Source organism: Triticum dicoccoides, chromosome 4B (genome assembly GCF_002162155.2).
Source record: "Triticum dicoccoides isolate Atlit2015 ecotype Zavitan chromosome 4B, WEW_v2.0, whole genome shotgun sequence".
NCBI lineage: Eukaryota > Viridiplantae > Streptophyta > Magnoliopsida > Poales > Poaceae > Triticum > Triticum dicoccoides.
In genome coordinates, this window is record NC_041387.1 from 11,917,613 (window position 1) to 11,989,701 (window position 72,089).

At 44.8% G+C, this 72,089-nt stretch overlaps 1 protein-coding gene across 1 annotated transcript; it reads right to left on the reverse strand.

Annotated features, from left to right (window-relative positions):
* Positions 1 to 1,850: 1,850 nt before the first annotated feature.
* On the reverse strand, positions 1,851 to 53,308 carry LOC119292419. Its single transcript, XM_037571267.1, is given in 7 exon segments — positions 1,851 to 2,105; positions 2,651 to 2,868; positions 4,532 to 4,598; positions 5,316 to 5,402; positions 52,451 to 52,616; positions 52,739 to 53,016; positions 53,018 to 53,308. Coding segments are annotated over 7 exon segments (1,362 nt in total).
* Between the last annotated feature and the right edge of the window lie 18,781 nt (positions 53,309 to 72,089).

Genomic DNA, 72,089 nt, shown 5'->3' on the forward strand with positions numbered 1-72,089 from the left:
AGTGATATAACATGGTGCTTTGAAAAGCTAACCCAAGAGGTAAACCGGAGGCCGCTTTAAGACAGAACCTCCGTGTAACCACGCATGATGTAAAAAAGAACATAGACCCCGCTTTATGAAGCAGAAGCCCCCATGTGATCAATAATATGTTAGGCCAATAAGGCATGATACCCATGTTTGAACTGCGCATCATGACAGCAGGTCCTCTTTGGCACCCTTTAACTTTTTGCAAGAGATAAATCCTTCTTGAACCGGAATTTTGAACCGGATATTGAGAGCTTCAAAGCTTTGTGGGAGACATCTTTCCCTTGAATCGGATTGTAAACCAGATATTTGAGAGCTTCAATGAGACTGACTTCCCTTGAGCCAGATTTTAAACCGGAATCCTTTCTGATGACCCGGATCTTCTTCATTGAGCCGGGATTTTGTAACTGTCATATACTTTCTAAGCCGGAAATTTTCTGACGGCGTTCAAATAACAGTAGCCTCCTGGACCGGGTTATCTTTCCCTCCATCGTCCTGGGGTTCTTAAATTTGCTGAAACTAGCAAGATTTGCTGAGTCATGTCATCGTAGCCCCCGAGTCTCAAGGTGACTCGAGGAGTTGGCTTGAAACTCTCCATATTTGACCGTGATATAAACCGGCATAACTTGTATATCATTGGTGTTGATAACACGATGTGAATCCACAGAAGGTTGTGATGACTGCGGCGGGTTATAAATGATCCTGTATGAGCCGTGTCAGCAACTCGGCCAATGGTTCCTTCCAACTGGCGATTTGAAGTTAACCAGAACTGTAATGGCGGCGACTTGTGTGCCTGCTTATTGAGCCATCCAGTGCAGACGGCGGTTGACGATAATTTGCCTCCAATTTGAAAGAAAACCGGGCTACCCAAGCTGTGACTTGCTCATATCCAATAAACAACTCATGCAGACGGTGCGGCCCGGTATGTCGATGTAGACCAGGCCGCGAGAGACGGACATCAGAGACGGCCGCAAAATCAGAGGCAGCTCGGATAGATGAGTCGGCCGTGGCATTGTAAACCGGTGCCGACGGGGAAGATCGGCACCGGTGTCGTAAACCGGCACGGACGGGCGAGTCAATCGCGTCATGTTGATGTAGCGGATGCGATGACCTGCGTACGTGCTCGTCGAGCAGCACGGCATGGACAAGTGCTAGTACAAAAATAATGCTAGTGCATGCCCCTTGTGCGACACCTTTGTAATAAACAATAGTCCTGCGAAAAAATATCACAGACCGGAGTAATTGTTCTTTGATAAAAACAATATGCATTAAAAATAAATAGACAAGATAGCACCTGGTATTTTTTGTCAGATGATCACGGATGCTGGACGTGCTTGGATCAAAAATAACCGGACAGATGCACATCTAATGTATCACTGAGCACCCACGTCGCTGGGTAATATCAAGTTGCAGACTGAACCATGTGTGAGGCACTAGAAGTGCATGGAAAGTGAATAGTATATGCATGTCATTAGCACTCTGGCCGCATAATCCATGCACGTAGCCGGTTTTCTCCTTTTCTCTCTTATCTGCTTCTACCGTCCCCTTTTGGTTCCAAACAAGGCCGCAGAGGCGACGCATCTTTAACAAGGTTAGAGATGATGATTTGACGATAGCAGCTCTCCGCGGCAGTGAGGTCAGGTAAGCCGGGGCAGAGGCGAGCCATCGCAGCGAGTTGGCAAGGCGGAGCCCTGGCCGCAGAGACAAGCCGGTTGGCGCCGGGCGCGGGGCACGAGGCCGACCACGGCTGAGTCAGCGGCTCAACGGGATGGTTCAAGCGGGCCCGAGTTTAGTGATGATCCGGCAACGGCTCAAGGCGGAGCAATTCACAGCCGCGTGGCTCGGGCGCAGCCGGCGAAGCGGCCAGGGCAGGTTGCCGGGACGAGGCGTGGTAACCCGGCGGCATGGCAGGCCAGCGAGTCCACGGGCACGGGGTCGGCGATCTTCAGTGGCATGGTGTTAACTCGGGCACGAGGCGGACGGCGGGTTGAACCACGCTCCAGCGGCGTGGTGTTAATCCGGCAAAGTGAATCGGAGAGGCGGATGGCTTGAAGCCGGCGAAGCGGCCAGGGCAGCGGCAACTTCAGCAGGTAGTAGGGATAATGGATCAGAGTTAGCTCAGCAGAGGCTAGTTTTGTGTGAGGCCACGGGCAAGCCGACTCCGGGGAATCCATGGCGATGGAGATGAACCGACGACGATTTTTCCTTAATTGAACTAGGCGCCGGCGACTTATTGCGGCGAACTGAGCGTCAGTGACCTTGTTGGAGAGCAGAAAACTGCAGCGCAGGTGACTCATAGTGAACCCCCGATGTAGTTTAATGTTCCATGACGGATTAGTAGAGGCGCAGACGCGGTTTGTCAAGGCAAAGTGGAAGCGCCCCAGTGCTGGGCGGCTCAGAGGCGGAACAGCTCCGGCGAGCGTGGCGACTCAATCCTGGAGGCGAATGGCGAGAGGCCGAGACGAGCGGGGCTAGCCCAAAGCTGAGAATCGGCTCATGGCCTTCAAGTAATATTTCGTGGTAGGAGTATTCTGTTGCCATCAATGTGCAAAAATCGCAACTAGAGGTATCTGAAAATTCATCGCTTAGCCCTTGGAGTAGATGACAGAGCATTTGGGGAAACAACTTGAAGCAGCATCTTGGCGTCTGCGGCCGCAACGACGGCGCCCGGCGACTTAACTCGAAACCGGGCAAGGAGCGGCCTGAGAAGGGTGACGGCCCATGGCAATGTGGAGACGGCCAGAGTGGAGCAGAACAGGCCGCAGTCATGCCGGCTCAGGCGTGGCCACGACGGCTCAGGCGCGGACTCGGCAGCCTGGAGGCGAGCAACGAGGCGGGGCGGCCCTGAATGAGGTGCAGTGTGGCGGACTCATGGCGTTTCCACAACGGCGGCGGTGTAGGAGTCCGGGTTGTGGCCCTTATTCTTCTCTTTTTACTGGATCTGTATTGACCAAGGCCTGCAGGATTTGCGCGCTGATAGCTTGCCTCTGATCAATCTATCTTTTTCCTTGGTAATCACGTGCTAAACCCACATAATAGCTTTTCCTTCTTCAATTCTTGACTTAACCTCCTGGGAGATTCCTTGCATGCACGTAATAATCAGAGTTTGACAAAAGAAAAAGGTGATTTTGTCTTCAGGTGATGTACTAGTCGAAGGTACACCATTGAGCTTGATGTTTGATGTGATGGAATAGCTTCCGCCGTTGTCGCTTCTGGTTTCTGCGCTGGGGACTAGCAGTCATAGTTCCGATTGATGTCTTTGGGAATTTAAACCGATTGATGTATTTGGGAATTTAAACCGTGTCTAATCAGGAAAAGGTTCCAGACAACTTGACGGTCTCAGCGACTCTGTACGCGGTGGCGTCAACTCGCCGAAAGTGATCCGGCCATGATGGATCGCCCCGTCGCGTGTGACGGTGCACACAGAGGCAACTCTAATTTCTCTTCTTTAACTTGAACCTCACGGATCGTAAAACCTGAAACGATGAACTCAAAGTTGATGCAGATCCTCCGGAGCTGAATCTTTCTTAAAATATTATGAACTTCTCGATCCCCGGAAAAGATCCCTTCAAGAAGTCAACACCACCGTGCGCGTGCCCCACGGTGGGCGCCAACTGTCGTGGAATTGTCACGTCAGATGTCCTTAGTGTTAGGACTTAGTCGCGAGGCCAACACATCTATGTGGTAGCTTGAGAGGGGTTGAGCGGAATCGAGAGACGCAACACAAGACAGGGATTTAGATAGCTTCGGGCCCCGGGAAACATCATCCGGTAACAACCCTACATGCTGTTTGAGGCTAGGTCTCATTATCATCACGAGGGAGTTGCCGTAAACCGGCTCTCCTCTTTATGTCTAGCCCTAAGATTGTTTCTTCTTGCTTGTAGCTTGTCCCTCTTCGGGGAGCCCAGCCCCTCCTTATATATGTTGAAGGGGCGGGTTACATGTGGAGTCCTATTAGGATTAGGACTAGTCTATCTCTAATACAAACCGGATACAAGTCCAGGTCTTAACTCCTTGTAAGACAAATATTCCTTATGCCTTTCCTCTTAAACCGGCCCACAATAGTTGAACCGGCCTTCATGAACCGCCAGACGGGCCACCGGGTCTTGTCGCTCTTCGCACCCGCCTGCCAGATTATCAATGAGTCGTGAACCGCCAAGTCTCAGCAAGGTCTCAAATAAACCGCCAAGTCCGGCCGGGTTAACTTCCGGCCGGTTTACACCGCGGGGTATATCCCCGACATAGTGCATAATTAGAACCACGATCATGTAGTTCCTTTTTCTAACCAATTAACAACAAAGAGTAAATCAGTAGCTAGCCGATGATTCACTAACATAGGATATATGATATGCACATGAAAGAGACTCAGCTACAGGATAAATCATGAGACTGAGAGCACCAGTTAGCTAGTTAGTACCCCAAACTTTTTCAAGTAAACATAGATCTGCATTTTTCTTCCTAATTTTTTCGTCTGCTAAATCAACATAAAATAGCAAGAGGACCTTACCCATCTTCTTCTTATTCTTCCCAGCAACTCTGGAGGAGTGCATCTTTTTCCATCGGGATCCAGCCCCCTGCAAATGAAATAGACCGACATATCAAATCTCAAGCAGATGCACGCGCAAATCAGCGGGAGAGAGAGAGGGGGAGTGGAGATGGCGCTCACCGCTGACTTCGCACAACGGATTGGAAGCGACTCACCTCGGTTCACCTTCTTCCCAGAGGTGCATGAACCCTAAGACGATGGTCCAGCGCTCCTCCAGCCGATAGCGATGCCTCCAGGCAGAGCCACTCCCCCTCTCGGTGATGACCATGTGATGGAGGAGAAGGATGAGTGGCGGTGGGCTCCTGCCAGTGGGTGGTGGTGGAGGCGGCCAGAGTTGACTGGGGGAGGTGACCTATCACGATGGCCGACAGTGACCCGCGCTCCCCCTACTAAGCGCCGAGGGGGTGATGGCGAGGCAAGCGGAGGCGACGACGCGAGGAGAGCGGCTGGGGCGGCGCGAGGGGGGCGGGGCGATGCGAGGGGGGGCGGGGGCAGCGTGAGGATGTGGGAGGCGGGCCGCTGCAAGAGCGAAGGGAGAGGAGGGACCGAGGGAGGCTAGGGTTGTCACCCAATCGGGAGCCCTGCTGACCCTTAGACAGAATCGAGCCAACCACAACACGACGCGCAAGGATCAGCACGTGAATTCCCTAAAATGCTCTCGGCGGGGCAAGCAAATTCCAGGCAGTGGCACGAACCAAGGATAGATGGAAGCATGAAGAAAACCGCGTTGTCGTTTTTTTCTTACTGATTCACATCTGCTTAGCCTCCTAGTTTTGTTGTCAAAATGTCTGTCTATGTCGTTCCTTGCGAAACTACTATTCTGGAAGAATGTCTAGCAGATGTTGTCAAAAAGAAGAGAAGTGGTAATGATGACCCACAAGTTTAGGGGATCTATCGTAGTCCTTTCGGTAAGTAAGAGTGTCAAACCCAACGAGGAGCAGAAGGAAATGATAAGCGGTTTTCAGTAAGCTTTTCTCTGCAAGCACTGAAATAATAGGTGATAGATAGTTTTGTGATAAGATAAATAGTAACGAGCAAAAAGTAAATAAAGTAAATAAAGTGCAGCAAGGTGGCCCAATCCTTTATGTAGCAAATGATATGCCTGGACAAATTCTAATAATGAAGAAGGAGCTTCCGAGGACACATTGGGAATTATCGTCAAGCTAGTTTTCATCACGTTCGTAAGATTCGCATTTGGTACTTTGATAATTTGATATGTGGGTGGACCGGCACTTGGGTACTGCCCTAACTTGGACAAGCATCCCACTTATGATTAACCCCTATTGCAAGCATCCGCAACTACAAAAAGGAGTATTAAGGTAAACCTAACCACAACATTAAACATATGGGTCCATATCAACCCCTAACGAAGCAACGCATAAACTAGGGTTTAAGCTTCTGTCACTCTAGCAACCCATCATCTACTTATTACTTCCCTATGTCTTCCTCTAGGCCCAAATAATGGTGAAGTGTCATGTAGTCGACGTTCACATAACACCACTAGAGGAAAGACAACATATATCTCATCAAAATATCGAACGAATATCAAATTCACATGACTACTAATAGCAAGACTTCACCCATGTCCTCAGGAACAAACGTAACTACTCACAAAGCATATTCATGTTCAAAATCAGAGGAGTAATAATATGCATAAAGGATCTGAACATATGATCTTCCACCAAGTAAACCAATTAGCATCAACTACAGGGAGTAATCAACACTACTAGCAACCCACATGTACCAATTTGTGGTTTTGATACAAGATTGGATACAAGAGATGAACTAGGGTTTTGAGATGAGCTGGTGCTGGTGAAGATGTTGATGGAGATTGACCCCCTCCCAATGAGAGGATCGTTGGTGATGACGTTGGTGATGATTTCCCCCTCCCAGAGGGAAGTGTCCCCGGCAGAACAGCTCCGCCAGAGCCCTAGATTGATTCTGCCAAGGTTCTGCCTCGTGGCGGTGGAGTTTCGTCTCGTAAGCTTGCCCAGGATTTTTTCCAGGGTAAAAGTGATGATATAGCAGAAGATGGATGCCGGAGGCCCACCAGGGGGGCCAGGAGATAGGGGGCCGCGCCCTACAGGGGGGCCCGTCCCTTATCTCCTGGACAGGGTGTGGCCCCCCTGGCCTATTTCTTTCGCTCATAAATTCTTAATAAATCCAAAAAGTTGTTTCGTGGAGTTTCAGGACTTTTGGAGTTGTGCAGAATAGGTTTCCAACTTCTGCTCCTTTTCCAGCCAGAATTCCAGCTGCCGGCATTCCCCCTCTTCATGGTAAACCTTGTAAAATAAGAGGGAATAGCCATAAGTATTGAGATATAATGTGTAATGATAGCCCATAATGCAATAAATACTAATATAAAAGCATGATGCAAAATGGACATATCAACTCCCCCAAGCTTAGACCTCGCTTGTCCTCAAGCGGAAGCCGAAATCGAAAAATATGTCCACATGTTTAGAGATAGAGGTGTCGATAAAAATAAAATACGGACATGAGGGCATCATGATCATTCTATCAATAGTAACATATATAGATTTTGTCATATGATTTCCTATGCTCAAGTAATAAACAATTCACAATGTCAAGTATGGTTCATAAACTTCATTGGGAACTAACAAACTATAATCTCAGTCATTGAAGCAATTGCAATTTATCGTAACATCAGAAAGAGTCAATAATAGAGATTTTCAACAAGCTCACATACTCAACTATCTCGTAGTCTCCCATAATTGCTAGCACTCACACAATACTTGTGGTTATAGAGTTTCAGCGGAACACTGAGAAAGATAGGGGCTTATTGTGTTGCCTCCCAACGTATTCACCTTTAGGTGATGTCAACAGTAATATCCTATGCCAACTTACATCCAATTGGATATATGTATCATGATCTTTCAAACATGAGGAGCTTGCCAAAGGATAAAATGAAAAAGGGGAAAGGTGAGGATCACCTTAACTCAAGCATAAAGTAAAAACATAAAGTAAAAGATAGGCCCTTCGCAGAGGGAAGCAGAGGTTGTCATGCGCGTTTAGGGTTGATGCATGAAATCTTAATGCAAAAGAATGTCACTTTATATTGCCCCTTGTATGTGGACCTTTATTATGCAATCCGTCGCTTTTATTACTTCCACAACAAGTTCGTACAAAGCTTATTTTCTCTGCACTAATAAGTCATACATATTTAGAGAGCAATTTTTATTGTTTGCACCGATGACAACTTACTTGAAGGATCTTACTCAATCCATAGGTAGGTATGGCGGACTCTCATGGCAAAACCGGGTTTGAGGATATTTAGAAGCACAAGTAGTATCTCTACTTGGTGCAAGGAATTTGGCTAGAAAGAGGGGGAAAGGCAAGCTCAACATGTTTGGAAGGTCAATGACAATATACTTTAACTGAGATGTCGAAAAACATAAACCATTACGTTGTCTTCCTTGTCCAGCATCAACTCTTTTAGCATGTCATACTTAATGAGTGCTTCATAATCATAAAAGATGTCCAAGATAATATATCTATATGTGAACCCCTCTTTCCTTATCACTTCCTATTAATTGCAATGATGACCAAGGCTACGTTCATCAACTCTCAACAATATTTATGCCTCCTACTTTCTATATGTGAAGTTATCACTATCTATAAGATCAATATGAACTCTTTTGTTCTTTCTACTTTCTTAAGATCATAGCAACATAGCAAAGCCCTTGACTCAACATTAATCTTTATTATAGATAGCACACAGACTCGCTTTCATAAAGAGATCACAATGCAAAACTCAAAACTACTTGATATCAAAACATCAATCTACTAGATCAAGATACTACTAAAAGGATCGAACTAAATAAAGCGGTAAAGATAGGAGTGTGATGGTGATACGATACCGGGGCACCTCCCCCAAGCTTGGCAGTTGCCAAGGGGAGTGCCCATACCCATGTGATTATTTCCTCGGAGGTGATGGAGGTGCTGATGATGACGGTGAATAATCGCACATCGAGCGTAAAAGCTCCTCCAATTTGCGGATAATGCCCTTGAGCCCAGCAATATGATCCTTTAACAAAATATTCTCCTGTGTGAGATACTTGTTCTGTATGCGGGCTAACTCAATCATCTTGAAAGCTTCAATCTCTGTTGGAGTGAAAGGGTTAGGTAAAGGTTGAGGGATGTCTTCTTCTTTCACCATCGGAGCTTGAACCTCCATGGCCTTCTTGATCCCTTCATCCTTGTTGATCTCTTCTGGTTCCTCTCTTTTCAACTCTATCTTCAATAGACAAGCATCCTTGTCTTCATTGTTGGAGGAGGGAGAAGTCATGGTGCTCTAAATCTGCAACGGAAACAGCTCGAAACGAAAATAGAGGATATTTGCGTGATACGGTGGTCAAAACCTTTGGGAGTATATATAATGAATTTTTACCGACCAAATACATAACATACAAGAAAACGGAGGCCGGGAGGCACACGAGGTGCCCACGAGACAGGGGGACGCGGCCTCCTCTCTCGTGGGAGCCTCGTGTCCCTTTCGGACTACTTCTTTCTTCCTAAAATTCTTAAATAATCCAAAACTGATAAAAATTGCCATTAGAGTTGTTTTGGAGTCGGGTTACTTACCGTACCACGTACATATGCCTTTTCGGGGTCTGGAATGTTCTGGAAAGTGTCTCTTATTTATTCCTCAGGGGTTATGGTTTCAATAATATTAGTTTCAACATTGATAGGATTACCTGAAATATAATGTTTAATTCTTTGACCATTAACCACCCTTGGATTTGTGCGTTCGAAGTTGTTGATTTTTATAGTACCAGAACGATAGACCTCCTCGATAACGTAGGGACCTTCCCATTTTGAGAGAAGTTTTCCTGCAAAAAATCTTAAACGAGAGTTGAATAATAACACATAATCTCCTATGTTAAACTCACGCTTTTGTATCCTTTTATCATGCTAGCGTTTCACTTTTTCTTTGAAAAGCTTGGCATTCTCATATGCTTGGGTTCTCCATTCATCAAGTGAGCTAATATCAAACAACCTCTTCTCACCGGCTAGTTTGAAGTCATAATTGAGCTCTTTAATAGCCCAATATGCTTTATGTTCAAGTTCAAGAGGTAAATGACATGCTTTTCCATAAACCATCTTATATGGAGACATACCCATAGGATTTTTGTATGCAGTTCTATTTGCCCATAATGCATCATCAAGTTTTTTGGACCAATTCTTTCTAGATCTATTCACAGTCTTTTGCAAAATTAATTTGAGCTCTCTATTGCTCAACTCTACTTGACCACTAGACTGCGGGTGATAAGGATATGCGATTCTATGATTGACATCATACTTAGCAAGCATCTTACGGAAAGCACCATGAATAAAGTGTGAACCACCATCAGTCATAAGATATCTAGGGACTCCAAACCTCGGAAAAATAACTTCTTTAAGCATTTTAATAGAAGTGTTATGATCAACACTACTAGTTGGAATAGCTTCTACCCACTTATTAACGTAATCAACAACAACTAAAATATGTGTATAACCATTGGAGGCAGGAAAATGTCCCATATAATCAAAGCCCCAAACATCAAACGGTTCAATAGCAAGAGAATAATTCATAGGCATTTCTTGACGTCTACTAATGTTACCTATTCTTTGACATTCATCACAAGATAAGACAAACTTACGAGCATCTTTGAAGAGAGTAGGCCAATAAAAACTAGATTGTAGTACCTTGTGTGCAGTTCTATCTCCAGCGTGGTGTCCTCCATAAGATTCAGAGTAACACTTGCGTAGTATTTGTTCCTGTTCATGCTCAGGCACACAACGTCTAATAATACCATCTACTCCTTCTTTATAAAGGTGTGGATCATCCCAGAAGTAATGTCTTAAATCATAAAAGAACTTTTTCTTTTGCTGGTATGTGAAACTAGGCGATATATATTTAGCAACAATGTAATTCACATAATCAGCATACCAAGGAGCAGTACGAGAAGCATTGACAACCGCTAATTGTTCATCAGGAAAACTATCATTAATAGGCAGTGGGTCATCAAGAACATTCTCTAACCTAGATAAGTTGTCTGCAACAGGGTCCTCAGCTCCCTTTCTATCAATAATATGCAAGTCAAATTCTTGGAGCAAGAGAACCCATCTAATGAGTCTAGGCTTAGCATCTTTCTTTTCCATAAGATATTTAATAGCAGCATGATCAGTGTGAATAGTAACTTTGGAATCAACAATATAAGGTCTAAACTTATCACATGCAAACACAACTGCTAAGAACTCTTTTTTAGTAGTAGCATAATTTCTCTGGGCAGTATCAAGAGTCTTACTAGCATACTGGATAACATTCAATTTCTTATTGACTCTTTGCCCTAAAACAGCACCTACAGCATAATCACTAGCATCGCACATAATTTCAAAAGGTAAATTCCAATCAGGTGGCTGAACAATAGGTGCAGTGATCAAAGCTTTCTTAAGTGTTTCAAATGCTTCTACACAATCATCATCAAAGACAAAAGGAATATCTTTTTGCAATAAATTAGTCAGAGGCCTAGAGATTTTAGAAAAGTCCTTAATGAACCTCCTATAAAAGACGGCATGACCAAGGAAACTTCTTATACCTTTTATGTCCTAGGGACATGACATCTTTTCAATAGCATCAACTTTGGCTTTATCAACTTCAATACCTCTCTCGGAGATCTTGTGCCCCAAGACAATGCCTTCATTAACCATAAAGTGACACTTTTCCCAATTCAGGATGAGACAAGTATCTTCGCATCTCTGCAAAACTCGATCAAGGTTGCTCAAACAATCATCAAAAGAGGATCCATAGATGGAGAAGTCATCCATGAATACCTCACAAATCTTTTCACAAAAATCAGAAAATATAGCCATCATGCATCTTTGAAAGGTAGCAGGTGCATTACATAAACCAAAAGGCATACGTCTATAAGCAAAAGTACCAAAAGGGCAAGTAAATGTAGTTTTAGATTGATCCTTCGCGGACACAGGTATTTGAGAGAAGCTAGAATAACCATCTAGAAAGCAAAAATGTGTGTGTTTGGATAGCCTTTCTAGCATTTGATCAATAAAAGGTAAAGGGTAATGATCTTTCTTAGTAGCTTTATTTAACTTACGGAAATCAATTACCATCCTATAGCCTGTAATAATTCTTTGCGGGATCAATTCATCTTTATCATTAGGAACAACGGTGATACCTCCCTTTTTAGGGACACAATGGGCAGGGCTTACCCATTCACTATCAGCAACGGGATAAATAATACCTGCCTCAAGGAGTTTTAGAATCTCCTTTCTTACCACTTCCTTCATTTTGGGGTTTAATCATCTTTGAGGATCTCTAACTAGTTTGGCATCATCCTCCAATGTAATTTTGTGTTGACATAACGTGGGACTAACGCCCTTAAGATCATCCAGAGTATATCCAATAGCTGCTCGGTGCTTCTTCAGAGTTTTCAATAATCTTTCTTCTTCTTTCTCTGAAAGGTTAGCACTAATAATAATAGGATATTTTTATTTTTCATCAAGATAAGCATACTTGAGATTATCAGGTACGAGTTTGAGTTCGAACACGGGATCACCCTTGGGTGGAGGGGGTCCCCAAGAATTTCAACGGGAAGGTTATGTATTAGCATAGGTTCTTGTTTAAGGAACACTTCATCTATTTCTTCCCTTTCCCTCATAAACATATTGTTTTCATGGTCTAACAAATATTGTTCTAACGGATCAGTTGGAGGAACAACAATGGAAGCAAGACCAATAATTTCATCCTTACTAGGTGGTTCCCTTTCACGAGGTTGTCTACTAAACTTAGCGAAATTAAACTCATGAGACATACCATCTATGCCAACAGTGACAATATTCTTTTCACAATTAATCTTAGCACTAGCAGTATTCAAGAAGGGTCTACCAAAAATAATGGGACAAAAATCATCTTGTGGGGAACCAAGAACAAGAAAATCAGTAGGGTATTTAATCTTCCCACACAAGACTTCAATATCTCTAACAATCCCAATAGGTTTAATGGTGTCCCTATTAGCAAGCTTAATAGTAACATCAATGTCTTCTAATTCAACAGGTGAAATATCGTGCATAATTTTTTTATAAAGATCATAATGTATTGCATTAGCACTAGCACCCATATCACATAAGCCATGATAACAATGATCTCCTATTTTAACAGAAATAACGGGCGTGCCTACAACAGGTCTACATGTCTTAGTATCGGGTCTAGCAATATTAGCAGTTTCACCCAAGAAAGAGATAGCATGCCCATCTAAGTCCTCATCCAAGAGATCTTTAATCATAGCAATACTAGGTTCAACATTAATTTGCTCAGGAGGTGTATAAGTCCTAGTATTACTCTTACGAACAACAGTCGAAGCTTTAACATGATATTTTATCCTAACAGGAAAAGGAGGTTTTTCAACATAAGCAGTAGGAATAATAGGATCACTATATGTAATAGTCTTTTCTTCGACTGTAATAGGTGCAACTACTTTCACTTCAATAGGAGGATTATATTTAAACCACTTCTCCTTAGGGAGATCAACGTGAGTAGCAAAAGTTTCACAAAAAGTAGCTACTATCTCAGAATCAAGTCCATACTTAGAGCTAAATCCACGGAAAGCATCGGTATCCATAAAAGATTTAACACAATCGAACTTAGGTGTCATACCTGACTCCTTACCATCGTCGGAACCCCAATCTTCAGAGTTGCGTTTAATTCTTTCCAATAAGTCCCATTTGAAATCAATAGTCTTTAGCATATAGGAACCAGCATAGGAAGTATTGAGCAGGTTGCGATTATCAAGGGAAAGCCGAGCATAAAAATTCCGAATAATCATTTCCCGAGAGAGCTCATGATTGGGGCATGAATATAACATTGACTTAAGCCTCCCCCAAGCTTTAACGATGCTTTCTCCTTCATGAGGCTAGAAATTATATATGTAATTACGATCACGATGAACAAGATGCATAGGATAGAACTTCTGGTGAAATTCCAACTTCAGTCGCTTATAATTCCAAAATCTCGTATCATCACATAGCCTATACCATGTCATTGCATCTCCCTTCAAAGATAAAGGGAAGACCTTCCTTTTGACAACATCATCGGGGATACTTGCAAGTGTAAATAATGTTGGAAATATGCCCTAGAGGCAATAATAAAAGGATTATTATTATATTTCCTTGTTCATGATAATTGTCTTTTATTCATGCTATAATTGTATTATCCGGAAATCGTAATACACGTGTGAATACATAGACCACAATATGTCCCTAGTGAGCCTCTAGTTGACTAGCTCGTTGATCAACAGATAGTCATGGTTTCCTGACTATGGACATTGGATGTCATTGATAACGGGATCACATCATTAGGAGAATGATGTGATGGACAAGACCCAATCCTAAGCATAGCACAAAGATCGTGTAGTTCGTTTGCTAGAGCTTTTCCATTGTCAAGTATCTTATCCTTAGACCATGAGATTGTGTAACTCTCGGATACCGTAGGAGTGCTTTGGGTGTACCAAACGTCACAACGTAACTGGGTGACTATAAAGGTGCACTATAGGTATCTCCGAAAGTGTCTGTTGGGTTGACACGGATCGAGACTGGGATTTGTCACTCCGTTTGACAGAGAGGTATCTCTGGGCCCACTCGGTAATGCATCATCATAATGAGCTAAAAGTGACCAAGTGTCTGGTCACGGGATCATGCATTACGGTACGAGTAAAGTGACTTGCCGGTAACGAGATTGAACGAGGTATTGGGATACCGACGATCGAATCTCGGGCAAGTAACGTACCGATTGACAAAGGGAATTGTATACGGGGTTGCTTGAATCCTCGACATCGTGGTTCATCCAATGAGATCATCGAGGAGCATGTGGGAGCCAACATGGGTATCCAGATCCCGTTGTTGGTTATTGATCGGAGAGCCGTCTCGGTCATGTCTACGTGTCTCCCGAACCCGTAGGGTCTACACACTTAAGGTTCGGTGACGCTAGGGTTGTAGAGATATGAGTATGCAGCAAACCGAAAGTTGTTCGGAGTCCCAGATGATATCTCGGACATCATGAGGAGTTCTGGAACGGTCCGGAGGTAAAGAATTATATATGGGAAGTCGAGTTTCGGCCATCAGGAAAGTTTCGGGGGTTACAGGTATTATACCGGGACCACCGGGTGGGCCACCTATCCCGGAGGGCCCCATGGGCTGAAGTGGGAGGGGAACCAGCCCCTGGTTGGCTGGTGCGCCCCCCCTGGCCCCCCCTCTGCGCCTAGGGTTGGGAACCCTAGGGGAGGGGGCGCCTCCACTTGCCTTGGGGGGCAAGTCTCCCCCTTGGCCGCCCCCCTAGGAAATCCCATCTCCTAGGGCCGGCGCCCCCCTTGGGTCCCTATATAAAGAGGGGGGGGTGGGAGGGCAGCCGCACCTGACACCTGGCGCCTCCCTTCCCCCCTTGCTACACCTCTCCCTCCTGTAGTCGCTTTGCGAAGCCCTGCTGGAGCCCTGCTGCATCCACCACCACACTGTCGTGCTGTTGGATCTTCATCAACCTCTCCTTCCCCCCTTGCTGGATCAAGAAGGAGGAGACGTCACGCTGACCGTACGTGTGTTGAATGCGGAGGTGCCATCCGTTCGGCGCTAGGATCTCCGGTGATTTGGATCACGACGAGAATGACTCCCTCAACCCCGTTCTCTTGAACGCTTCCGCACGCGATCTACAAGGGTATGTAGAGGCACTCCTCTCTCTCGTTGCTAGATGAACTCATAGATTGATCTTGGTGAACGTAGGAAATTTTTTATTTTATGCAACGTTCCCCACAGTGGCATCATAAGCTAGGTCTATGCGTAGTTCTCTATTGCACGAGTAGAACACAAATCTGTTGTGGGCATAGATGTTGTCAACTTTCTTGTCACTACTAGTCTTATTTTGCTTCCGCGGTATTGTGGGATGAAGCGGCTCGGACCGACCTTACACGTACGCTTACGTGAGACTGGTTCCACCGACTGACATGCACTAGTTGCATAAGGTGGCTAGCGGGTGTCTGTCTCTCCCACTTTAGTTGGAGCGGATTCGATGAAAAGGGTACTTATGAAGGGTAAATAGAAGTTGACAAATCACGTTGTGGTTATTCGTAGGTAAGAAAACGTTCTTGCTAGAACCCTATTGCAGCCACGTAAAAGATGCAACAACAATTAGAGGACGTCTAACTTCTTTTTGCAGCAATTGCTTTGTGATGTGATATGGCCAGAAGTTGTGATGAATGATGAATGATATATTGTGATGTATGAGATCATGTTCTTGTAATAGGATTCACGACTTGCATGTCGATGAGTATGACAACCGGCAGGAGCCATAGGAGTTGTCTTAATTATTGTATGACCTGCGTGTCAATGATTTAACGCCATGTAATTACTTTACTTTATTGCTAAACCGTTAGCCATAGTAGTAGAAGTAATAGTTGGCGAGCAACTTCATGGAGACACGATGATGGAGATCATGATGATGGAGATCATGGTGTCATGCCGGTGACGAAGATGATCATGGAGCCCCGAAGATGGAGATCAAAGGAGCTATATGATATTGGCCATATCATGTCACTACTATATAATTGCATGTGATGTTTATTATGTTTATGCATCTTGTTTGCTTAGAACGACGGTAGTAAATAAGATGATCCCTCATAACAATTTCAAGAAAGTGTTCCCCCTAACTGTGCGCCGTTGCTAAAGTTCGTCGTTTCGAAGCACCACGTGATGATCGGGTGTGATAGATTCTTACGTTCACATACAAGGTGTAAGACAGTTTTACACATGCAAAAACACTTAGGTTAACTTGACGAGCCTAGCATGTACAGACATGGCCTCGGAACACAGAGATCGAAAGGTCGAACATGAGTCGTATGGAAGATACGATCAACTGGAGATGTTCACCGATGATGACTAGTCCGTCTCACGTGATGATCGGACACGGCCTAGTCGACTCGGATCATGTAACACTTAGATGACTATAGGGATGTCAAATCTGAGTGGGAGTTCATTAAATAATTTGATTAGATGAACTTAATTATCATGAACTTAGTCTAAAATCTTTGCAAAATATGTCTTGTAGATCAAATGGCCAACGCTCATGTCAACATGAACTTCAACGCGTTCCTAGAGAAAACCAAGCTGAAAGATGATGGCAGCAACTATACGGTCTGGGTCCGGAACCTGAGGATCATCCTCATAGCTGCCAAGAAAGCATATGTCCTAGAAGGACCACTAGGTGAAGCACCCATCCCAGAAAAACCAAGATGTCATGAACGCTTGGCAATCACGTGCTGATGATTACTCCCTCGTTCAGTGCGGCACGCTTTACAGCTTAGAACCGGGGCTCCAAAAGCATTTTGAGCAACATGGAGCATATGAGATGTTCGAGGAGCTGAAAATGGTTTTCCAAGCTCATGCCCGGGTCGAGAGATATGAAGTCTCCGACAAGTTATATACTTGTAAGATGGAGGAAAATAGTTCTGTCAGTGAGCACATACTCAAAATGTCTGGGTTGCACAACCGCCTGTCCCAGCTGGACATTAACCTCCCAGACGAGGCGGTCATTGACAGAATCCTTCAGTCGCTCCCACCGAGCTGCTTTGTGATGAACTACAATATGCAGGGGATGGTGAAAACTATTCCTGAAGTATTTTCAATGCTAAAGTCAGCAGAGGTAGAAATCAAGAAAGAACATCAAGTGTTGATGGTCAATAAAACCACTAAGTTCAAGAAGGGCAAGGGTAAGAAGAACTTCAAGAAGGACGGCAAAGATGTTGCCGCACCCGGTAAGCCAGTTGCCGGGAAGAAGTCAAAGAATGGACCGAAGCCTGAGGCTGAGTGCTTTTATTGCAAAGGGAAGGGTCACTGGAAGCGGAACTACCCCAAATACTTAGCGGACAAGAAGGCCGACAACACTAAAGGTATATGTGATATACATGTAATTGATGTGTACCTTACCAGCACTCGTAGTAACTCCTGGGTATTTGATACCGGTGCCATTGCTCATCTTTGTAACTCACAGCAGGAGCTGCGAAATAAGCGGAGACTGGCGAAGGACAAGGTGAAGATGCGCGTCGGGAATGGTTCCAAGGTCGATGTGATCGCCGTCGGCACGCTACCTCTACATTTACCTACGGGATTAGTTTTGAACCTCAATAATTGTGATTTAGTGCCAAGTTTGAGCATGAACATTGTATCTGGATCTCGTTTAATGCGAGATGGCTACTCATTTAAATCCGAGAATAATGGTTGTTCTATTTATATGAGAGATATGTTTTATGGTCATGCCCCGATGGTCAATGGTTTATTCTTAATGAATCTCGAATGTAATGTTACACATATTCATAGTGTGAATACCAAAATATGTAAAGTTGATAACGATAGTCCCACATACTTGTGGCACTGCCGCCTTGGTCACATTGGTGTCAAGCGCATGAAGAAGCTCCATGCCGATGGACTTTTAGAGTCTCTCGATTATGAATCATTTGACACATGCGAACCATGCCTCATGGGCAAAATGACCAAGACTCCGTTCTCCGGAACAATGGAGCGAGCAACCAACTTATTGGAAATCATACATACTGATGTGTGTGGTCCAATGAGCGTTGAGGCTCGCGGAGGATATCGTTATGTTCTCACTCTCACTGATGACTTAAGTAGATATGGGTATGTTTACTTGATGAAACACAAGTCTGAGACCTTTGAAAAGTTCAAGGAATTTCAGAATGAAGTAGAGAATCAACGTGATCGAAAAATAAAGTTCTTACGATCAGATCGTGGAGGAGAATATTTAAGTCACGAATTTGGTACGCACTTAAGGAAATGTGGAATCGTTTCACAACTCACGCCGCCTGGAACACCTCAGCGTAATGGTGTGTCCGAACGTTATAATCGCACTCTATTGGATATGGTGCGATCTATGATGTCTCTTACCAATTTACCGCTATCTTTTTGGGGATATGCTCTAGAGACAGCTACATTCACTTTAAATAGGGCACCGTCTAAATCCGTTGAGAGGACACCGTATGAATTATGGTTTGGGAAGAAACCTAATCTGTCGTTTCTAAAAGTTTGGGGATGCGATGCTTATGTCAAGAAACTTCAACCTGAAAAGCTCGAACCCAAGTCGGAAAAATACGTCTTCATAGGATACCCCAAAGAAACCATTGGGTATACCTTCTACCTTAGATCCGAAGGCAAGATCTTTGTTGCCAAGAACAGATCCTTTCTGGAAAAAGAGTTTCTCTCAAAAGGAGTAAGTGGGAGAAAAGTAGAACTCGATGAAGTACTACCTCTTGAACCAGAAAGTAGTGCAGCTCAGGAAAACGTTCCTGTGCTGCTTACACCGAGTGGAGAGGAAATTCATGATGATGATCAAGGTACTTCGGATCAAGTTGCTACTGAACTTCGTAGGTCCACAAGGACACGTTCCACACCAGAGTGGTATGGCAACCCTGTCCTGGAAATCATGTTGTTAGACAACGGTGAACCTTCGAACTATGAAGAAGCGATGGCGGGCCCAGATTCCAACAAATGGCTTGAAGCCATGCAATCCGAGATAGAATCCATGTATGAAAACAAAGTATGGACTTTGACAGACTTGCCCGATGATCGGCGAGCGATAGAAAACAAATGGATCTTTAAGAAGAAGACGGACGCGGATGGTAATATTACCATCTATAAAGCTCGACTTGTCGCTAAGGGTTATCGGCAAGTTCAAGGGGTTGACTACGATGAGACTTTCTCTCCCGTAGCGAAGCTGAAGTCCGCCCGAATAATGTTACCAATTGCCACATACTATGATTATGAGATATGGCAGATGGACGTCAAAACGGCATTCCTTAACGGCTATCTTAAGGAAGAGCTGTATATGATGCAGCCAGAAGGTTTTGTCGATCCTAAGAATGCTAACAAAGTGTGCAAGCTCCAGCGATCCATTTATGGGTTGGTGCAAGCATCTCGGAGTTGGAACACTCGCTTTGATGAGATGATCAAAGCGTTTGGCTTTATGCAGACTTATGGAGAAGCCTGTGTTTACAAGAAAGTGAGTGGGAGCTCTGTAGCATTTCTCATATTATATGTAGATGACATACTTTTGATGGGAAATGATATAGAACTTTTGGACAACATTAAGGACTACTTGAATAAGTGTTTTTCAATGAAGGACCTTGGAGAAGCTGCTTACATATTAGGCATCAAGATCTATAGGGATAGATCGAGACGCCTCATAGGTCTTTCACAAAGCACATACCTTGATAAGATATTGAAGAAGTTCAAAATGGATCAGTCCAAGAAAGGGTTCTTGCTTGTATTGCAAGGTGTGAGATTGAGCTCGGCTCAATGCCCGACCACGGCAAAAGATAAAGAAGAGATGAGTGTCATCCCCTATGCCTCAGCCATAGGATCTATTATGTATGCCATGCTGCATACCAGACCTGATGTAAACCTTGTCGTAAGTTTGGTAGGAAGGTACCAAAGTAATCCCAGCAAGGAACACTGGACAACGGTCAAGAATATCCTTAAGTACCTGAAAAGGACAAAGGACTTGTTTCTCGTTTATGGAGGTGACAAAGAGCTCGTCGTAAAGGGTTACGTCGACGCTAGCTCCGACAAAGATCTGGATGACTCTAAGTCACAAACCGGATATGTGTATATGTTGAATCATGGAGCAGTAAGCTGGTGCAGTTGCAAGCAGAGAATCATGGCGGGATCTACATGTGAAGCAGAATACATGGCAACCTCGGAGGTAGCGCATGAAGCAATATGGATGAAGGAGTTCATCACCGACCTAGGAGTCATACCCAATGCGTCGGGGCCAATCACTCTCTTCTGTGACAACACTAGAGCTATTGCCCTTGCCAAGGAGCCCATGTTTCACAAGAAGACCAGGCACATCAAGCGTCGTTTCAACTCCATCCGTGAAAATGTTCAAGATGGAGACATAGATATTTGCAAAGTACATACGGATCTGAATGTCGCAGATCCATTGACTAAACCTCTTCCGCGAGCAAAACATGATCAACACCAGAACTCTATGGGTGTTCGATTCATCACAATGTAACTAGATTATTGACTCTAGTGCATGTGGGAGACTGTTGGAAATATGCCCTAGAGGCAATAATAAAAGGATTGTTATTATATTTCCTTGTTCATGATAATTGTCTTTTATTCATGCTATAATTTTATTATCCGGAAATCGTAATACACGTGTAGTTCGTTTGCTAGAGCTTTTCCAATGTCAAGTATCTTTTCCTTAGACCATGAGATCGTGTAACTCCCGGATACCGTAGGAGTGCTTCGGGTGTACCAAATGTCACAACGTAACTGGGTGACTATAAAGGTGCACTACAGGTATCTCCGAAAGTGTCTGTTGGGTTGACACAGATCAAGACTGGGATTTGTCACTCCGTTTGACGGAGAGGTATCTCTGGGCCCACTCGGTGATGCATCATCATAATGAGCTCAAAGTGACCAAGTATCTGGTCACGGGATCATGCATTACGGTACGACTAAAGTGACTTGCCGGTAATGAGATTGAACGAGGTATTGGGATACTGACGATCGAATCTCGGGCAAGTAACGTACCGATTGACAAAGGGAATTGTATACGGGGTTGCTTGAATCCTCGACATTGTGGTTCATCCGATGAGATCATCGAGGAGCATGTGGGAGCCAACATGGGTATCCAGATCCTGATGTTGGTTATTGAACGGAGAGCCGTCTCGGTCATGTCTACGTATCTCCCGAACCCGTAGGGTCTACACACTTAAGATTCGGTGACGCTAGGGTTGTAGAGATATGAGTATGCAGCAAACCGAAAGTTGTTCGGAGTCCCGGATGAGATCCCGGACGTCACGAGGAGTTCCAGAATGGTCCGGAGGTAAAGAATTATATATGGGAAGTCGAGTTTCGGCCATCGGGAAAGTTTCGGGGGTTACCGGTATTATACCTGGACCACCGGAAGGGTCCCGGGGGTCCACCGGGTGGAGCCACCTATCCCGGAGGGCCCCATGGGCTGAAGTCGGAGGGGAACCAGCCCCTGGTGGGCTGGTGCGCCCCCCCCCCCGGGCCCCCCTCTGTGCCTAGGGTTGGGAACCCTAGGGGGGCGCCTCCACTTGCCTTGGGGGGCAAGTCTCCCCCTTGGCCTCCGGCCCCTCTAGGAGATCCCATCTCCTAGGGCCGGCGCCCCCTGGTGTCCCTATATAAAGAGGGGGGTGGGAGGGCAGCCGCACCTGACACCTGGCGCCTCCCTTCCCCCCTTGCTACACCTCTCCCTCCTGTAGTCGCTTGGCGAAGCCCTGCCGGAGCCCTGCTGCATCCACCACCACACCGTCGTGTTGTTGGATCTTCATCAACCTCTCCTTCCCCCCTTGCTGGATCAAGAAGGAGGAGACGTCACGCTGACCGTACGTGTGTTGAACGCGGAGGTGCTGTCCGTTCGGCGCTAGGATCTCCGGTGATTTGGATCACGACGAGAACGACTCTCTCAACCCCGTTCTCTTGAACGCTTCCGCACGCCATCTACAAGGGTATGTAGATGCACTCCTCTCTCTCGTTGCTAGATGAACTCATAGATTGATCTTGGTGAATGTAGGAAATTTTTTATTTTATGCAATGTTGCCCACAAATAATCCACAAACTTCATCCACAAAGATAAGGTGTAAGTCGGGATGCAATGTTCTGTCTCCTGCAAAAGGATTAGCTAGCAGTTTTTCTATCATACCCGAAGGAATCTCAAAGTGAATATTTTCATAAGGTTCAGTAGGTTGAGGAGGATCTCTTTGCTCTTCTGGTTGGGGTGAAGATACCCCAAACAATCCCCTCAAAGGATTAGTTTCCATAGTGACAAGTAATAGAAAATTTCAGCACACTATATAAAAGTTTCCTTACCAAGTTCCACTCACCAAAAGCTCTACACTCCCCGGCAACGGCACCAGAAAAGAGTCTTGATGACCCACAAGTGTAGGGGATCTATCGTAGTCCTTTCGATAAGTAAGAGTGTCGAACCCAACGAGGAGCAGAAGGAAATGATAAGCGGTTTTCAGTAAGCTTTTCTCTGCAAGCACTGAAATAATAGGTGATAGATAGTTTTGTGATAAGATAAATAGTAACGAGCAAAAAGTAAATAAAGTAAATAAAGTGCAGCAAGGTGGCCCAATCCTTTATGTAGCAAAGGATATGCCTGGACAAATTCTAATAATGAAGAAGGAGCTCCCGAGGACACATTGGGAATTATCGTCAAGCTAGTTTTCATCACGTTCGTAAGATTCGCGTTCGGTACTTTGATAATTTGATATGTGGGTGGACCGGCACTTGGGTACTGCCCTAACTTGGACAAGCATCCCACTTATGATTAACCCCTATTGCAAGCATCTGCAACTACAAAAAGGAGTATTAAGGTAAACCTAACCACAACATTAAACATATGGGTCCATATCAACCCCTAACGAAGCAACACATAAACTAGGGTTTACGCTTCTGTCACTCTAGCAACCCATCATCTACTTATTACTTCCCTATGTCTTCCTCTAGGCCCAAATAATGGTGAAGTGTCATGTAGTCGACGTTCACATAACACCACTAGAGGAAAGACAACATACATCTCATCAAAATATCGAACGAATATCAAATTCACATGACTACTAATAGCAAGACTTCACCCATGTCCTCAGGAACAAACGTAACTACTCACAAAGCATATTCATGTTCATAACCAGAGGAGTAATAATATGCATAAAGGATCTGAACATATGATCTTCCACCAAGTAAACCAATTAGCATCAACTACAGGGAGTAATCAACACTACTAGCAACCCACAGATACCAATTTGTGGTTTTGATACAAGATTGGATACAAGAGATGAACTAGGGTTTTGAGAGGAGATGGTGCTGGTGAAGATGTTGATGGAGATTGACCCCCTCCCGATGAGAGGATCGTTGGTGATAACGTTGGTGATGATTTCCCCCTCCCGGAGGGAAGTGTCCCCAGCAGAACAGCTCCGCTAGAGCCCTAGATTGATTCCGCCAAGGTTCCGCCTTGTGGCGGCGGAGTTTCGTCTCGTAAGCTTGCCCACTTTTTTTTCCAGGGTAAAAGTGATGATATAGCAGAAGATGGACGCCGGAGGCCCACCAGGGGGGCCAGGAGATAGGGGGTCGTGCCCTATAGGGGGGGGGGCGCCCCCCTGTCTCCTGGATAGGGTGTGGGCCCCCTGGCCTATTTCTTTTGCTCATAAATTCTTAATAAATCCAAAAAGTTGTTTCGTGGAGTTTCAGGACTTTTGGAGTTGTGCAGAATAGGTTTCCAACATTTGCTCCTTTTCCAGCCAGAATTCCAGGTGCCGACATTCCCACTCTTCACGGTAAACCTTGTAAAATAAGAGAGAATAGTCATAAGTATTGAGATATAATGTGTAATGACAGCCCATAATGCAATGAATACTGATATAAAAGCATGATGCAAAATGGACGTATCAACTCCCCCAAGCTTAGACCTCGCTTGTCCTCAAGCGGAAGCCGAAATCGAAAAATATGTCCACATGTTTAGAGATAGAGGTGTCGATAAAAATAAAATACGTACATGAGGGCATCATGATCATTCTATTAACAGTAACATATATAGATTTTGTCATATGATTTCCTATGCTGAAGTAATAAACAATTCACAATGTCAAGTATGGTTCATAAACTTCATTGGGAACTAACAAACTATAATCTCAGTCATTGAAGCAATTGCAATTTATCGTAACATCAGAAAGAGTCAATAATGGAGATTTTCAACAAGCTCACATACTCAACTATCTCATAGTCTCCCATAATTGCTAGCACTCACACAATACTTGTGGTTATAGAGTTTCAGCCGGACACTGAGAAAGATAGGGGCTTATTGTGTTGCCTCCCAACGTATTCACCTTTAGGTGATGTCAACAATAATAGCCTATGCCAACTTACATCCAATTGGATATATGTATCATGATCTTTCAAACACGAGGAGCTTGCCAAAGGATAAAATGAAAAAGGGGAAATGTGAGGATCACCTTGACTCAAGCATAAAGTAAAAACATAAAGTAAAAGATAGGCCCTTCGCAGAGGGAAGCAGAGGTTGTCATGCGCGTTTAGGGTTGATGCACGAAATCTTAATGCCAAAGAATGTCACTTTATATTGCCCCTTGTATGTGGACCTTTATTATGCAATCCGTCGCTTTTATTACTTCCACAACAAGTTCGTACAAAGCTTATTTTCTCTGCACTAATAAGTCATACATATTGAGAGAGCAATTTTTATTGCTTGCACAGATGACAACTTACTTGAAGGATCTTACTCAATCCATAGGTAGGTATGGTGGACTCTCATGGCAAAACCGGGTTTGAGGATATTTGGAAGCACAAGTAGTATCTCTACTTGGTGCAAGGAATTTGGCTAGCAAGAGGGGGAAAGGCAAGCTCAACATGTTTGGAAGGTCAATGACAATATACTTTAACTGAGATGTCGGAAAACATAAACCATTACGTTGTCTTCCTTGTCCAGCATCAACTCTTTTAGCATGTCATACTTAATGAGTGCTTCACAATCATAAAAGATGTCCAAGATAATATATCTATATGTGAACCCCTCTTTCCTTATCACTTCCTATTAATTGCAACGATGACCAAGACTACGTTCATCAACTCTCAACAATTTTTATGCCTCTTACTTTCTATGTGTGAAGTTATCACTATCCATAAGATCAATATGAACTCTTTTGTTCTTTCTACTTTCTTAAGATCATAGCAACATAGCAAAGCCCTTGACTCAACACTAATCTTTATTATATATAGCACACGGACTCGCTTTCATAAAGAGATCACAATACAAAACTCAAAACTACTTGATATCAAAACTTCAATCTACTAGATCAAGATACTACTAAAAGGATCGAACTAAATAAAGCGGTAAAGATAGGAGTGTGATGGTGATACGATATCGGGGCACCTCCCCCAAGCTTGGCAGTTGCCAAGGGGAGTGCCCATACCCATGTGATTATTTCCTCGGAGGTGATGGAGGTGCTGATGATGACGGTGAATAATCGCACATCGAGCGTAAAAGCTCCTCCAATTTGCGGATAATGCCCTTGAGCCCAGCAATATGATCCTTCAACAAAATATTCTCCTGTGTGAGATACTTGTTCTGTATGCGGGCTAACTCAATCATCTTGAAAGCTTCAATCTCTGTTGAAGTGAAAAGGTTAGGTAAAGGTTGAGGGATGTCTTCTTCTTTCACCACCGGAGCTTGAACCTCCATGGCCTTCTTGATCCCTTCATCCTTGTTGATATCTTCTAGATCCTCTCTTTTCAACTCTATCTTCAATAGCCAAGCATCCTTGTCTTCGTTGTTGGAGGAGGGAGAAGTCATGGTGCTCTAAATCTAAAACGGAAACAGCTCGAAACGAAAACAGAGGATATTTGCGTGATAAAGTGGTCAAAACCTTTGGGAGTATATATAATGAATTTTTACCGACCAAATACATAACATACAAGAAAACGGAGTCCGGGAGGCACACGAGGTGCCCACGAGACAGGGGGGCGCGGCCTCCTCTCTCGTGGGAGCCTCGTGTCTCTTTCAGACTACTTCTTTCTTCCTAAAATTCTTAAATAATCCAAAACTGATAAAAATTGCCATTAGAGTTGTTTTGGAGTCGGTTTACTTACCGTACCACGTACATATGCCTTTTCGGGGTCTGGGACATTCTGGAAAGTGTTTCTTATTTATTCCTCGGGGGTTATGGTTTCAATAATATTAGTTTCAACATTGATAGGATTACCTGAAATATAATGTTTAATTCTTTGACCATTAACCACCCTCGTATTTGTGCCTCCGAAGTTGTTGATTTTTATAGCACCAGAACTATAGACCTCCTCGATAACGTAGGGACCTTCCCATTTTGAGAGAAGTTTTCTTGCAAAAAATCTTAAACGAGAGTTGAATAATAACACATAATCTCCTACATTATACTCACACTTTTGTATCCTTTTATCATGCCAGCGTTTGACTTTTTCTTTGAAAAGCTTGGCATTCTCATATGCTTGGGTTCTCCATTCATCAAGTGAGCTAATATCAAACAACCTCTTCTCACCGGCAAGTTTGAAGTCATAATTGAGCTCTTTAATAGCCCAATATGCTTTATGTTCAAGTTCAAGAGGTAAATGACATGCTTTTCCATAAACCATCTTATATGGAGACATACCCATAGGATTTTTGTATGCAGTTCTATTGGCCCATAATGCATCATCAAGTTTTTTGGACCAATTCTTTCTAGATCTATTCACAGTCTTTTGCAAAATTAATTTGAGCTCTCTATTGCTCAACTCTACTTGACCACTAGACTGCGGGTGATAAGGAGATGCGATTCTATGATTGACATCAAACTTAGCAAGCATCTTATGGAAAGCACCATGAATATAGTGTGAACCACCATCAGTCATAAGATATCTAGGGACTCCAAACCTCGGAAAAATAACTTCTTTAAGCATTTTAATAGAAGTGTTATGATCAGCACTTCTAGTTGGAATAGCTTCTACCCACTTAGTAATGTAATCAACAGCAACTAAAATATGTGTATAACCATTGGAGGCAGGAAAATGTCCCATATAATCAAAGCCCCAAACATCAAACGGTTCAATAACAAGAGAATAATTCATAGGCATTTCTTGACGTCTACTAATGTTACCTATTCTTTGACATTCATCACAAGATAAGACAAAGTTACGAGCATCTTTGAAGAGAGTAGGCCAATAAAAACCAGATTGTAGTACCTTGTGTGCAGTTCTATCTCCATCGTGGTGTCCTCCATAAGATTCAGAGTGACACTTGCATAGTATTTGTTCTTTTTCATGCTCAGGCACACAACATCTAATAATTGTTGGAAATATGCCCTAGAGGCAATAATAAATTAGTTATTATTATATTTCCTTGTTCATGATAATTGTCTTTTATTCATGCTATAACTGTATTATCCGGAAATCGTAATACACGTGTGAATACATAGACCACAATATGTCCCTGGTGAGCCTCTAGTTGACTAGCTCGTTGTGATCAACAGATAGTCATGGTTTCCTGGCTATGGACATTGGATGTCGTTGATAACGGGATCACATCATTAGGAGAATGATGTGATGGACAAGACCCAATCCTAAGACTAGCACAAAAGATCGTGTAGTTCATTTGCTAGAGCTTTGCCAATGTCAAGTATCTCTTCCTTCGACCATGAGAGCGTGTAACTTCTGGATACCGTAGGAGTGCTTTGGGTGTATCAAACGTCACAACGTAACTGGGTGACTATAAAGGTGCACTACAGGTATCTCCGAAAGTATCTATTGTTTTATGCGGATCGAGACTGGGATTTGTCACTCCGTGTAAACGGAGAGGTATCTCTGGGCCCACTCGGTAGGACATAATCATATGCGCAATGTGACCAAGGAGTTGATCACGGGATGATGTGTTACGCAACGAGTAAAGTGACTTGCCGGTAACGAGATTGAACAAGGTATTGGATACCGACGATCGAATCTCGGGCAAGTAACATACCGATAGACAAAGGGAATTGAATACGGGATTGATTAAGTCCTTGACATCGTGGTTCATCCGATGAGATCATCGTGGAACATGTGGGAGCCATCATGGGTATCCAGATCCCGCTGTTGGTTATTGACCGGAGAACGTCTCGGTCATGTCTACATGTCTCCCGAACCCGTAGGGTCTACACACTTAAGGTTCGATGACGCTAGGGTTATAAAGGAAGTTTGTATGTGGTTACCGAATGTTGTTCGGAGTCCCGAATGAGTTCCCGGACATCACGAGGAGTTCCGGAATGGTCCGGAGGTAAAGATTTATATATGGGAAGTCCTATTTTGGCCACCGGAAAATGTTCGGGATTTTTCGGTATTGTACCGGGAAGGTTCTAGAAGGTTCCGGAGTGGGGCCCACCTGCATGGGGGGACCCACATGGACGTGGGTAGTGGGGGCAAGGCCCCACACCCCTGGTCAAGGCGCACCAAGATACCCCCTTAGAAGGAATAAGATCATATCCCGAAGGGATAAGATCAAGATCCCTAAAAAGGGGGGGATAACAATCGGTGGGGAAGGAAATAATGAGATTTCTTTCCTCCCACCTTGGCCAACGCCCCAATGGACTTGGAGGGCAAGAAACCAGCCCCTCCACCCCTATATATAGTGGGGAGGCGCATGGGAGCGATACACGAAGTTCTGGCACAACCCTACCTCTCTCCCTACTCCTCCTCTCCCATGGTGCTTGGCGAAGCCCTGCTGGATTGCCACGCTCCTCCACCACCACCACGCCGTTGTGCTGCTGTTGGATGGAGTCTTCCTCAACCTCTCCCTCTCTCCTTGCTGGATCAAGGCGTGGGAGATGTCACCGGGCTGTACGTGTGTTGAACGCGGAGGTGCCGTCCGTTCGGCACTAGGATCATCGGTGATTTGAATCACGACGAGTACGACTCCATCAACCCCGTTCACTTGAACGCTTCCGCTTAGCGATCTACAAGGGTATGTAGATGCACTCTCTTTCTACTCGTTGCTGGTCTCTCCATAGATAGATCTTGGTGACACGTAGGAAAATTTTGAATTTCTGCTATGTTCCCCAACAGTGGCATCATGAGCTAGGTCTATTGCGTAGATTCTTTGCACGAGTAGAACACAAAGTAGTTGTGGGCGTTGATGTTGTTCAATATGCTTACCGTTACTAGTCCAATCTTGTTTCGACGGTATTGTGGGATGAAGCGGCCCGGACCGACCTTACACGTACTCTTACGTGAGACAAGTTCCACCGATTGACATGCACTTGGTGCATAAGGTGGCTAGCGGGTGCCAGTCTCTCCCACTTTAGTCGGAACGGATTCGATGAAAAGGGTCCTTATGAAGGGTAAATAGCAATTGGCATATCACGTTGTGGTCTTGCGTAGGTAAGAAACGTTCTTGCTAGAAACCCATAGCAGCCACGTAAAACATGCAACAACAATTAGAGGACGTCTAACTTGTTTTTGCAGGGTATGCTATGTGATGTGATATGGCCAAAAGGATGTGATGAATGATATATGTGATGTATGAGATTGATCATGTTCTTGTAATAGGAATCACGACTTGCATGTCGATGAGTATGACAACCGGCAGGAGCCATAGGAGTTGTCTTTATTTATTGTATGACCTGCGTGTCATTGAAGAACGCCATGTAAACTACTTTACTTTATTGCTAAACGCGTTAGTCATAGAAGTAGAAGTAGTCGTTGGCGTGACAACTTCATGAAGACACGATGATGGAGATCATGGTGTCGTGCCGGTGACGATGATGATCATGGAGCCCCGAAGATGAAGATCAAAAGGAGCAAAATGATATTGGCCATATCATGTCACTATTTGATTGCATGTGATGTTTATCATGTTTATGCATCTTGTTTGCTTAGGACGACGGTAGTAAATAAGATGATCCCTTACAAAATTTCAAGAAGTGTTCTCCCCTAACTGTGCACCGTTGCTACAGTTCGTCGCTTCTAAGCACCACGTGATGATTGGGTGTGATGGATTCTTACGTTCACATACAACGGGTGTAAGACAGTTTTACACAGCGAAAACACTTAGGGTTAACTTGACGAGCCTAGCATGTACAGACATGGCCTCGGAACACGGAGACCGAAAGGTCGAGCATGAGTCGTATAGCAGATACGATCAACATGAAGATGTTCACCGATGATGACTAGTCCGTCTCACGTGATGATCGGACACGGCCTAGTTGACTCGGATCATGTGATCACTTAGATGACCAGAGGGATGTCTATCTAAGTGGGAGTTCATAAGATGAACTTAATTATCCTGAACATAGTCAAAAGACCTTTTGCAAATTATGTCGTAAGCTCGCGCTTTAGTTCTACTGTTTTAGATATGTTCCTAGAGAAAATATAGTTGAAAGTTGATAGTAGCAATTATGCGAACAGTAGAAAGCTTATGTCCTTAATGCACTGCTCAGTGTGCTGAACCCCAAACGTCGTTTGTGGATGTTTCGAACATCGAACATACACGTTTTGATAACTACGTGATAGTTCAGTTAAATGGTTTAAGTAGAGGCACCAAAGACGTTTTCGAAACGTCGCGGAACATATGAGATGTTTCGAGGGCTGAAATTGGGATTTCAGGCTCGTGCCCACGTCAAGAGGTATAAGACCTCCGACAATTTTCTTAGCCTACAAACTAAGGGAGAAAAGCTCAATCGTTGAGCTTGTGCTTAGATTGTCTGAGCACAACAATCACTTGAATCGAGTGGGAGTTGATCCTCCAGATGAGATAGTGATGTTTCCCCAAAGTCATTGCCACCAAGCTGCTAGAGCTTCGTGATTAACTATAACATATCAGGGATAGATATGATGATCCTTGAAATATTCATGATGTTTGACACCGCGAAAGTAGAAATCAAGAAGGAGCATCAATTATTGATGGTTGGTGAAACCACTAGTTTCAAGAAGGGCAAGAGAACAAAGGGATACTTCATGAAACGGCAATTCAGCTGCTGCTCTAGTGAAGAAACCCAAGGTTGAACCCAAACCCGAGACTAAGTGCTTCTGTAATAAGGGGAACAACCACTGGAGCAGCATTACCCTAGATACTTGGTAGATGAGAAGGCTGGCAAGGTCGATAGAAGTATATTGGATATACATTATGTTAATGTGTACTTTACTAGTACTCCTAGTAGCACCAGGGTATTGGATACCGGTTCGGTTGCTAAGTGTTAGTAACTCGAAATAAAAGCTACGGAATAAACGGAGACTAGCTAAAGGTGAGCTGACGATATATGTTGGAAGTGTTTCCAAGGTTGATATGATCAAGCATCGCACGCTCCCTCTACCACCGAGATTGGTGTTTGCGTTGAGCATAGACATGATTGGATTATGTCTATCGCAATACGGTTATTCATTTAAGGAGAATAATGGTTACTCTATTTTTGAATAATACCTTCAATGGTCTTGCACCTAAAGGAATGGTTTATTGAATCTCGGTCGTAGTGATACACATTTTCATGCCAAAAGATATAAGATAGTAATGATAGTACCACTTACTTGTGGCACTGCCATGTAAGTCATAATGGTATAAAACGCATGAAGAAGCTCCATGTTGATGGATCTTTGGACTCACTCGTTTTTGAAAAGTTTGAGACATGCGAACCATGTCTATTGGTGTATATGCATGAAGAAACTCCATGCAAACTGATCGTTCGGACTCACTTGATTTTGAATCACTTGAGATATGCAAATCATACCACATGGGCAAGATGACTGAAAAGCCTCATTTTCAGTAAGATGGAACAAGATAGCAACTTGTTGGAAGTAACACATTTTGATGTGTGCAGTCGAATGAGTGCTGAGGCATGCAGTGAATATCATTATGTTCTTACTTCACAGATGATTCGAGTAAATGTTGAGTATATTTACTTGATGAAACAAAAGTCTGAATTATTGAATGGTTCAAGTAATTTCAGAGTGAAGTAGCAGATCATTGTGACAAGAGGATAAAATGTCTATGATATGATCATAGAGATGAATATCTGAGTTACGAGTTTTGGCACACAATTAAGACATTGTGGAAATTGTTTCGCAATTAATACCGCCTGGAACACCATAATGTGATGGTGTGTCCGAACATCATAGTTGCACCCTATTGGATATGGTGCGTACCATGATGTCTCTTATCGAATTACCACTATCGTTCATGGGTTAGGCATTAGAGACAACCACATTCACTTTAAATAGGGCACCACGTAATTCCGATGAGATGACACCGTATGAATTATGGTTTAGAGAAACCTAAGTTGTCGTTTCTTAAAAGTTTGGGGCTGCGACGCTTATATGAAAAAGTTTCAGGTTGATAAGCTCGAACCCAAAGCGGATAAAATGCATCTTCATAGGAAACCCAAAACAGTTGGGTATACCTCCTAATTCAGATCCGAAAGCAATATGGATTGTTTCTAGAATCGGGTCCTTTCTCGAGGAAAAGTTTCTCTCGAAAGAATTGAGTGGGACGATGGTGGAGACTTGATGAGGTTATTGAACCGTCTCTTCAACTAGTGTGTGACAGGGCACATGGAGTTGTTCCTGTGGCACCTACACCAATTGAAGTGGAAGCTTATGATATTGATCATGAAACTTCGGATCAAGTCACTCCCAAACCTTGTAGGATGACAAGGATGCGTACTACTTCAGAGTGGTACGTAATCCCGTCTTGAAGGTCATGTTGCTAGACAACAATGAACCTACGAGCTATGGAGAAGCGATGGTGGGCCCGGATTCCGATAAATGGCTTGAGGCCATAAAATCCGAGAGAGGATCCATGTATGAAAACAAAGTGTAGACTTTGGCAGAACGGCTCAATGGTCGTAAGGCTAATGAGTACAGATGGATTTCAAAAGGAAGACGGACAATGATGGTAAATGTCACCATTAAGAAAGCTCGACTTGTCGTTAAGATGTTTTCCGACAAGTTCAAGGAGTTGACTACGATGAGATTTTCTCACTCGTAGTGATGCTAAGAGTCTGTTGGAATTATATTAGTGATTATTGCATTATTTATGAAATCTTGCAGATAGGATGTCAAAACATTGTTTCCTCGACGATTTTAATGAGGAAAGGTTGTATGTGATACAACCGGAAGGTTTTGTCAATCCCGAAAGATGCTAAAAGGTATGCTAGCTCCAGCGATCCTTCTAAGGACTGGAGTAAGCATCTCGGAGTTGGAATGTACACTTTGATGAGATGATCAAAGATTTTGGGTTTGTACAAAGTTTATGAGAAACTTGTATTTCCAAAGAAGTGAGTGGGAGCACTATAGAATTTCTGATGAGTATATGTTCTTGACATATTGTTGATCAGAAATGATGTAGAATTTCTAGAAAGCATATAGGGTTATTTGAAAGGTGTTTTCAATAGAAAACCTGGATCAAGATACTTGAACATTGAGCATCAAGATCTATAAGATAGATCAAAATGCTTAATAATACTTTTAAATGAGCACGTACCTTGACATAATCTTGAAGGTGTTCAAGATGGATCAGTCAAAGAAGGAGTTCTTGCCTGAGTTGTAAGGTATGAAGTTAAGACTTAAAGCTCGACCACGGCAGAAGAAAGAGGAAGGACGAAGGTCGTCCCCTATGCTTTTATCATAGGCTCTGTACAGTATACTATGCTGTGTACCGCACCTGAAGTGTGCCTTGCCATGAGTCAGTCAAGGGGTACAAGAGTGATCCAAGAATGGATCACAGGACAGCGATCAAAGTTATCCTTAGTAACTAGTGGACTAAGGAATTTTCTCGATTATGGAGGTGGTAAAAGAGTTCGTCGTAAAGGGTTACGTCGATGCAAGCTTAACACCTATCCGGATAGCTCTGAGTAGAGATACCGGATACGTATGATGGAGCAACAATTTAGAATAGCTCCAAGTGGAACAGTTATTTGGAATAGCTTCAAATAGAGCGTGGTAGCTGCATCTAGGAGATGACATAGAGATTTGTAAAGCACACACGGATCTAAAAGGTTCAGACCAGTTGACTATAACCTCTCTCACAAGCATAACATGATCAAACCCAGAACTCATCGAGTGTTAATCACATGGTAGATGTGAACTAGATTAATGACTCTAGTAAACTCTTTGGGTGTTAGTCACATGGGGATGTGACCTTGAGTGTTAATCACATATCGATGTGAGCTAGATTATTGACTCTAGTGCAAGTGGGAGACTGTTGGAAATATGCCCTAGAGGCAATAATAAATTAGTTATTATTATATTTCCTTGTTCATGATAATTGTCTTTTATTCATGCTATAACTGTATTATCCGGAAATCGTAATACACGTGTGAATACATAGACCACAATATGTCCCTAGTGAGCCTCTAGTTGACTAGCTCGTTGTGATCAACAGATAGTCATGGTTTCCTGGCTATGGACATTGGATGTCGTTGATAACGGGATCACATCATTAGGCGAATGATGTGATGGACAAGACCCAATCCTAAGACTAGCACAAAAGATCGTGTAGTTCATTTGCTAGAGCTTTGCCAATGTCAAGTATCTCTTCCTTCGACCATGAGAGCGTGTAACTCCTGGATACCGTAGGAGTGCTTTGGGTGTATCAAACGTCACAACGTAACTGGGTGACTATATGAAGGAAATATGCCCTAGAGGCAATAATAAAGTTATTATTTATTTCCTTATAATCATGATAAATGTTTATTATTCATGCTAAAATTGTATTTACCGGAAACATAATACATGTGTGAATACATAGACAAACATAGTGTCACTAGTATGCCTCTACTTGACTAGCTCGTTAATCAAAGATGGTTATGTTTCCTAACCATGAAACAAAGAGTTGTTATTTGATTAACGAGGTCACATCATTAGTAGAATGATCTGATTGACATGACCCATTCCATTAGCTTAGCACCCGATCGTTTAGTATGTTGCTATTGCTTTCTTCATGACTTATACATGTTCCTATGACTATGAGATTATGCAACTCCCGTTTACCGGAGGAACACTTTGGGTACTACCAAACGTCACAACGTAACTGGGTGATTATAAAGGAGTACTACAGGTGTCTCCAATGGTCGATGTTGGGTTGGCGTATTTCGAGATTAGGATTTGTCACTCCGATTGTCGGAGAGGTATCTCTGGGCCCTCTCGGTAATACACATCACATAAGCCTTGCAAGCATTACAACTAATATGTTAGTTGTGAGATGATGTATTACGGAACGAGTAAAGAGACTTGCCGGTAACGAGATTGAACTAGGTATTCGATACCGACGATCGAATCTCGGGCAAGTAACATACCGATAACAAAGGGAACAACGTATGTTGTTATGCGGTCTGACCGATAAAGATCTTCGTAGAATATGTAGGAGCCAATATGGGCATCCAGGTCCCGCTATTGGTTATTGACCGGAGACGTGTCTCGGTCATGTCTACATTATTCTCGAACCCGTAGGGTCCGCACGCTTAAGGTTACGATGACAGTTATATTATGAGTTTATGCATTTTGATGTACCGAAGGTTGTTCGGAGTCCCGGATGTGATCACGGACATGACGAGGAGTCTCGAAATGGTCGAGACATAAAGATTGATATATTGGAAGTCTATGTTTGGACATCGGAAGTGTTCCGGGTGAAATCGGGATTTTACCGGGTTACCGGGAGGTTACCGGAACCCCCCGGGAGCCATATGGGCCATCATGGGCCTTAGTGGAAAGGAGAAAGGGGCAGCCCAAGGGGGCTGCGCGCCTCCCCCCTTCCCCTAGTCCTATTAGGACTAGGAGAGGTGGCCGGCCACCCCTCTCCCTCTTTCCCCCTTGGGAATCCTAGTTGGAATAGGATTGGGGGGGAGTCCTACTCCCGGTAGGAGTAGGACTCCTCCTGCGCCACCTCTTCCTGGCCGGCGCCTCCTCCCCCCTTGGCTCCTTTATATACGGAGGCAGGGGCACCTCTAAACACACAAGTTGACACAAGTTGATCCACGTGATCGATTCCTTAGCCGTGTGCGGTGCCCCCTGCCACCATATTCCTCGATAATACTGTAGCGGAGTTTAGGCGAAGCCCTGCTGCTGTAGTTCATCAAGATCGTCACCACGCCGTCGTGCTGACGAAACTCTTCCCCGACACTTTGCTGGATCGGAGTCCGGGGATCGTCATCGAGCTGAACGTGTGCTCGAACTCGGAGGTGCCGTAGTTTCGGTGCTTGATCGGTTGGATCGTGAAGACGTACGACTACTTCCTCTACGTCGTGTCATTGCTTCCGCAGTCGGTCTGCGCTGGGTACGTAGACAACACTCTCCTCTCGTTGCTATGCATCACATGATCCTGTGTGCGCGTAGGAAAATTTTTGAAATTACTACGAAACCCAACACGACCCGCATCTCCATAACACTCGACCCAAAATAGGAAGAAGCGCTCATCCAGTTCCTCCGTGAGAACTGGGACATTTTTGCATGGAAGCCCGCTGACATGCCAGGTGTTCCCAGGGGACTGGCTGAGCATCGCCTAAGAGTCGACTCGTCTGCAAAACCAGTCAAAGAGCATCTTCGGCGGTCCGCCGTCCAGAAGAGAAAGGCCATCGGTGAAGAAGTGGCTCGACTGTTGGCGGCAGGATTTATCCGAGAGATATACCACTCCGAGTGGCTCGCTAATGTCGTCATGGTTCCTAAGAAGGACAAGTCGCTCCGAATGTGCATTGATTTCAAGCACATCAACCGGGCCTGCCCGAAAGATCACTTTCCTCTCCCTCGCATAGATCAAATTGTTGACTCGACCGCGGGATGCGAGAGGTTGTCTTTTTTAGATGCTTACTCCGGGTACCACCAGATCCGTCTGTACGGGCCCGATGAGGTAAAAACAGCTTTCATCACTCCATTCGGGTGCTTCTGCTATATCACCATGCCATTCGGCCTCAAGAATGCCGGAGCCACTTTTATGCGAATGATTCAGAAGTGTCTACTCACCCAAATCAGTCGGAATGTGGAAGCTTATATGGATGATATGAAGGAAATATGCCCTAGAGGCAATAATAAAGTTATTATTTATTTCCTTATAATCATGATAAATGTTTATTATTCATGCTAGAATTGTATTTTCCGGAAACATAATACATGTGTGAATACATAGACAAACAGAGTGTCACTAGTATGCCTCTACTTGACTAGCTCGTTAATCAAAGATGGTTATGTTTCCTAACCATGAACAATGAGTTGTTATTTGATTAACGAGGTCACATCATTAGTAGAATGATCTGATTGACATGACCCATTCCATTAGCTTAGCACCTGATCGTTTAGTATGTTGCTATTGCTTTCTTCATGACTTATACATGTTCCTACGACTATGAGATTATGCAACTCCCGTTTACCGGAGGAACACTTTGGGTACTACCAAACGTCACAACGTAAATGGGTGATTATAAAGGAGTACTACAGGTGTCTCCAATGGTCGATGTTGGGTTGGCGTATTTCGAGATTAGGATTTGTCACTCCGATTGTTGGAGAGGTATCTCTGGGCCCTCTCGGTAATACACATCACATAAGCCTTGCAAGCATTACAACTAATATGTTAGTTGTGAGATGATGTATTACGGAACGAGTAAAGAGACTTGCCGGTAACGAGATTGAACTAGGTATTGGATACCGACGATCAAATCTCGGGCAAGTAACATACCGATGACAAAGGGAACAACGTATGTTGTTATGCGGTCTGACCGATAAAGATCTTCGTAGAATATGTAGGAGCCAATATGGGCATCCAGGTCCCGCTATTGGTTATTGACCGGAGACGTGTCTCGGTCATGTCTACATTGTTCTCGAACCCGTAGGGTCCGCACGCTTAAGGTTACGATGACAGTTATATTATGAGTTTATGCATTTTGATGTACCGAAGTTTGTTCGGAGTCCCGGATGTGATCACGGACATGACGAGGAGTCTCGAAATGGTCGAGACGTAAAGATTGATATATTGGAAGCCTATATTTGGATGTCGGAAGTGTTCCGGGTGAAATCGGGATTTTACCGGAATACCGAGAGGGTTACCGGAACCCCCCGGGAGCTATTTGGGCCATAGTGGGCCTTAGTGGAAAAGAGAAGGGGCTGCCCTAGATGGGCTGCGTGCCACCCCCTTCCCCTAGTCCTATTAGGACTAGGAGAGGTGGCCGGCCCCCTCCTCCTCTTTTCCCCTCCGAGGAATCCTAGTTGGACTAGGATTGGAGGGGGAATCCTACTCCCAGAGGGAGTAGGACTCTCCTGCGCCTCTCCCCCTTGGCCGGCCAGCCTCCCCTCCTCTCCTCCTTTATATACGGAGGCAGGGGCACCTCTAAACACACAAGTTGACACAAGTTGATCCACGTGATCGATTCCTTAGCCGTGTGCGGTGCCCCCTGCCACCATATTCCTCGATAATACTGTAGCGGAGTTTAGGCGAAGCCCTGCTGCTGTAGTTCATCAAGATCGTCACCACGCCGTCGTGCTGACGGAACTCTTCCCCGACACTTTGCTGGATCGGAGTCCGGGGATCGTCATCGAGCTGAACGTGTGCTCGAACTCGGAGGTGCCGTAGTTTCGGTGCTTGATCGGTTGGATCGTGAAGACGTACGACTACTTCCTCTACGTCGTATCATCGCTTCCGCAGTCGGTCTGCGTAGGGTACGTAGACAATACTCTTCCCTTCGTTGCTATGCATCACATGATCTTGCGTGTGCGTAGGAATTTTTTTGAAATTACTACGAAACCCAACAGTGGTATCAGAGCCTAGGTTATTGATGTTGATGTTATATGCACGAGTAGAACACAAGTAAGTTGTGGACGATACAAGTCATACTGCCTACCAGCATGTCATACTTTGGTTCGGCGGTATTGTTGGACGAGACGACCCGGACCAACCTTACGCGTACGCTTACGCGAGACCGGTTCCCTCGACGTGCTTTGCACAGAGATGGCTTGCGGGCGACTGCCTCTCCAACTTTAGTTGAACCAAGTATGGCTACACCCGGTACTTGCGAAGGTTAAAATGGAGTCTATTTGACAAACTATCGTTGTGGTTTTGATGCGTAGGTGAGATTGGTTCTTACTTAAGCCCGTAGCAGCCACGTAAAAACATGCAACAACAAAGTAGAGGACGTCTAACTTGTTTTTGCAGGGCATGCTGTGATGTGATATGGTCAAGGCATGATGCTGAATTTTATTGTATGAGATGATCATGTTTTGTAAACAAGTTATCGGCAACTGGCAGGAGCCATATGGTTGTCGCTTTATTGTATGCAATGCAATCGCGATGTAATGCTTTACTTTATTACTAAACGGTAGTGATAGTCGTGGAAGCATAAGATTGGCGAGACGACAATGATGCTACGATGGAGATCAAGGTGTCGCGCCGGTGACGATGGTGATCATGACGGTGCTTCGGAGATGGAGATCACAAGCACAAGATGATGATGGCCATATCATATCACTTATATTGATTGCATGTGATGTTTATCTTTTTATGCATCTTATCTTGCTTTGATTGACGGTAGCATTATAAGATGATCTCTCACTAAATTATCAAGAAGTGTTCTCCCTGAGTATGCACCGTTGCCAAAGTTCGTCGTGCCCAGACACCACGTGATGATCGGGTGTGATAAGCTCTACGTCCATCTACAACGGGTGCAAGCCAGTTTTGCACACGCAGAATACTCAGGTTAAACTTGACGAGCCTAGCATATGCAGATATGGCCTCGGAACACGGAGACCGAAAGGTCGAGCGTGAATCATATAGTAGATATGATCAACATAACGATGTTCACCATTGAAAACTACTCCATCTCACGTGATGATCGGTTATGGTTTAGTTGATTTGGATCACGTGATCACTTAGAGGATTAGAGGGATGTCTATCTAAGTGGGAGTTCTTTAGTAATATGATTAATTGAACTTAAAATTTATCATGAACTTAGTCCCTGATAGTATCTTGCTTGTTTATGTTGATTGTAGATAGATGGCTCGTGCTGTTGTTCCGTTAAATTTTAATGCGTTCGTTGAGAAAGCAAAGTTGAAAGATGATGGTAGCAATTACACGGACTGGGTCCGTAACTTGAGGATTATCCTCATTGCTGCACAGAAGAATTACGTCCTGGAAGCACCGCTGGGTGCCAGGCCTGCTGCTGGAGCAACGCCAGATGTTATGAACGTCTGGCAGAGCAAAGCTGATGACTACTCAATAGTTCAGTGTGCCATGCTTTACGGCTTAGAATCGGGACTTCAACGACGTTTTGAACGTCATGGAGCATATGAGATGTTCCAGGAGTTGAAGTTAATATTTCAAGCAAATGCGCGGATTGAGAGATATGAAGTCTCCAATAAGTTCTATAGCTGCAAGATGGAGGAGAACAGTTCTGTCAGTGAGCATATATTCAAAATGTCTGGGTATAATAATCACTTGATTCAATTGGGAGTTAATCTTCCGGATGATTGCGTCATCGACAGAATTCTCCAATCACTGCCACCAAGCTACAAGAGCTTCGTGATGAACTATAATATGCAAGGGATGAACAAGACTATTCCCGAGCTCTTCGCAATGCTGAAAACTGCGGAGGTAGAAATCAAAAAGGAGCATCAAGTGTTGATGGTTAACAAAACCACTAGTTTCAAGAAAAAGGGCAAAGGAAAGAAGAAAGGGAACTTCAAGAAGAACAGCAAGCAAGTTGCTGCTCAAGATAAGAAACCCAAGTCTGGACCTAAGCCTGAAACTGAGTGCTTCTACTGCAAGCAGACTGGTCACTGGAAGCGGAACTGCCCCAAGTATTTGGCGGATAAGAAGGATGGCATGGTGAACAAAGGTATATATGATATACATGTTATTGATGTGTACCTTACTAGAGCTCGCAGTAGCACCTAGGTATTTGATACTGGTTCTGTTGCTAATATTTGCAACTCGAAACAGGGACTACAGAATAAGCGGGCACTGGCAAAGGACGAGGTGACGATGCGCGTGGGAAACGGTTCCAAAGTCGATGTGATCGCGGTCGGCACGCTACCTCTACATCTACCTTCGGGATTAATATTAGACCTAAATAATTGTTATTTGGTGCCAGCGTTGAGCATGAACATTATATCTGGATCTTGTTTAATGCGAGACGGTTATTCATTTAAATCAGAGAATAATGGTTGTTCTATTTATATGAGTAATATCTTTTATGGTCATGCACCCTTGAAGAGTGGTCTATTCTTACTGAATCTCGATAGTAGTAATACACATATTCATAATGTTGAAACCAAAAGATGCAGAGTTGATAATGAAAGTGCAACTTATTTGTGGCACTGTCGTTTAGGTCATATCGGTGTAAAACGCATGAAGAAACTCCATACTAATGGACTTTTGGAACCACTTGATTATGAATCACTTGGTACTTGCGAACCGTGCCTCATGGGCAAGATGACTAAAACACCGTTCTCCGGTACTATGGAGAGAGCAACAGATTTGTTGGAAATCATACATACCGATGTATGTGGTCCGATGAATATTGAGGCTCGTGGCGGATATCGTTATTTTCTCACCTTCACAGATGATTTGAGCAGATATGGATATATCTACTTAATGAAGCATAAGTCTGAAACATTTGAAAAGTTCAAAGAATTTCAGAGTGAAGTTGAAAATCATCGTAACAAGAAAATAAAGTTTCTACGATCTGATCGTGGAGGAGAATATTTGAGTTACGAGTTTGGTGTACATTTGAAAAACTGTGGAATAGTTTCACAACTCACGCCACCCGGAACACCACAGCGCAATGGTGTGTCCGAACATCGTAATCGTACTTTACTAGATATGGTGCGATCTATGATGTCTCTTACAGATTTACCGCTATCATTTTGGGGTTATGCTTTAGAGACGGCCGCATTCACGTTAAATAGGGCACCATCAAAATCCGTTGAGACGACGCCTTATGAACTATGGTTTGGCAAGAAACCAAAGTTGTCGTTTCTTAAAGTTTGGGGCTGCGATGCTTATGTGAAAAAGCTTCAACCTGATAAGCTCGAACCCAAATCGGAGAAATGTGTATTCATAGGATACCCAAAGGAAACTGTTGGGTACACCTTCTATCACAGATCCGAAGGCAAAACATTCGTTGCTAAGAATGGATCATTTCTAGAGAAGGAGTTTCTCTCGAAAGAAGTGAGTGGGAGGAAAGTAGAACTTGACGAGGTAACTGTACCTGCTCCCTTACTGGAGAGTAGTTCATCACAGAAAACTGTTTCAGTGACACCTACACCGGTTAGTGAGGAAGCCAATGATAATGATCATGAAACTTCAGATCAAGATACTACTGAACCACGTAGATCAACCAGAGTAAGATCCGCGCCAGAGTGGTACGGAAATCCTGTTCTGGAAGTCATGCTACTAGATCATGATGAACCTACGAACTATGAAGAAGCGATGGTGAGCCCAGATTCCGCAAAGTGGCTTGAAGCCATGAAATCTGAGATGGGATCCATGTATGAGAACAAAGTATGGACTTTGGTTGACTTGCCCGATGATCGGCAAGCAATTGAGAATAAATGGATCTTTAAGAAGAAGACTGACGCTGATGGTAATGTTACTGTCTACAAAGCTCGACTTGTCGCAAAAAGGTTTTCGACAAGTTCAAAGGATTGACTACGATGAGACCTTCTCACCCGTAGCGATGCTTAAGTCCGTCCGAATCATGTTAGCGATTGCCGCATTTTATGATTATGAAATTTGGCAGATGGATGTCAAAACTGCATTCCTGAATGGATTTCTGGAAGAAGAGTTGTATAAGATGCAACCAGAAGGTTTTGTCGATCCAAAGGGAGCTAACAAAGTGTGCAAGCTCCAGCGATCCATTTATGGACTGGTGCAAGCCTCTCGGAGTTGGAATAAACGTTTTGATAGTGTGATCAAAGCATTTGGTTTTATACAGACTTTCGGAGAAGCCTGTATTTACAAGAAAGTGAGTGGGAGCTCTGTAGCATTTCTGATATTATATGTGGATGACATATTACTGATTGGAAATGATATAGATTTTCTGGATAGCATAAAGGGATACTTGAATAAAAGTTTTTCAATGAAAGACCTCGGTGAAGCTGCTTACATATTAGGCATTAAGATCTATAGAGATAGATCAAGACGCTTAATTGGACTTTCACAAAGCACATACCTTGACAAAATTTTGAAGAAGTTCAAAATGGATCAAGCGAAGAAAGGGTTCTTGCCTGTGTTACAAGGTGTGAAATTGAGTAAGACTCAATGCCCGACCACTGCAGAAGATAGAGAGAATATGAAAGATGTTCCCTATGCATCTGCCATAGGCTCTATCATGTATGCAATGCTGTGTACCAGACCTGATGTGTGCCTTGCTATAAGTTTAGCAGGGAGGTACCAAAGTAATCCAGGAGTGAATCACTGGACAGCGGTCAAGAACATCCTAAAATACCTGAAAAGGACTAAGGATATGTTTCTCGTATATGGAAGTGACAAAGAGCTCATCGTAAAAGGTTACGTTGATGCAAGCTTTGACACTGATCCGGACGATTCTAAATCGCAAACCGGATACGTGTTTACATTAAACGGTGGAGTTGTCAGTCGGTGCAGTTCTAAACAAAGCGTTGTAGCGGGATCTACATGTGAAGCGGAATACATAGCTGCTTCGGAAGCAGCAAATGAAGGAGTCTGGATGAAGGAGTTCATATCCGATCTAGGTGTCATACCTAATGCATCGGGTCCAATGAAAATCTTTTGTGACAATACTGGTGCAATTGCCTTAGCAAAGGAATCCAGATTTCACAAAAGGACCAAACACATCAAGAGACGCTTCAACTCCATCCGGGATCTAGTCCAGGTGGGAGACATAGAGATTTGCAAGATACATACGGATCTGAATGTTGCAGACCCGTTGACTAAGCCTCTTCCACGAGCAAAACATGATCAGCACCAAGGCTCCATGGGTGTTAGAATCATTACAGTGTAATCTAGATTATTGACTCTAGTGCAAGTGGGAGACTGAAGGAAATATGCCCTAGAGGCAATAATAAAGTTATTATTTATTTCCTTATAATCATGATAAATGTTTATTATTCATGCTAGAATTGTATTTTCCGGAAACATAATACATGTGTGAATACATAGACAAACAGAGTGTCACTAGTATGCCTCTACTTGACTAGCTCGTTAATCAAAGATGGTTATGTTTCCTAACCATGAACAATGAGTTGTTATTTGATTAACGAGGTCACATCATTAGTAGAATGATCTGATTGACATGACCCATTCCATTAGCTTAGCACCTGATCGTTTAGTATGTTGCTATTGCTTTCTTCATGACTTATACATGTTCCTACGACTATGAGATTATGCAACTCCCGTTTACCGGAGGAACACTTTGGGTACTACCAAACGTCACAACGTAAATGGGTGATTATAAAGGAGTACTACAGGTGTCTCCAATGGTCGATGTTGGGTTGGCGTATTTCGAGATTAGGATTTGTCACTCCGATTGTTGGAGAGGTATCTCTGGGCCCTCTCGGTAATACACATCACATAAGCCTTGCAAGCATTACAACTAATATGTTAGTTGTGAGATGATGTATTACGGAACGAGTAAAGAGACTTGCCGGTAACGAGATTGAACTAGGTATTGGATACCGACGATCAAATCTCGGGCAAGTAACATACCGATGACAAAGGGAACAACGTATGTTGTTATGCGGTCTGACCGATAAAGATCTTCGTAGAATATGTAGGAGCCAATATGGGCATCCAGGTCCCGCTATTGGTTATTGACCGGAGACGTGTCTCGGTCATGTCTACATTGTTCTCGAACCCATAGGGTCCGCACGCTTAAGGTTACGATGACAGTTATATTATGAGTTTATGCATTTTGATGTACCGAAGGTTGTTCGGAGTCCCGGATGTGATCACGGACATGACGAGGAGTCTCGAAATGGTCGAGACGTAAAGATTGATATATTGGAAGCCTATATTTGGATGTCGGAAGTGTTCCGGGTGAAATCGGGATTTTACCGGAATACCGAGAGGGTTACCGGAACCCCCCGGGAGCTTTTTGGGCCATAGTGGGCCTTAGTGGAAAAGAGAAGGGGCTGCCCTAGATGGGCTGCGCGCCACCCCCTTCCCCTAGTCCTATTAGGACTAGGAGAGGTGGCCGGCCCCCTCCTCCTCTTTTCCCCTCCGAGGAATCCTAGTTGGACTAGGATTGGAGGGGGAATCCTACTCCCAGAGGGAGTAGGACTCTCCTGCGCCTCTCCCCCTTGGCCGGCCAGCCTCCCCTCCTCTCCTCCTTTATATACGGAGGCAGGGGCACCTCTAAACACACAAGTTGACACAAGTTGATCCACGTGATCGATTCCTTAGCCGTGTGCGGTGCCCCCTGCCACCATATTCCTCGATAATACTGTAGCGGAGTTTAGGCGAAGCCCTGCTGCTGTAGTTCATCAAGATCGTCACCACGCCGTCGTGCTGACGGAACTCTTCCCCGACACTTTGCTGGATCGGAGTCCGGGGATCGTCATCGAGCTGAACGTGTGCTCGAACTCGGAGGTGCCGTAGTTTCGGTGCTTGATCGGTTGGATCGTGAAGACGTACGACTACTTCCTCTACGTCGTATCATCGCTTCCGCAGTCGGTCTGCGTAGGGTACGTAGACAATACTCTTCCCTTCGTTGCTATGCATCACATGATCTTGCGTGTGCGTAGGAAATTTTTTGAAATTACTACGAAACCCAACACTATAAAGGTGCACTACAGGTATCTCCGAAAGTATCTATTGTTTTATGCGGATCGAGACTGGGATTTGTCACTCCGTGTAAACGGAGAGGTATCTCTGGGCCCACTCGGTAGGACATAATCATATGCGCAATGTGACCAAGGAGTTGATCACGGGATGATGTGTTACGGAACGAGTAAAGTGACTTGCCGGTAACGAGATTGAACAAGGTATTGGATACCGACGATCGAATCTCGGGCAAGTAACATACCGATAGACAAAGGGAATTGAATACGGGATTGATTAAGTCCTTGACATCGTGGTTCATCCGATGAGATCATCGTGTAACATGTGGGAGCCATCATGGGTATCCAGATCCCGCTGTTGGTTATTGACCGGAGAACGTCTCGGTCATGTCTACATGTCTCCCGAACCCGTAGGGTCTACACACTTAAGGTTCGATGACGCTAGGGTTATAAAGGAAGTTTGTATGTGGTTACCGAATGTTGTTCGGAGTCCCGGATGAGATCCCGGACGTCACGAGGAGTTCCGGAATGGTCCGGAGGTAAAGATTTATATATGGGAAGTCCTATTTTGGCCACCAGAAAATGTTCGGGATTTTTCGGTATTGTACCGGGAAGGTTCTAGAAGGTTCCGGAGTGGGGCCCACCTGCATGGGGGGACCCACATGGACATGGGTAGTGGGGGCAAGGCCCCACACCCCTGGTCAAGGCGCACCAAGATCCCCCCTTAGAAGGAATAAGATCATATCCCGAAGGGATAAGATCAAGATCCCTAAAAAGGGGGGGATAACAATCGGTGGGGAAGGAAATAATGAGATTTATTTCCTCCCACCTTGGCCAACGCCCCAATGGACTTGGAGGGCAAGAAACCAGCCCCTATAGTGGGGAGGCGCATGGGAGCGATACACGAAGTTCTGGCACAGCCCTACCTCTCTCCCTACTCCTCCTCTCCCATGGTGCTTGGCGAAGCCCTGCTGGATTGCCACGCTCCTCCACCACCACCACGCCGTTGTGCTGCTGTTGGATGGAGTCTTCCTCAACCTCTCCCTCTCTCCTTGCTGGATCAAGGCGTGGGAGACGTCACCGGGCTGTACGTGTGTTGAACGCGGAGGTGCCGTCCGTTCGGCACTAGGATCATCGGTGATTTGAATCACGACGAGTACGACTCCATCAACCCCGTTCACTTGAACGCTTCCGCTTAGCGATCTGCAAGGGTATGCAGATGCACTCTCTTTCTACTCGTTGCTGGTCTCTCCATAGATAGATCTTGGTGACACGTTGGAAAATTTTGAATTTCTGCTATGTTCCCCAACAATAATACCATCTACTCCTTTATAAAGGTGTGGATCATCCCAGAAGTAATGTCTTAAATCATAAAAGAACTTTTTCTTTTGCTGGTATGTGAAACTATGCGATATATATTTAGCAACAATGTAATTAGCATAATCAGCATACCAATGAGCAGTACGAGAAGCATTGGCAACCGCTAATTATTCATCAGGAAAACTATCATTAATAGGCAGTGGGTCATCAAGAACATTCTCTAACCTAGACAAGTTGTCTGCAACAGGGTTCTCAGCTCCCTTTCTATCAATAATATGCAAGTCAAATTCTTGGAGCAAGAGAACCCATGTAATGAGTCTAGGCTTAGCATCTTTCTTTTCCATAAGATATTTAATAGCAGCATGATCAGTGTGAATAGTAACTTTGGAATCAACAATATAAGGTCTAAACTTATCACATGCAAACACAACTGCTAAGAACTCTTTTTTAGTAGTAGCATAATTTCTCTGGGCAGTATCAAGAGTCTTACTAGCATACTGGTTAACATTCAATTTCTTATCGACTCTTTGCCCTAAAACAGCACCTACAACATAATCACTAGCATCGCACATAATTTCAAAAGGTAAATTCCAATCAGGTGGCTGAACAATAGGTGAAGTGATCAAAGCTTTCTTAAGTGTTTCAAATGCTTCTACACAATCATCATCAAAGACAAAAGGAATATCTTTTTGCAATAAATTAGTCAGAGGCCTAGAGATTTTAGAAAAGTCCTTAATGAACCTCCTATAAAAGTCGGCATGACCAGGGAAACTTCTTATACCTTTTATGTCCTTGGGACATGGCATGTTTTCAATAGCATCAACTTTGGCTTTATCAACTTCAATACCTCTCTCGGAGATCTTGTGCCTCAAGACAATGCCTTCATTAACCATAAAGTGACACTTTTCCCAATTCAGGACGAGACTAGTGTCTTCGCATCTCTGCAAAACTCGATCAAGGTTTCTCAAACAATCATCAAAAGAGGATCCATAGACGGAGAAGTCATCCATGAATACCTCACAAATCTTTTCACAAAAATCAGAAAATATAGCCATCATGCATCTTTGAAAGGTAGCAGGTGCATTACATAAACCAAAAGGCATACATCTATAAGAAAAAGTACCAAAAGGGCAAGTAAATGTAGTTTTAGATTGATCCTTCGCGGACATAGGTATTTGAGAGAAGCCAGAATAACCATCTAGAAAGCAAAAATGTGTGTGTTTGGATAGCCTTTCTAGCATTTGATCAATAAAAGGTAAAGGGTAATGATCTTTCTTAGTAGCTTTATTTGACTTACGGAAATCAATTACCATCCTATAGCCTGTAATAATTCTTTGCGGGGTCAATTCATCTTTATCATTAGGAACAACGGTGATACCTCCCTTTTTAGGGACACAATGGACAGGGCTTACCCATTCACTATCAGCAACGGGATAAATAATACCTGCCTCAAGGAGTTTTAGAATCTCCTTTCTTGCCACTTCCTTCATTTTGGGGTTTAATCATCTTTGAGGATCTCTAACTAGTTTGGCATCCTCCTCCAATGTAATTTTGTGTTGACATAACGTGGGACTAACGCCCTTAAGATCATCCAGAGTATATCCAATAGCTGCTTGGTGCTTCTTCAGAGTTTTCAATAATCTTTCTTCTTCTTTCTCTGAAAGGTTAGCACTAATAATAACAGGATATATTTATTTTTCATCAACATAAGCATACTTGAGATTATCAGGTAAGGGTTTGAGTTCGAACATGGGATCACCCTTGGGTGGAGGGGGGTCCCCAAGAATTTCAACGGGAAGGTTATGTTTTAGCATAGGTTCTTGTTTAAGGAACACTTCATCTATTTCTTCCCTTTCCCTCATAAACATATTGTTTTCATGGTCTAACAAATATTGTTCTAACGGATCAGTTGGAGGAACAGCAATGGAAGCAAGACCAATAATTTCATCCTTACTAGGTGGTTCCCTTTCACGAGGTTGTCTACTAAACTTAGCGAAATTAAACTCATGAGACATACCATCTATGCCAACAGTGACAATATTCTTTTCACAATTAATCTTAGCACTAGCAGTATTCAAGAAGGGTCTACCAAAAATAATGGGACAAAAATCATCTTGTGGGGAACCAAGAACAAGAAAATCAGCAGGGTATTTAATCTTCCCACACAAGACTTCAACATCTCTAACAATCCCAATAGGTTTAATGGTGTCCCTATTAGCAAGCTTAATAGTAACATCAATGTCTTCTAATTCAACAGGTGAAATATTGTGCATAATTTCTTTATAAAGATCATAAGGTATCGCATTAGCACTAGCACCCATATCACATAAGCCATGATAACAATGATCTCCTATTTTAACAGAAATAACAGGCGTGCCTACAACAGGTCTACGTGTCTTAGTATCAGGTCTAGCAATATTAGCAGTTTCACCCAAGAAAGAGATAACATGCCCATCTAAGTCCTCATCCAAGAGATCTTTAATCATAGCAATACCAGGTTCAACATTAATTTGCTCAGGAGGTGTATAAGTCCTAGTATTACTCTTACGAACAACAGTCGAAGCTTTAACATGATATTTTATCCTAACAGGAAAAGGAGGTTTTTCGACATAAGCAGTAGGAATAATAGGATCACTATATGTAATAGTCTTTTCTTCGACTGTAATAGGTGCAACTATTTTCACTTCAACAGGAGGATTATATTTAAACCACTTCTCTTTAGGGAGATCAACGTGAGTAGCAAAAGTTTCACAAAAAGTAGCTACTATCTCAGAATCAAGTCCATACTTAGAGCTAAATCCACGGAAAGCATCGGTATCCATAAAAGAGTTAACACAATCGAACTTAAGTGTCATACCTGACTCCTTACCATCTTCGGAACCCCAATCTTCATAGTTGCGTTTAATTCTTTCCAATAAGTCCCATTTGAAATCAATAGTGTTCAGCATATAGGAACCAGCACAGGAAGTATCGAGCAAGTTGCGATTATCAAGGGAAAGCCGAGCATAAAAATTCTGAATAATCATTTCCCGAGAGAGCTCATGATTGGGGCATGAATATAACATTGACTTAAGACTCCCCCAAGCTTTAACGATGCTTTCTCCTTCGCGAGGCCAGAAATTATATATGTAATTACGATCACGATGAACAAGATGCATATGATAGAACTTCTAGTGAAATTCCAACTTCAGTCGCTTATAATTCCAAAATCTCGTATCATCACATAGCCTATACCATGTCATTGCATCTACCTTCAAAGATAAAGGGAAGACCTTCCTTTTGACAACATCATCGGGGATACCTGCAAGTTTAAATAATCCACAAACTTCATCCACAAAGATAAGGTGTAAGTCGGGATGCAATGCTCCGTCTCCTGCAAAAGGATTAGCTAGCAGTTTTTCTATCATACCCGAAGGAATCTCAAAGTGAATATTTTCATAAGGTTCAGTAGGTTGAGGAGCATCTCTTTGCTCTTCTGCTTGGGGTGAAGATACACCAAACAATCCCCTCAAAGGATTAGTTTCCATAGTGACAAGTAACAGAACATTTCAGCACACTATATAAATGTTTCCTTACCAAGTTCCACTCACCAAAAGCGCTACACTCCCCGGCAACGGCGCCAGAAAAGAGTCTTGATGACCCACAAGTGTAGGGGATCTATCATAGTCCTTTCGATAAGTAAGAGTGTCGAACCAAACGAGGAGCAGAAGGAAATGATAAGCGGTTTTCAGTAAGGTTTTCTTTGCAAGCACTGAAATAATAGGTGATAGATAGTTTTGTGATAAGATAAATAGTAACGAGCAAAAAGTAAATAAAGTAAATAAAGTGCAGCAAGGTGGCCCAATCCTTTATGTAGCAAAGGATAAGCCTGGACAAATTCTAATAATGAAGAAGGAGCTCCCGAGGACACATTGGGAATTATCGTCAAGCTAGTTTTCATCACGTTCGTAAGATTCGCGTTCGGTACTTTGATAATTTGATATGTGGGTGGACCGGCACTTGGGTACTGCCCTAACTTGGACAAGCATCCCACTTATCATTAACCCCTATTGCAAGCATCCGCAACTACAAAAAGGAGTATTAAGGTAAACCTAACCACAACATTAAACATATGGGTCCATATCAACCCCTAACGAAGCAACGCATTAACTAGGGTTTAAGCTTCTGTCACTCTAGCAACCAATCATCTACTTATTACTTCCCTATGCCTTTCTCTAGGCCCAAATAATGGTGAAGTGTCATGTAGTCGACGTTCACATAACACCACTAGAGGAAAGACAACATACATCTCATCAAAATATCGAACGAATATCAAATTCACATGACTACTAATAGCAAGACTTCACCCATGTCCTCAGGAACAAACGTAACTACTCACAAAGCATATTCATGTTCATAATCAGAGGAGTAATAATATGCATAAAGGATCTGAACATATGATCTTCCACCAAGTAAACCAATTAGCATCAACTAGAAGGAGTAATCAACACTACTAGCAACCCACAGGTACCAATTTGTGGTTTTGATACAAGATTGGATACAAGAGATGAACTAGGGTTTTGAGAGGAGATGGTGCTGGTGAAGATGTTGATGGAGATTGACCCCCTCCCGATGAGAGGATCGTTGGTGATAACGTTGGTGATGATTTCCCCCTCCCGGAGGGAAGTGTCCCCGGCAGAACAGCTCCGCTAGAGCCCTAGATTGATTCCGTCAAGGTTCCGCCTCGTGGTGGCGGAGTTTCGTCTCGTAAGCTTGCCCATGATTTTTTCCAGGGTAAAAGTGATGATATAGCAGAAGATGGACGTCGGAGGCCCACCAGGGGGCCCAGGAGATAGGGGGTCGCACCCTACAAGGGGGCGCCCCCCTGTCTCCTGGACTGGGTGTGGGCCCCTGGCCTATTTCTTTCGCTCATAAATTCTTAATAAATCCAAAAAGTTGTTTCGTGGAGTTTGAGGACTTTTGAAGTTGTGCGGAATAGGTTTCCAACGTTTGCTCCTTTTCCAGCCAGAATTCCAGCTGCCGGCATTCCCCCTCTTCGTGGTAAACCTTGTAAAATAAGAGAGAATAGCCATAAGTATTGAGATATAATGTGTAATGACAGCCCATAATGCAATAAATATTGATATAAAAGCATGATGCAAAATGGACGTATCAGGTAACATATTAGTTGTTGTGCTTCTAGAATAAAAAACAAAAAGAAGATAAAAAAGGGATAGGGGGATTTCTTACAGCTACTCGTAGTAGTATTCATCTCTTCTTTGGCCTCAGCCCTACTTCACTCAATGCAATAATTGCAATCTCGGCCACCACGCTGTCCATCTTTTGTCTAGGTGCCATCGATTGTGCAAGTTCATTGCAGCTGATGTAGAGCGCGTCATAGTTTATGATTGGCTTTCTGTTTTGAAATTTGGCATATACAAAATAAAACAGAAAAAATGTTAGCTCGTGTATTGAAATGAATCAATTAAAAAAGAAACCCCAAAAAACCAGGCCTAAAGAAAGGTTGGATTTCCTTACCTAGTGCCGGCTTGCATTGTGTGGGTCACACTATACTGGCACACATCATCATAGATGTCGCGAACTTTCTTTGAGCAGTAGAATGGATCTGTGTTCTCTGGGCGTATGTATGGCGACCTGAGTTGAGCTGGTGCCCTTACAACTCTCCGCTCGTGCCCAACCGCTGCTGGAGTTCTTGATGAACTAGCGACGTTTTCTGTGTTTGTGGTTGCTGTGACTGGTGTTTTTGAATTTTGATCGTTGATTTGCCTTCCATTTCTTAGCCTCTCCTCCATTTCTTAGCCTCTCCTCTTCCTTTTCTTTCTTCAATGCAAATGCCTTTTCTGCCTCATAGCACACTTTTTGTAGCTCCTCCGGATCCAAGCCCCATTCATCTCCGCTTTCTGACATGCAGGCATCTAGGTTGCGTGGCTTCAGTTCTGTGGATTGGCCTCTGTTGGTGCCCTCATCTTCATGAAAACTTATGTTAAGATCGAAAGATGGACAGTCTTGTGTTGCTCTGACTGGGTGGTTGGTGTAGCTTGATGGTGTGAAGACAGGGTTTGATGAGCCACCTTGTGCCTGTTGCATTGCTTGCTGCTGCGCGAGTGGCCCCAGTCGTAGCTTCTCCCTAATCGTAGCCGTTGCCAACTATGCTGCATGGGCTTCCCTGGATTGCACTGATGTGGGTGTTCCCCCTTTCTTTTGGCTGCTAGTGGCTGGGCACGACTTGCTTGTTGTAGGAGTGCTGGAGCTGACCATGTATGGAACACCAGTGGCTGGACTTGGTGTGTGATGCACAAAACGGTCGAGAGGTGGGGCTGATGATATTGGGGTGACATCAGGTATTGTGATTTTTTCACTGCCCGGAGGTGTGTTGCCCTTGTTCCCATTTTCTACTGGTCCATCTGTATTTGCTGTTGTGTGAGTTTGCATTCCAAACCCATTGGTTGCTGTGTGACCCCGCTGGTTTACCTTGCCTGCAAGATTTGCATGGCTGCACTCTAGGGACTTGCCTGCCTTTGCACCCTCCCTAGCCGGCTTCGTCTCGGGTGCTGACTTCTGTTTGATAGTCACGTTTCCACTGTTCCTCGAGGGCAAAAAATTGGATATGAGTTCGTTTTGCTTTGAAGTTGTGTTCCTTGGGGAGGCAAAATCATCAGAGTTGTTTCCGCTGCACCTTGCTTGTCCATCTTCCCCTGACTCTGAGGTTGGCATAAACTTTGCAATGTCCTCCGGGATGCCCCCATGATGCTCGGACTCTTCGATTCTTATGCCCGGAATGCGTGCAGCCCTGCGATGCTTTGTCCTGTGTGAATTGATCCTAGAGTCCCTGGCATCCTCCCTATCCAGACTGCCGATCTCTTCAATGAAAATACCAATTCTATCCGACCATTCTGAGCACAATGAGCTAACCATTGCAGCGATTTTCCTCTTCTTCTGCATTAAGATGCATTTTCAAAAGGAAAAAAACACACGAAATAGAAATTTTAGGAAAAAAAATCATGAATCAAAAAATAAACCAGGTGGTTTTAAAACTAAAGAAGTATTATATAGGAAAAAAGAAACAACTACTGAAAAATTTGATGCATATGTGAGCAGAAGAGATAGGTGCAAAACTCTATTTTCTGCTCTATGTTTTCAGATGTAGGCAAAACTACTGAAAAAGAAATTTGAGAGGGCTATGCAACTTCACTGTAAAAAACAACTGAAAACAAAAATGGAAAGCTAGTGAAATTGTAAAATAAGAAGCTGGAGAACATACACTTATTTTGAATGTGGGTGGCAACTTTGAGAAAACAAACTTCTCAGTCTCGTCATACCCAACAAAAAGACTATTCATACGCCCATTGCTTGTGTATCTTGGCTTCATCTGGTGGGGTGAGTGAAAAAAAGCATATTAGGCTAGTGTTGTTAAGCAGAAAAGCTATTGTGTCGCACCTGCCTGAACTAGTCGGGTAACATTGTAAACAAGACAAAAGAAAACAAAAAACCTGCTTTTAAAAAAGATGGATGAAAAAAAAACTCACCCTAAGCTTGCCGTAGCCTCCTTGGGGGGTTTTGTCTGCCTTTGCGACTAGCCCTATACGTTTGTTGTCCCATGCCTCTACCCAGACTGGGAAATCTGGTGCTGCGATGTCTACCACCAGAGAATCTACATATAACACCTGTTTTGCAGCCACAAACACAAAAGAAAAGTTGGTAAAAATAAGTTGGGAATCAGTATGGGTTAGCCTTTCTCTTTTCTGCTATACTATACAACCAAGCATAAGTATGAAAAAAGAAGAAAAAAGAAAAAAAGAAGGAAAAAGAGCCTAGCAGGTGGTACTTATGACCATATGGTGCACACAACAGTTTACAACCTTCTTCTTGTTGCTACCCCCTAATGAAGATTTTATCTGATTCACTATGAATGCACAAAAGTTGAGCCTCTTCACTTTCTCTAGGTCGGCGACTATTGGGTAGCATCGAGCGCTGACATGTAAGCTCGTTATAGGGCACATGAAGGTACAAACTACCACAATCAGCCAAGCCCTCATGAAGTCGTCGTCTGCTCTCCCATTCATCTCTTTAATCATAGTGCAGACGGTTGTTATCTCGGGGGCGCACCCATTCTGAAAACCGAACCTGCTGTTTATGAAAGATATTGCTTCTGCATCCCACCCGTAGAACACTTCCTCCCCTGAATTGCGAAGACCCAAGGTGTGGTGGACGCTTTCGGCTGTTACGGCAATCTCGCCCCTGCTTGGGACAACGATGCACTCGCTAGCTGGGTCGTAGATCTGCATTACCCACCTGCTGAAGTCTGCGGGCATTGTTGTTGCTTTGATCTTCAGTATGCCTCCCAGATGGTAAGTTTCTATCAGATCCTTCTGCCGTTGGCCCAAGCTCTTGTTTAACTTTACTAGCCTTGCTGGCGATGCTCTGTTTCTACCTTCCTGAACTTGCTTCTTCCTAGGACGCCTATGGAATTGTATTACTCTTGCAGCTCCCTGTTAAAAGCGACATCAAAACACAAAGAAGGATGATTCTCTCTGATTCTCTGCAGAAAGTCATTTTGAAAAAAATGTTCAGTGGGGAGTGGGCAGGTACCTCGCCATTCTATTCATCCGTGGAGTCCTCCATTCTATTGTTGCCTTGCCTGCATTTGAAAAGGTAAGAAAATGAGTTAGAAGAAACTGACTACATTTTTGCCTACTCTTCTCATATCTGATTCCTACAAAAAAAACACACAAAATTGCCTATTATCTATTCTGATGCCCCTACTAAAACACAGTGTTTATTGCATACTGATCTATGACTAAATTGCATACAGAAACCACAGTAATGTCCTACATCAGTATGAAATTCACTTTTGCCCCTTTGTTCAACATTACTTTTGCCCCAGTACATCAGTACTGTTGCCCCCCGTTCATCAGTACTATTGCCCTAACAAAAAACAGATGTTGCTTATGAACACAAAAATGTTGAACACATATGTTACAGTGTTTTCATTGCTAGGAAAACATACTGACCACAACACATACTACCTTATACTACAGTATTACCTATTGAAACACAGATATATTGCATACTGAACCACAAAAAATTGCATACTGAACCACACATGTGCTGCCAAAAAATTGCCTACTAAAAATTGTGTCGGGTTGAGCGCCTCTCCTTCGTCATCTCACTCGTGCCATCTCCCTACCCCTCCTCGCTTGAGCCTCGGGTGCCGCACCTGAGCTGAGCACGAAACCACACCCAGCCTTCCTGCGCACGCACTCTGGCGACTACCCGCTGCTCCACCTCCACTAGTACCCCTCGCCCGGCCCTCGCCTTATCGCAGAAAAATCCCTCCCCTCTCTCCCTCCTCCTCGGGAGCATCTTCTCTCCCCACCCTCCTGCGGTCGTTGATGACGACGAACCCCCAGCAGCCATGAGATGTGTGCGCGAGGGGGGAATGTGGGATGAGGATGAACTCACCTAGGTCGTCGAAGCAAGCGGGATCTTGCTCTCCGGGTGCTCGTCGCTGCCTCGCGCTGAACCACCAGTTCCACCCCCTCCCCCATTGCCGCTGCCTTCTCCTCCTTGTACAGCACGCGCGCGCCGCCCTTGCCCCGGCAAACTGCTACGGGGTCCTTCGCCAGGCCGTCGCCGCGCTCGTTGAATTGAACTCGTCACCGGCCGTCTCGCCGCCCGCGCTCGCAGCGAAGCTAGGGATTTCGTGCGGGATTTGGCTCGTCACCGGGAGAGGGTGTGAGGTGGGGAACGGGGAAACGGCAGGATAGGAAGCAACGCGTCTCCCAAAATTTTTGAAGAGACCCGACAAAAAAATGCCGCACACCTGGTCGGTCCACCAGGCCGCGTGTCGCGCGAGATGGATGGTCGTGGTGCGGCCGCTGGATCGCGTCTGATAGCGCGCGCGCACCGGACAACGATTGGGTTCTTGAAAAACGAATTCATCTTTTGTGGTCTAGTTAAGCCAATCACCCACGGACACACGCACACACAGTTCGTGACTATCACGGAATGTCGAGCATCTTAGGGAAACCTTTATAATCGGTGGACCGATGGAACTTTGGGCCGGTCGGTGTCGCTCGCACGCGCTGCGTTACTGTAGCCTGTCGCACCGCTTTTTTTGGGGAAACCCCTTTGCGCCTACACTGCATCCTTTGGCTTGCGTTGCTTCCCACGCCATATGGGGGCCCATCCCACCGCCCTGCACATCCTTATCTTCTCTTCCTCCACTCATTCAGATCATGTATCTCTTCTCTCTCTCTCTCTCTCTATCTATCTCTCTCCTTTCTCGAGAAAATGGCACCGCTCTCCTCTTTCTTCCTCTCCCCTGTCCACGGAGTGTATCCTTCTCAACCCGGGGACCTATGCGAGCCTTTCCTCCTTCTGTTTTTCTAGATCAGAGAGGGGTGTTGCAAAGGAAGGCCATGGGTTGCTTCCAACCCAAGGAAGCCATGGCTGCCCATCTCCTCATCTTCACCGCTTGGTGAGGTCAGATGCTTTTGCAACCCGTGAGGCTGGAGATGGCGGCCACCGGTGCTTCCACTAGGTAATGCCGGTGCGGGAGGATGCTGCAACCGTTGGACAGAGGTGCTGGAACCACCTAGCAGAGGTGTTGCGACGGTGTGGCAGAGATGCTACAACCAATGGACGACGGTGATGGGACTGCCTGGGGTAGTGCTGCATCCGTTGTCGAGGAAGCTACATCCGGTGCTGGTGAAGCTGCATCCCTTGTCGGCGGTGCTGCTACCATTTTTGATCTGTGATGTAGCCAAATGCCTGTCGAGTCGTTTGTGCTGGGACCTTTGATTTTTTTGCTGGAACCGGTAATTTTTTTGCTGCTACCGTTTAGAATTTTTGCTATTACCAACGGCGATGAGATTTTTTTGCTGGAACCGTTGATTGTTTTTGCTGGAAGCATCAATTTTTTTTGCTGCCATGGGCGACTACAGAGTTTTTGTTGCCGAGGTTGTTTTGCTGGGAACATTGGTGCGCGAGTTTTTGCCGGAACCAGCATCGGCCATGCTACAATCGGCACGGCGTTTTGCTACATCCAGCCACGACATCTCTCCGGTGGCCACGAGCGGCGTTTTTGGTGCGGCGAGTTTTTGCTGGAACCGGCCATGCTCGTTGCTACCAGGCAGGGCGGCCCTTGGTGGCATCTTCATCGGAGATCCAAGACCAAAGGGGCATGTTGACGAGGGACGTCACCGGCGGTGAGTGAGGTGGGCTTTTTTCCTCGGGCGAGATGCGTCAAGCGACGGGGGAGTTTGGTTGACTTTTTTGTTTTTTGTGTGCGAGGGGTGGAGGATGACGAGGATAACACTTTAATCAAACGGCTATTAGCAGGCAGATCGTGCGGCCGTGCAGCGACCGGTCCAAATTTGGGCCGGTGCGCCGGCGCCTAGTACTGCCCAGCATCTTAGCCGTGGAACGTTTGCGGAGGACCACGCTTCGATCTGAAATGGAAAAACACACGTACTAGCATATTTAACCAGTCACAGTGCATTCCATCGCTTGACTGAAGTGACTGAAGAACATGAGCAGCACGCTGCCTAATTAGCCGACTCCTCGCATCAGCTCCAGCATGCACGTCAAATCAAGCGCAGTGGATGTTTTTCCATGTCGAGACCATCATCACCCGCATGCACCCCGTGGAGTTCGCCGTGTCGAGGGACAAACAAGAGACAATCCTGCACCACCACCACCACCACTGCCACACACACCACACGCTGTTAGATCGATGGGAAACCGATCGGCCACATCGATCGTCCATGTAGTCTTCCTTGTTGATCTCCGATCTGATATGGCCCCACGAACTTCTAGAAAAGTTTTTCTTCTGTAAGCACACGATCATTCAGTCCATCTCAGCTATACTCCACGACCACGACGGGCAATGATACATAGACACATCGTTATCATTAGGATGTGCCAGAATCTCAGCCGTCGGATAGGATCGTCGCGAAACGGGTGACCAGGGACAGCCATCCGATGACTGATTGATGGCACCCGCCGATCTGACCTTCAAGCTGAAGCCCGGCCGGCACCATGATGTGGATGGCTTAGGCCACAGCAGCTGATGACTTGATTTCAATTAGATTGGACGGGTTAATCCATGGTCAAAATGTCTCGTGTTGTCAGATTTACCACTGCGATTGAGCAAGATCGATCGATGGTGATCTTGCAGTGGCTCTCGATGTGCAGTTAACGTAGTACTCCCTCCGTAAACTAATATAAGAGCATTTAGATCACTAATTTAGTAATCTAAACGCTCTTATATTAGTATACAGAGGGAGTACGTGTCTGTTTCTTTTCAGTCTCTCCTTGTCCTTGTTTGTGCTGTGACTTGTGGTGAAGCTAGGTTGCCTCTTGCCTGTACTGGGAGTTCAGAAATATCACTGTTATTGTCACGTATGGAAATATCAATGTAGGAGTACGTTTCACTTTTGCAAAGGCGGCATGGATGATACCGTTGTCACTGTCGCCATGTTTGTGCGCGGTGAATAGATCGCTCCGAATCTCATCTTAGGCCCAACCTATGCGCAGGAGTTAACCAGGACCGTTTGTGTCACGTTGCATGCACAAGGTGAACTCCCAGCAGCTACCGTTCAAATGTGCAGAGCAGCAGCAGGTCCAGCCGGGTGCCTCGTCCTCTGCCACTGCTATCGATCGATAAGTCTCTGACAGTGCATAGCTGTATGCACAGTAGTTTATGCGAGTAAACAGACGGAGCCACATGGATTACTGGCTGATACTCCTGCGTTTTGACAGGCCAAAGTAACACATGCTACTGTGTGCCAGGCCCTGGCTGAGCATATGTGAGGCGGCAGCTGCAGTGAAACAAACGCATTGTTGTTTGTTCTTTTGTCCAAGGTCAAACCATCCATGGTTTATATGCGCCCGCCCTACCCTACCCTACCCTGCTTCTCTCAAGTCGTTTTCTACTAGTAGCAGCAGTTTCAGTTTGCCAAGCGCATGCATGCATGCCGCCGGTCCCGCCCGTGGCCGGAGGAGTCTCGGAGAGAGTGGAGCTGTTGCTGGTGTAGGCCGCGCACGGCAGTGGCACGGCTGGTGATGACGATGGGAGAGAGAGGGGCTCGCAAAGCCAAAAGCTACCGCCAACTTTCTTACCGGGGCGAGGAGCGTTGGCCGAGACCGGAGGGACAAAAGTTGCACTGATGATGGCGACTCGCCGGCCGGTTTTGGTCAGCTCGGCTCCGCCGCGTGCAGCGGCCGGCATCTGCGCGCCCCGACCGAGGCCGAGGCGACCTCGATCGAGCTCCAGCAGCTGGCTGGGTGGCTGGGTGGCTTATGAGTGAGGCGAGATCGACGGGACACGCCATGCGCGTACGTACCTACGTAAGGGACGCGTGATGGCATGTGCCGTCCGGTCTCCGTCTGGGGCCGTGTGTGGATGCGGATGCGTGCCACTGGGGCGCTAGCTACATGGGTGACGGGATATGGAGGGGACTCATGATGGTCAGTGCGATGAGTGGTGTGCTTGTGTGTGGTGTGCTCTTCTGCCCAGCCTCTTAAGAAGTTGAGATTCGTTGACTTGTCGGTGCCAACACTCGTTGAGTCGTTGGTGCCAACATGCGCATGCATGCATGCAGGCCTGTGGTCTGTGAATCTGCTGGCCTGCTTGCTCGCTTCCGGTTTTTATCTCTTTTGAAGACGTTTTCATCATTTTTGAAGATGTTTTCTGTCTTGAAGGTTGTACATCAAACATTGCTGCGTACCTGCAAATATTTTCATCATTTTTGAAGATGTTTTCTGTCTTGAAAAAGATTGATCCCATTGATCTCACCAAAAGGATGATACTATACTAGTCTCCCCCTCATACTCCCTCAGCCAAATACGTACAGGCGCACCTATGTCTCGCCTTTAGCTAGACGTAAGGAAGCCTCACCGTGTGGGAGGCCACAGGCCACAGCCTCGTTTTTGTCTGTTTTGTTCTTCACCTTTTTTTGTCTTTGTTTTTTTTTGCTTTTGTTTATACTTCCAAATGTTGTAAATATAGATATTACAAAAAGCACTTTACATAAAACATTTGAAAATTCTTGATTAAACATTAAAAAAATGTGAAATGTGTACAAAAAATATACAGTGTGTATGATATTTTTGATCATGTATTTAGAAAATATTAATCAAGTATTTAAAAATATTAATAAATTATTTAAAAAATATTAAATGTGTGTAGAAAAAATATTCTTCATGTATACGAAAAATGTATAGAAACTATACAATGTGTATGATTTCTTTGATCATGTATTTAAAAAATGTTAATCTAGTTTCAAAAAAATTAATCAAGCATTTTAAAAAGGTAAGTGTGTAGAAAAAATGTTTCCCACGTATAAAGAAAATGTATAATGTGTATGAGAAGAATGTCGATCATGTATTTAAAACATGTTAATCTAGTTTGAAAAAAATTAATTAAGCATTTAAAAAAAGTTAAGTGTGTTTAGAAAAAATGTTTCCCATGTATAGAAAAAATGTATAATGTGTATGAAAAGAATGTCGATCATGTATTAAACGTCTGCAACAATCTGTCTCCGTCCCGTGACTTGTCATACAAATAAACAACAAACCTCGTGATGGCAATTAGAGCTCACAAGAAAGTCGCGACGACGACGTCTAATCGCCTCGCCGGGAAGCTTTCGCTGGACGGAGAACAAATGGCGGCATGCCGGCCACTCCCGTCTCCTGCAGCCCCATGATCTGGTGCTGCGTAACATCGACGAGATACCCCGATGGACCTTGCCGTCCCCATCATGTTTGCACGAGTGGAGTACCGTGGTCGCATTAAGGGCGCACGGTTTCGTGTCGAAATCAAGCGCTAATCGATCATGCTGGAACATAACTACTCCGTCACGCGTTCATTTTCGTCGAGGAGAACGACGGAAAAGAATCCCCGTCCATGCGTCCGTCCGTCCGGCTGAAACGAGGGAGTAATAATCCGTGGATTCCAGCTTATAAAAGCGCGACAAGAAGCTCAGACCATGGACACCTTTCTTTTTCTCTCGTATCACTCCCTCCGTCCAAAAATACTTGTCATCAAAATGATAAAAGTGGATGTTTCTAGAATACGTTTAAAAACATCAACTTTTATCCATTTTGATAAAGTATTTCCGGACGGAGGGAGTACTATTCCTTCGGGCTCTGATTTACGTAGTAGTAGTAGGGTCGGTTTCCTCTGTTGCATGCGCTTCTTTGTTGTTGTTGCTGCAACGAATTTTACACGTTGGCTGGCGCACAAGTACCATGGCGCCACTAGCGATTGTTGCTTTCGCTGGCATATACCTCTAGTAGTGAGATTTTGGTGGAAAGAATGGAAGGAAGTTTGGCCGCTTTACTTTGGCCGCTTTACTTTCATCCACGATCTCCCACCCGCAAGTTTGACGCAAGTAGAAAACGGATGAGTCAATTACACCACAGGTGTCTCAACTTGGCGAGAAAAATTAGTTTGGTGCTAAAACTTGCGGCATACATTGAACCGGTGACATAACTTGGCTTGGGCGCGCATCTACGGTGCTAATCACGTTTGTATACGCATGGTGTGCTGATGAGGAACGTCAACGTGGCGCCGGACCCAGCGCCGGTGACTGGAAGGCGGGGATGAGGGTGTGTGGCCTGGTTTTTGCAGAAAGCACCCTGGAATTCTTTTCTTCATAGAAAAGCCCCTGAATGAATACCAAATCTTGCAAAAATATCGTGAAACTTAACAACGTCTCTACGACCCTTGGGGCCCACCCGTCAGGAAACAATAGGAAGAGATAATAATAATATAAGCAGACAAAGAGGTGCGCTATGGTTCGCATCAGGGACATCACACTACGAAGATGCCAATGCTAACCACCGCACCAAGTCTAGCTTGGTGTCAACAGGGGTAGCTATATACATTTTTTTAGGCAAGGGTAGCTATAGACGTGACTCCACCCTAACAAGACTGCCATGTGGGCCCTAGTGTCAGTGACTGGACCACACAGGCGAGGGCGTGTGCGATGGAATTTTTATTTTCGCATAAAAGAGACCCTCAATTTTTCTTTTTTAAAAAAACCTGAGACGTCACTATACATCTCTATGACCTTTGGGTCCCATCCCGCAGGATACATTACAAAGATCAAATTGATATGCAAAATATTGTGCCTCACAGGTTCGAACCAAAGACCTGACCCCATCTGGTCGGCTGCCCAAATGGCCCATTTTACACGTGTTATTTTTTCCAAATTATAAATAATATATATAAAGCCGCAAAATACAAATAAAATAATATTTATGTAGTTCTAAAAAATATTATTGTCTAAATTATTTTTATGTATTGTTAAAAAATACTCTTATTAATAATGTTCATGTAATTGGGAAAACTGTTCTTATCTAAAATAATGTTCATGTAATTTTGAAATTCTAAAAATATGTGAAATTGTTATTTCAATATGTCTCTATAAACTAAATAGTACTCCCTCTGTCCCAAAATATAAGAGCGTTTTTAACACTGTGTTAAATATTTTGGGACGAAGGGAGTATTAATGAATTATAATAGTACTTATGAATTATGAAAATTTCATGAATCATAGCAATAGTACTAATTTATTCAGAAATTTATTCATGTATTCAAGTATTTTTAGGCTATATTCATGCATTAAAAAATATTCAAGTGTTTACTTTATGAGAAATATTAATTATTGAAAATAATGTTCATGTAATTCTAAAAATATTTATGTATTATTTGGAAAAATATTTATATAACTAAAATAAAAAATATGAATTATAATAGTATTTATCAATTGGAAAAACTATGGCGTGCAAAATGGGGCGCGGTCGCTCCAGGTCATTTAAGCCGCATGTGCATGATTATAGTTCTTAAGTACTGCTATCCTGTATAAACGTCAACGCGGCCTTGGTGCATAATTTGTATTCAGTCTGGGGCTTTTTTGTGAAGAAAAAGTAATTCGAGGGTGTTTCCTACAAAAACCAGGCCACACGCCCTCCTCTCCGCCTTCTAGCGTATTCAGTCATGGGCTTTTTGTAAAGAAAAAGTAATTCTAGGGTGTTTTCTGTAAAAAAAACAGGCCACACGACCTTCTTCCCGCCTTCCGGTCACTGACAGTAGGGCCCGCGCCACGTTGGCGTGCCTCATCAGCACACCATGCGTATACAAATGTGATTAGCACCGTAAATGCATGCTCAAGCCAAGTTTTGTCACCGGTTCAATGTATGCCGCAAGTTTTAGCACCAAACTGACTTTTTTTGCCAAGTTCAGGCACCTGTGGTGTAATTGACTCAAAACGGATCTCCCGCTAGTGTAGTGTAGTGTAGTGTAGTGTAGATAGGCCCTTAGCCGCAGCCCACAAGCCGCCATCTGCAAATCTTCTCTTGTTCCCTTTTTTGTTTCCTTGTTTTGAGATTCGATCGAGGAAGCCAAACATGGTGGCCTCGCAACTCGCAACTCGCATCTCAGCAGTGCCTTCTTGGGATCGCCACCACCGAGGCACGAGCCAATCTCTCCTCCTCAACACCGCTCCTACTACGTACTACCACTGCATAGTGCATAGGCGTAGCCCCCGACCTACATGGCCACGGAATGTTTCCCCCCGAGCACACGCGCGCGGTGCGGCCATGCTCGGCTGCCGCCGGCTCCCGGGACAGTGGCTGCTGCAAAGACGGTGGCATCGCTGCCCCAACCCTACAGATCAGTAGCCCTGCACAGCCAATCACCGTGTTTAGTACAGGAGTGTTGTACAAGTTATGCTCGTGCTCTGGGCAGGCCCTGTGATCTGGCCGGCCGGCCGCAGGCTGTATTGTACGTAACGACGGAACCTTAAGGATCAGTGGCCGCACGCGTCTCACAGAGTCTAGCTAGTGGGCGAGCAGCCTGCTGTTGCCACGCTGTGGTATCGGTCCCGGTCGGGGATATCTTTTCCTTGGCACGGAGCCTCGACACGTTGGACAGGTCTACCGTCTACGTGTTCACGGCCCCATCCCACGAGCCGCTGCAAACATGCATGCTGGCCATCCGTGTCACAGCCTCATGTCGTCGTTGCTATCCGTTGCGCTGTCATCTTTGCAAAGTCTAGCGACTAAACTAATGCGCAAAATGCCTCTTCAGTACCGGCGCATCTCGTCTAACTCGCCTCGGCGCCAGCCGGCCGGTCAAACCAAGAAGCACGGCACGCCGCGAACCGCCGTACGTGCGGCCGTCCTCCTCGCGCACCCGTCGTCGTTCGTCGTCGCCGTCCGGGCTCTAGAATATGTATGCACGCCGACAGTTCGGCGCACGTCGACCCGTCACAATTTTGTAGAGCGCACGAACGAAGCTCTTTTATTTCTCGAGAGCTGCATTCCATTGCATGGTGGCGCGAAGCAAGCGCATGATGAGGATGAGCTACTAAACAAGCTGGGTGCTAAAGCACGATTCAACCCACAAACAAGGGGACCAAAGGGACCCCATACATACACATATTGTAACAACATTTCGCAATGGAGGATGCATAGATGGATCGAGGTGGGGCTACAACAACGTTGCAACAGCAGATGCATTGCACACCTGTATGTATTATGTGTTCTAGTGAAGCTTCCACTCACCCCAAGAGGAACACCTTGGACCATGCACGTAGTACACCCCCATTGGATATGTCTTTGCACGTTAGCGAGTGCGCCCGCGCGCCTTTGATTTGGTCTGTTCGTGCATGCATCGACCGGATCGGCTTTGGGTGCACGAGGTCCACCGGGTGGCCCCTCGAGGGTCGTGGAATATACTGTTGTGGCGGTATTTTTGTGTGACACATGTCACGTATGCACTACCCATGCATGCACCCTCGCTACTCAGTAGTAGGTAAAAGAGAATTCACTCGAGTGGTTGGAGCATCACTCGGGAGGTTCATATATATATTTGGAAGTGGGACTTCTTTCAGGTGTCCTCCTGTCAAACTGTGGGCTAGCTTCTTTTTGTTTACCACTTGGTTTCTGTTTCTGCTGCAGAGTAAGCATCGACATTGCTCATTCCTTTCTTAATATTTGTCTCTGCCATCATTGCTTGTCTGATTAACCATTTATCGTGCACCATGGACCGACTGGTCTTTAATTTCTTGTTCGAGGAGAGCCATGTACTATAAGATAGGGCCGAGTTCTTGTCAGCAACATGCGCGACTCATCTACGCATGCATGGGCATGCATGCGTAGAGAATCTTGCCCAACACAAGGTTGAAAACAAGGATGACAAGTATGGACAACTTGTTGCGGTGTGCTGCACTGCATGCAAACAGGATTCATACGCATGATACGCATGATGACTGATTGTGAGGAGTGGATGAGAGAGAGGTTATCTTGATGCAAGCCCTCTTCGACATGACTACACCTTAATTTGTTTCTATAAAAAAAACTAGTTCCTCTTGGCCATGCCTATGTAGTACTACGAGTATACCTTAATAAACAGTTAGCAATTTGGCTTGCAAAAGGCGTCATATACTCATGCTTGTGGGGTAAAGCAGAGGAAGCTGGGGGCAGATCGGCGCAAATTGGTTGGTGCTTTGCATATACTTCTCGTAATCTAATCATTAAAAGTGTAGAAGGCATCAGGCCCATATCCTATTAGTCGTAGCTGCCCAATTAGCTAGTAGTGTTTGTTGCCTTTGTAGGCTTCCACTCGATACAAACCACTACCAGTTACTACTAATACTCACCGGTGAACTCGGCAAAGTGAAAACTTTGTTCAAAATGCAGAACTGATATGATATATCGTGGTCTGAAATATTGATGATCTGGTAAGCATTACTACATTGGGTGCGTATGACGAATTGCTCAACAGGAAGTCTCCGCTTCAAGAATAGCTTCCTTAAAAAGCATAAATTGTAAAGCATGTCATGTAGTGTTTCTAACAATATCCTAGCTAAGTAGCTAGCTAGAGCTTAGCTTACATCACGTGCACTACATTTAAAGGCAAACACACCATTTTCCTTTTAAAAAAAGAAAGATTTATTGCCTCTTTACTCCGCATCATAAGCCCGTCCTATTTTTTTATATCAAAAAACTAAAACATGCGAATTTACAAATTCTATCATGCATATAGTCATGGTTACCCAAAACTTAAGAAAAGCTCTAAGACCCTCAACTGTTACTTGGTTTAGTTTTCACCCAAAAATTCCAAATGATGCAAGTTTGACCCTTGACATTTCAAGATGAGCCGAATCAGGTGGTATGGTCCATGACGTGGTGATGGTTTTACACGTGCTATAGACTAGGTAGCAAAAAAACTAAAAAAATCATGAAAGGAATACTATAATTAAAACGGCCAGTAAAAAACATAATTTAAATTTAGACATATTCTTAAAAGATAAGGGGTTCAAGCAATGTTGGACCACATGACCAAACTAACTAGGTGTCATTATAACACAACAATGTATATATATATATGTGAGATTGGATTACCAAGTGCACACCTATGTAAGTATGTAGTTACATAAGTCGGTTTCTAGTGTACTCCCCAAAGGCATCTCCAACGCCGACCCGCAAATTTGCTCCGCTATCCGTCCGCGGACAGGAGGAGGACAAATCCATGGACATGGATGCCGGAGCCGGAGATCCAACGTTGCCTGCATATATTTCAAACCGGATTTCGACTTAGCGAACGGAATTCATGGAAACCGGCTGATATTCATCAAAGTTCGGAAACAATAGCACAAATCATTCATACATAGCATGCAAATAAGTCCAGCAAGTTTTTCAGCGGAATCATGTCGTCCCACACATACTGCCGACCGCCATCCAGCTTCATGCAGCAGTGTGTGTACGTAAATGGACGCCCCTCTTTCCTGCGGTACATCATGACAGCACGTACGAGCTACACAATGTGTAAAGCGACATGTACTAAATGAATGATTCAATCAACAATTGAGGAAGAAGAAGCGAAACTTACGATCTCCTTCTGTGTCGCGTGCAATGGCCACCTTGCCTCCAGCTGAGCAATTACATGACAAAACTTGGTGACGATGGTCTGGATGACGTACCATCGATACAATTAATGACCTCACATTACGATCATGGATGACATGCATGTCGTAGGACGCAATGTGCTTTCGCGAGTGAAACGATTCATGAACTTGCTGTCGGAAGCCCCCCCCCCCTTGCCCCTGTCTATGAAATCTGCAGATATGGCCGACCACGCATCGCACAACAACTCATTCTGCATAGTCGAGTACTCCGCCATCCTTCTTACTCTGAAAAAAATGACATGAAGTCCGATAGTAGGCTCAATGGCATTTGACCGAACACTTGCTGGGCATGGTGGCCGCCATGGACGTCGTCGACTGGGTAACGGAGTGCACCTATGTACAAACGGCTCCAGGATGGACATCAGCGTCGTAAAAGATGAGCGGGCGCAACCGTGCTGGTTGCGAACGTCCGGCAATGCATGTGTGGCGGCCGAAGAGGTACAACGGTGATATGTCTCCATCGTATCTATAAATTTTTATTGTTCCATGTTATTATAGTATCGATCTTGGATTGTCCCACAACACCTGCACGCCACGTGCTCGATAAAATGATGCAGAGAGTAAGTGATTGGACACACACAAAGGAAGAGAGAGAGAGAGGAGTGTTTCGCTGACAAGAGAGTCCTGGGTTCAGCAAAACGATTCGATGCAACGGTGTGAGAGATTGATGCCATGTCAGCTTGACTGGCGGGCTCCATCTATCATAAACACACTGAACGAAGCCAAATCCAGCGATGAGTAATTTTTGCAAAAGGTGGTGCTTTCTGTCAAAAAAATATAATATGATACTTTTTTTTCTTAACCTAGCCTTTAAAGTGGTGGGTTTCTGCAATTTACTCTTTGATTTGGTGTTCTTGGACCGTAACTCATGACCATGGCGGGAAACATTAGTCGTCTTTGAGTGGTCTAATTAAGCTTGTGAGACTATCACGAGACAGCGAGCGATCTTAACCACGGAACGATCGCAGAGAAGCACACCTTCAATCTGAAATGAACAAACACACACACGCACTCTATACTTAACCAGTCACACTACATTCCATCGCTTGATTGAAGTGACTGAAGAGCATGAGCAGCACACTGCTTAATTAGGTAGCTGACTCCTCGCATCAGCTCCAGCACGCACGTCAAATCATGCGGAATGGATGTTCTTCCATGTCGAGGCCACCATCATCCGCACCCCGTGGAATTTGCCGTGTCGCACCACTATCACATCACACACTGTTTGATCGATCGTCCTGCCTGCGCACAACGTTGCATTCCATCTTGTGTCCATGTCCATGTGGTCTCGTTGTTGATATGCCCCCACAAACATGATAAAAAGCAGAAAAAAGTTTTTTCTGTAAGCACATGATGTTTTATTAATTCCATCCTTTGAAGCACTCCACTGCCACAAGGGGCGATGGTTTGTAGATGCGTCGTCGATTGATGGCATGCATCGATCTGACCTTCAAGTTGAAGCCCGGCACCATGATGTGAATGGATGTCTTGGGCTAGCTATGACAGCTGATCGTCGAGGGTCGAAAGAAAAGTATGTATAGGATCGTGTTGTCAGATTTACCACTGTGATCGAACAAGATAGATCGATGCATGGTGATCGAGCAGTGGTTCCCGACGTGCAATTAGCGTACCACTAGTTGTCTAGTTCTTTTCGGTTTACATCTTCGTCCTTTGTCCGCGCTGTGACTCATGGTAAAGGTACGGGGAGTTGGAAAATATCAGTGTTGCTGTCACGTATGGAAAATATCCATGCACGTTTCACCTTTGCAAAGGTGGCATGAATGGTACCGTTGTCACTGTCGCATAGTGTGCATAGGCATCTCCAACATGATAGTGCGCTGTGAATAGATCACTCCGCATCTCAACTTATGCCTAACCCATATCTGTAGCCGGAAACAATGCAAGAGTTAGTAACCAGGACCGTCTGTGTCACGTTGCATGCAGAAGGTGAACTCCCAACAGCTACCGTTTAAAATGAGCAGAGCGGCAGCAGGTTCAAGTCGTCTGCCATCGTCGATCGATAATTCTGTGACCGATCATAGCTGCATGTACAGTAGCATGCATATGCCAGTAAATAGACGGAGCCACATTTTTTAACAATCAACAATCTACTAGCTGATACTCCTGCGTTTTGACAGGCCAAACACATGCTACTGTGCTGTGTGCCAGCCTGAGCATATGTAAGGCAGCAGCAGTGAAGCGAACGTATTGTTTTTTGTTTCTTTGTCCCAAGGTCAAACCACGCGCGCATGCCAGTACTTCTCTCAAGTCGTTTTCTACTCCTACTAGCAGCAGTTTTATCAGTTTCCCCGTACCACTGCGTCGGTCGTGCCGACACTGATCGCCGGGCCCGTCCTTCCGTGGTCAGAGAGAATTAAGCTATTGCTGGTGTAGGGCTGCAGGGCGCTCGGGGTCGGGGTGACCGCGCACGGCAGTCGGCAGGGGCACCGGGCACGGCTGGTGATGACGACGGGAGAGGAGAGGAGGGCGCGCAAAGCCAAAAAGCTACCGCGGCTTTTCTCCTTTCTCGGGGCGAAGTCTAGCGGTGGCCGAGGCCGGACCGGAGCGACATGATTGACGAGCGCACAGGCAAAAGGCGCACTGATGATGGCGATCTCGCCGGCCGGTTTTGGTCAGCTCCGCACCGCTGCGTGCCGTGTGCCTGCGCGTGCAGCGGCATCTGCATGCCCCGGTCGAAATCGAGCGCGGGAAGCTAGCTAGGAGAATCGATCAAGCTAGAGTGGGCGAGATCGATGGGACACGCCATGCGTGTACGTACGTACGTGCGTACCCAGGTAAGGCTAACTCCACCGCGCGACCCTATCCTGTCCGCCCAGGTCCGTTTGGGGTAAAAGGGACAAAAGAGGCGGCCCAGCACGCGGGCGCAAACGGACTTTTGTCCGTTTTATGTCCGTTTTCGACCCATCCACGGCCCAAGTTTGCGCCGCTTTTGGGGTGAAACGGACACCACGCGGACGCGCGGGTCGTCTGCGCGTGTCCTCCCCTGGCCCGCCCGTCGGTGGCACAGGACGGGCCTTTTTCTATCCGCCCCCTCCTCCCTCCGGCCGCATCCACTCCACTCTTTCACACTCTTCCCCTCTTTCCTCCTCGCCGCCGCCGGCCGCCCGCTGCCATTGCCGCCGTGCACCTCGGACGCGCGCTTGCCCAACCCCTTCCTCTCGCCGCCGCCGAGCTACCCAAGCACGGCCACCTTGTTTGCGCACCCGCCGGCCGGATTTGGGGCGGATCCGGTCGGTCTTGAGCTCGCCCGGCTGTGGGAGGCCGGGCCGCGCCATGGACTGGCCGGGCACCTTGCCGGAAGGCCCTGGCAGGGCCGCAAGGCCACATGCAGGCAGTGGCTCGTCCTCTAGCCGCTCGGATCTGCACCGTCGGTGGTCCGCCGGCAGATACGCGAATGGCGGCCGGCCAGGCTCGGAGCTTGCCCAAAAGCTCGTCGGCGCACCGTTGCCCCTCATCAAGTGCGACCACTGCCCAAGGGTGGTCGTGCGCCGCGTGTCTACAACGCCGGAGCATCCCGGATGGGTGTTCATCAAGTGCTTAAACGATGGGGTATGTGCTCTTTTAGCTTCGGTGCATGTTTGTGCTCTTGGATTAGACTAGTGGTGCTAACTTTAAGTTTTATTGTGTAGACCGGATGCAAGTTTTGGTATTGGAAAGAAGAGTACATCAATATGTTGATAGAGCGAAATGTAGTGCATGTTCGTGCACTTTTAGCTAGCCTAGAGGAGACAAGTGCACTTGTTGCTAGATTAGAGTCTAGGCACGATACTACGTGCGAAGAAGCAACAAGGCACGATACTACGTGTGAGGAAGCAACGTCGACTTCTGGCTTGAAGAAGAAAGGAGGGGGCAACGTCGTGCCTCCT